General features: G+C 46.7%; 4 protein-coding genes across 7 annotated transcripts; 1 reads left to right on the top strand and 3 right to left on the bottom strand.

Annotated features, from left to right (window-relative positions):
- Positions 1-3,810: 3,810 nt before the first annotated feature.
- On the bottom strand, positions 3,811-5,471 carry LOC130398119 (ferritin, middle subunit-like). The gene is made up of 4 exons (XM_056604895.1): positions 5,100-5,471; positions 4,641-4,787; positions 4,335-4,460; positions 3,811-4,201 (listed from the first exon to the last, which is right to left on the bottom strand). The coding sequence occupies exons 1-4, from the start codon at positions 5,199-5,201 to the stop codon at positions 4,046-4,048; spliced, it is 531 nt and encodes a 176-aa protein (XP_056460870.1). The 5' UTR covers positions 5,202-5,471; the 3' UTR covers positions 3,811-4,045.
- Positions 5,472-6,956: 1,485 nt separating this feature from the next.
- Positions 6,957-21,507, bottom strand: aldh16a1 (aldehyde dehydrogenase 16 family, member A1). The gene is made up of 17 exons (XM_056604890.1): positions 21,250-21,507; positions 17,863-17,962; positions 17,478-17,604; positions 16,841-16,998; positions 16,220-16,297; positions 15,797-15,984; positions 15,429-15,587; positions 15,030-15,188; positions 14,432-14,588; positions 13,979-14,054; positions 13,518-13,623; positions 12,162-12,280; positions 11,788-11,958; positions 10,205-10,409; positions 9,913-10,098; positions 9,382-9,507; positions 6,957-8,967 (listed from the first exon to the last, which is right to left on the bottom strand). The coding sequence occupies exons 1-17, from the start codon at positions 21,367-21,369 to the stop codon at positions 8,794-8,796; spliced, it is 2,409 nt and encodes an 802-aa protein (XP_056460865.1). The 5' UTR covers positions 21,370-21,507; the 3' UTR covers positions 6,957-8,793.
- LOC130398073 (histone acetyltransferase KAT7-like) lies at positions 21,475-44,839 on the top strand. 4 transcript variants are annotated; one of them, XM_056604891.1, is made up of 16 exons: positions 21,475-21,724; positions 22,995-23,130; positions 24,050-24,301; positions 25,167-25,460; positions 27,736-27,818; positions 29,103-29,192; positions 29,494-29,604; positions 29,796-29,894; positions 32,358-32,468; positions 34,911-35,105; positions 35,652-35,741; positions 37,331-37,471; positions 37,697-37,790; positions 39,279-39,425; positions 40,294-40,400; positions 41,077-44,839. In XM_056604891.1, the coding sequence occupies exons 1-16, from the start codon at positions 21,710-21,712 to the stop codon at positions 41,173-41,175; spliced, it is 2,064 nt and encodes a 687-aa protein (XP_056460866.1). In that variant the 5' UTR covers positions 21,475-21,709; the 3' UTR covers positions 41,176-44,839. The 4 variants fall into 4 exon arrangements, with proteins under 4 accessions (XP_056460866.1, XP_056460867.1, XP_056460868.1 ...); XM_056604892.1 differs by having other exon boundaries at positions 29,106-29,192; XM_056604893.1 differs by lacking the exon at positions 29,494-29,604.
- An 809-nt stretch (positions 44,840-45,648) lies between these two features.
- tac4 (tachykinin precursor 4) lies at positions 45,649-48,338 on the bottom strand. The gene is made up of 5 exons (XM_056579736.1): positions 48,106-48,338; positions 47,305-47,401; positions 47,165-47,200; positions 46,596-46,649; positions 45,649-46,215 (listed from the first exon to the last, which is right to left on the bottom strand). The coding sequence occupies exons 1-5, from the start codon at positions 48,229-48,231 to the stop codon at positions 46,181-46,183; spliced, it is 348 nt and encodes a 115-aa protein (XP_056435711.1). The 5' UTR covers positions 48,232-48,338; the 3' UTR covers positions 45,649-46,180.
- Positions 48,339-70,475: the final 22,137 nt, after the last annotated feature.

Consider the following 70,475-nt stretch of genomic DNA (forward strand, 5'->3'; position numbering starts at 1 on the left):
CAACGGATAATGAAAAACGACGGCACGTATGACCTTGGCAACGTGCGTCTCTCTAAATATATATATATAATTGTACAACTATGGAGCTAAAATTGAGGATTGAACCCAGAATCCTCTGGCAAGGAGTCAAGCACACTGTTTCATCCTGTGTCCTCTTTGGTATTCTATTTTTTCAAGAGAGTATGATTACCGAATTAAAACTTTATTAAAATAGAGTAATATAACAAAACCCTTCAGTTATGCATTGCAGTTTAAATACACATTTTTGGTGTTATATATACTGGTGTTTAATAATGCTGCCTATATCTCTCCCAGTACCTTGGGCAGGTTGATGGAGGTTTGACCCTCCAACGGGCGATAGACAGAACATTCTACCTGTTTGTAATGGGGATGCAGAATATATCCAATGGTTATCCTCATCAATATCACAATAGGAACGACAGCATGTCTATTTTTGACGTCTGTATTTATTTGAACGCACTGTAAATAGGGACATCTTCATCAAAATATATTTCGCCTTCCACATAATGAATTGATTAAAATAAAAGAAGGTAATATTATCTCATACTATTAGTTAGTAGTAAGCAAACTTCTGACACTACAATGACTACAATGAACAACTACAATGATAAATGACAAATGATGAAAAAATGTACATCATAAAGATTATTTTGAATGCTTCATTAATATATGTAGCCCTTTAAATTAGCCATCCCTTACCCGTTATGGCAGAATGGCAGATCATTTTCTGGGTTACAAATTGAACACCAAAGAATGCCAAATGATAGCAGAAATATAGAAACCTAGTGAACATCACTTCCTTCCGCGCTGTTTTTCTGAAAGCTTAAGCTTGACGTTATATCCAATAATATCAAGATGTGTCGACTCAAAGTCATGTTGTGCCGCCAACCCCTAAGGCATGGCTGTCTAGCATTACTTTGTCACTCTGCACAATACAATACAATCCTGCAGACCTCAAACGCTTTCCCTGTGCTCTGAGTTACAGTTAGCTATTGACAGTAATGATCATTAGACACACACCGTATACTGAATCTATACTCCAATCACACCCAACTTATAAACATTGCGTGTGCTAGCACAAGTACAAAAACATGCATGCATTGACAAGACACACTGAAGTAATAAAGTAAAACATACTGAGTCCCCCCCACACACACACACACACACACACACACACACACACACACACACACACACACACACACACACACACACACACACACACACACACACACACACACACACACACACACACACACACACCCTCCACCACCATCTCCATCCTAATGTGTATGCAAGGTGCATGCCTCCGTTTAATGAACTGATACACGGATCTGATTTGAATCAGGAGTTCCGCTTCCCAATGTAAACATCGGGCGGTCAGAAAGGCCCTGTTAGAACGCTCGGCCGGGAGCTTCTTCAGAGATAAGGAAGTGGACTTAGAGGAGACAGAGAAGCTGCTTATAGCCAACAAGAGATTAAGTCCCGTGTGACAACGCAGTGAAGCTTTCGTTCTTTTTTAGAGATGTGTTTCAGGGCATGGATGGCATATTTTATTGGCTGTGTTATGGGATGTCTGGGGCCCCTAACAGGTTATCCTCTCACCCCCGTGTCCGGTGAGGGGCCCGGGCGGGACTATAGGAAACGGGCACGTTCACAGGGGGAACGTAACTACATGAAGGCTACCTGTTCAGTGGTAAACAGCGTTTGAGGTGGAATGCCTTTACTTTAGAGTGTCGCGTTCTGGCAATAGACACGGTACTGTACTTTTAGGGCATATACAACAGAAAATGAAATATCTCCGACTTGTAACAAATTATAGGCCTACGTCAACCATTCGAAGTTGCTAATTTGGTTGCCAAATTAGCGAATCAATATAAATATTGACAAATGATTTATAATATGAAAAAATATAGGGAAAATATTAAATTGCATTTTTGTTTGTGTGACGGTAGTTGATCAAGTAGATCGCTCTCCTCAGTCCGTTTAGCTGGGTGAGACGGATTGGAAGCGCACAGCCGGTTGTAGGATTGTGGGAGAGCCAAAAGCTTAACCATGCTGTTGTAAACTGTATGAGCAGACACTGGCGTTCTGTTCTGTAATTGCACCTCACTACATGAAGGCTATATCAAATCATACTTGACCTAACTTTCATCAAAAGTTGCCTGAGTATATTGTTATTGTCACAATTAGGTTAAGACTTTGATAGTAATGTAGCCCAAGCAGGGTCGAATTTATAGGCTTAGGCCTACGTAGCAGCTATGTAGGCTACTTTTATGCGTGGGCCATATTTTCATGAAATGACCACCATCATCATATGATCAGCAACGTAAATTAGCATCAAGGAGGTAGCATGTCAATTAGAGCAATCTAATAATGAAGGATAGGCCTACCATCCTCAGAGAGAATCCAATCAAATCACAGGGAAACAGCATTCTGTAAAACATTCAGTTAAATGTAGGAAAACTGAAGCATTTTATTTATTTAAATTTTCCTCCCCTGTCCCCTCCATTCTGAGGGAATTATCATTTTATTTTATACGCAAATTACTATCAATTAGCGAAGCGATCGGTCCATTAGGCGCTTAAAAAACATTAAAAAAATAAGAAAATCTGACCTCAATCATAATATATTGGAATTAAAACTAAACACGCTTACCTTAATTGGACCTTCTACTCTGTTCGGTTCTTTTTATTCTCCCGTTAAGATAGTCCAGGTAAACCCGCAGAGACCACTGGTGGAGCTGAGCGCACACCCCGTCGGCCCGCTGTCAGGACGGATTAGCCGACGCGTCTGACCACGTGGGGGAGCCCTAAGCCTCACTCAGGGAGCAAGACTCCGCCAATGAAAAAAAAAATTGAATAGTAATGAAGCAATAATACTTTTTATTATAAGAGCCTAATTGTTATAATGGATAATTTAGTACTAGAAGGCATAAGTAAATCTTTCCTAACTGCTGTTCTTATCCTCACTGGTGGTGTAAATGCCAATTAGAATAAAATAACGTAGTTGAAGTAAGAGGCAGCAGTAGCAGAAGCCTAAAACGTTCATGTTAATGTTGACTTCGAAAATGGAAAATGGAGAAACTGTTAGTGTTTTTTCAAAAGGAAAATAACCAAAAATCAGAATGCAGACATTACTTCCCCTGAGAAAGGATTTCCACAAGGAGTGTCCTTGGTCCCACATTAAATCAGTTGCGAGATACCTTTGTGTGTGTGTGTCTGTGTGTGTGTGGTACCTAGCTGAGAATTGTATTAAGGACGTTAATGGTACCACAGAGGAGACTGTTGCAGTAGTCGAGCCTGGATGTTGCAGATGCTTGAATGAGTGTTTCTGCAGCAGTGAGGGTCGGTAGTTATTTGGGCAGTGCTTATCGAGTCCAGGTTAGAGTATTGGGGTGACTGAAAAGCTTCAAAGTGCCAGAACAGTTTTGTATACAGTTACACAACTTTATCCACTCAAGTCAGTTTTTGAACTATTTGCCATCCCTCTCTAATCAGATGCTGCCCCCTACAGTTAAAACATGATTCACAATAGCGTAGATATACTGTGTATCATGGTTCGGTTCCGTGAAGAACACAGCCACTCGACTCATGGTAAAGTGGTCTCAGTAAGCTATGCAGTTGCACCCCTAGGCCATCATGAGGCCTCTTATTTTGATGGCCGTCTTCCCTCAGAATTGTTTAGGTAATTTTGTCATAGCAAAAATGCGAAACCAATCCGTCATAAGCTAGCTTTCCTACAGTATGGTACCATGAGGATGGTCAAAATAAACCAAGGACACCGAACTCCAGCTCAAAGTACTTTATTCAGACTGATCAAATAGGCATCGAGGAAGGAGATCTCCGAGCTCAAATGGGAACCCTCACACTTATGAAACAATCATTTTTCCATTTTTCCGACGACAATAACCTTGCCGTCTTTATTCAAAGCAGTAACAAGAGATCAACACAGAATCAAGATGTGGATTAAGACAGAACTGCACGCCCGTGAGTCCCATCACTAGACTGACGCCTTTGGGCGTCTAGCTGGACCCCTTAAGGGTGTGCTTGTCAAACAGGTACTCGGCCATCCCGTTCGTAGGGGTGCTCATGCGACGCAGGTTGCTGACGTAGTCGCCCAGCTTCTTGATGGCCTCCACCTGTTCGTTCAGGTAGTGGGTCTCCAGGAAGTCGTTCATCTGAAAACAGGAAGATGGACAGTCAGTTAGGAAGCTGCAGAACAAATACGCAATCAAGAAGTTAAGCTTTGGTGGCTAAATGAAGACAGGGGCTTTCTGTGTGGGAAGAGATTGTGGACGCTTCTTTACTCACATGGGGGTCTCCGTGTTCTGAAGAGATCTTGTGCAGGTCCAGCAGGGCCTGGTTCACGGTCTTCTCCAGCTGCAGTGCAGCCTCCAAAGCCTCCAGGCCGGTGCCCCACTCATCACGCTCAGGTTTCTGTGGGGCCAAACAGGCGGTCGTTCAAATAAGTTACAAATATAAACGCCAAATCTACCTAAACATGTAGGACACTTCGATTATCCAACGTGTGGGACATAACTGCCATAACCACTTGTGGCTCAGACTGTCAAAAGGAGCATTTCCTCCGCGCTACGAGGAGATTCTGGCCCTTCTCACCTTCACGTCCTGCAGGAAGATCCGTCCTCCGCGGTTGTTCTGGAAGGCCATGAGCTTCTCGGCGTGCTCCCGCTCCTCGAGGCTGTTCTCCTTGAAGAAGTGGGCAAAGCCCGGCAGCGCTACGTCGTCACGGCTGAAATAGAAAGCCTGGGAACGTGAAGAGAAAGACATTAGTGAACAGAGTTGAGGGTGCACGACGCACGATTACTCAGCATAATAACTACCATTGACGTTATTTAAGGGCAAGGTAATAATTTGGCTTGGATTTCATAAAAGGCACATGTTGAGTCGTCCAAAACAACGTTGATCGGCTAAACGTTCAACTCCAAAGGAGCAGACATGACGGAGCACTTTTGACCAAGTGTTGGCGCAGGTCCATGACCATGACTCAACAATTCCAGGTCAAAAAAAAGCTGAGGCAGCAAGTACATTGTACGAAATGACTTTAGCTTTTCTTACCATAGACTGGTATGCGTAGGAGGCATACATTTCCATGTTGATCATCCGATTGACGGCGGCCTCACAGTCTTGGTGGTAGTTCTGACGAATCTGAGAAGGCATTTTTGCTGGCGTTCGGTAGTTTTCTTGATAAAAAGTAGAAAAATAAGTATCTGTTTCTATATAGATATGAGGTAACAAATAAGTTAAGGATGTCGAGTGAAGTTAACCGAAATGATGTCAAAGCAAGGATGGAAGCAGTTCCGTTCAAACACTGTTGAAGCAAGATCTTTTTCCTTCTGCGTGAAGACTACTGCGAGGAGTCTCTGTATTTATAGGCTGGGTGGACGCCCGCCCACACAAACACGCGCACACGACTTCAGTGCCAACCGAGTCACGAGCTGAGCAGGAAATGGGGGGCCGTATAAAATGAACGGGCACTCATTTACCTATCATGAGGTTATTTTTTTATTTATATCTTGGAATATTCTTCCAACTAGCCTAATCCTTAGATATATTTTATAAAAGTAAACAAATACAGCAACAAACTTTTTATACATTGCTAATCCTCTTTGTAAAACCTCACTGACGGTGTTTTTCCATGAATCTGCCGTATTGCGTATACGGCAGATTCTGTGTATTGCAATTTGCAGATGTAGGCCTATTGCCCAATACAAAAGATATTTTGTAGTATTCTTACTGTCTCGAATTCTGTTGTGTTAAATTGTTTAAACGTATCCAAGGATCCCCTGAGAAGGGAAAGAGACCATATAAGGTCGACATGTTGTGGAAAAGTAAGCCTGCGTAAAGAACAACGTTCTTAATTTCGCATCACACTATCAGATGGTGTGATTATGTTTTATGGTTTTAAAACCTCACTCAAGAACAGTGTTGCAAAACTATGCTGACTGAAAACACCCGTCATCATAAACTGGCCTGCAACTTTTGCATTCAAATGTGCTGCTGTCTGTTCCTTTGTTTAACAACATAGGCCTATATAATAAAGTGCCAAATCACATGACTAGTACATTATTTGTATCTAGGCTGCATAAAAGCATTGGTAAATTGCAAAAATGTTAAATATCCCTGAACAAGCTAACCACAACAACCAACCTGTAGATTTCCTCACTCCCCCTTTCGTTCTCGAATGAGTTCAAGGGTGCCAGTAGTAAACTGTTCACATGGACGCAGCACCTGACTTGTATAAAAAAAAACGACAAGCGACAATATATATTTATGTGGGATTGTGTTCTTGTTTGATGTTGCCAAAGATGTTCTCTGAGTAATAACACAGGACTTGATACTGCACATAGCCGGCCCGGAGGGTAGTCATTATTGTGGCTTTAATACTTTGGCCTGTAGAGTATCATGGCGACTTACTATTGACTTTACTCGACTAAACTAGCCCTTCGAGATGTCATGACTTGTACATTTTTATAATCCATTTTAATCCTATTAAATAACAACATCCAAGCGGGACAGAAGTCAAAAGGCACAGCGAACACTAGACTAACTGAAACCATTTATATTCAGAGCTCTACCACAGCTCAGTACAGTTAAAGCACAGAAGGTCGTTTCGGTTCTTGTTTCTGAATTCATGAGAAGTACGGGGAGACACTTCCCTCTGTTATTTTGTGCTTGGTCATCAAAGTGAGAATAGCGTCTGGCGGTCTTGTGTTTAGGTGTAAATGCAGAGTCATGGTCTGCTGACGATTTTTGCTTTGTCATAGCTGTGACTCTACACTTTTGTGGCACACAGGCCATCCTGTTGGATCGTGTCGGTGTGTCTGTGTGTGCGTGTCGAGTAAAGAGTAAGAACAAAATGTAAGTCAAAGTACAGTATCTTACAAAACAATGGCAACCAGTCCAATTTCATATCTTAATCCGCTCTTTATTAGCTATTAAAAGAATGTGACGCAGCACATTTTATAACATTTGATCTTTAATAACAAACTTTTTATAAAGGCATGGCTTTCACATTTTGAAACTCTTTAAGTGCTTTCCGGGAATGTTACTGCCATCAAACTATGAATGTAGTTTGCTGGCTGAAGATTACAGTATCACATTGTTCAGAGCCAAGAATTATTGTTATCTGGAAAGAAATCAACGCTTATAGAAGCTGAAATACAAGGCAGATATGGCTGGAATATACAGGTTACATCAGATTTTATTTTAGATGGATTCATCTTCTTTCTCTCGTACTGTGAATGCTACCAAAGCAAGTACTTTCGCTGGAAATTATACAGTAGAAGGCCTGCTCGAATACAAGAGGTACAACGTTAACCGCCAAGATTCTAGCAAAGCATTTTCACATATTAAAATTATATTATTCTATCAAACACTATCAGAGGTAACTTCTTCATAATTTGGGTTGTACTGAAAACATTAATGTTGTTTTGTGATTTATCATAATGCATATGCAAATCTGTGTATTTTTATCATTTTCTAAATTTGACAGAACATGAGAAATAGAACCGTGTGTACCAAATGTTAGAGAACAAATCACGCTGTATTTTTACAAACATCGCCGTGTAATAATTTGGGGCAAACAGTATTTTAATCGGAATAAGTCATTAATATTCAATGATTTTAGGATGAGGTCAAACACTACCTCGACTCTTTGATTTCCCTCTCTGGAAGCACTCGCCATCTGATCGAGACACAGGCAGAAGGGGGGTTGGAACTGGACTATTTTACCAAGACAATGACAGTGGCTTCAGGACTGAGCCCCTTATGACACCTCCGCACTCCTGCTACCTCTCCTGAACCCTTCCTTCCTTCCTTCCTTCCTTCCTTCCTTCCTTCCTTCCTTCCTTCCTTCCTTCCTTCCTTCCTACTCGTTGGGACCTCCTCCTGGCCTAACCTCTACAACCTGGAGGCCACACTATTCTCCTCCCCCAGAGGTTCCTACTGCTACTCCTGGGGGGCCCGGCCTAGGTGGTGGTGTTGGTGGAGCTCCACCCTAGGTGGTGGTGTTGCTGGAGCTCCACCCTGGGTGGTGGTGTTGCTGGAGCTCCACCCTTGGTGGTGGTGTTGGTGGAGCTCCACCCTAGGTGGTGGTGTTGGTGGAGCTCCACCCTGGGTGGTGGTGTTGCTGGAGCTCCACCCTTGGTGGTGGTGTTGGTGGAGCTCCACCCTAGGTGGTGGTGTTGGTGGAGCTCCACCCTAGGTGGTGGTGTTGGTGGAGCTCCACCCTGGGTGGTGGTGTTGCTGGAGCTCCACCCTTGGTGGTGGTGTTGGTGGAGCTCCACCCTAGGTGGTGGTGTTGGTGGAGCTCCACCCTGGGTGGTGGTGGGTGTTGGTGGAGCTCCACCCTAGGTGGTGGTGTTGCTGGAGCTCCACCCTTGGTGGTGGTGTTGGTGGAGCTCCACCCTGGGTGGTGGTGTTGCTGGAGCTCCACCCTTGGTGGTGGTGTTGGTGGAGCTCCACCCTTGGTGGTGGTGTTGGTGGAGCTCCACTCTGGGTGGTGGTGTTGGTGGAGCTCCACCCTTGGTGGTGGTGTTGGTGGAGCTCCACCCTTGGTGGTGGTGTTGGTGGAGCTCCACCCTAGGTGGTGGTGTGGGTGGGAATCCGAATTAGGTGATGGTGTAGGTGGAGGTTTCAGCCAAGGTGGTGGTGATGATGGTGATAAAGATGATGATGATCCAGCCTAGTTGGTGATGGTGATGGTGATGAAGATGACGGTGGTCCAGCCAGGTGGAGGTGGAGGTGGAGCCTAGGCGGTGGGGATCCAGACGCTCCTCCACTGGGTGGACTGGTTCCAGGTCTCCTCCAGGAAGGAGGTGCTGGTGGGGGCCCAGCAGGCCTCCTCCTCCGCCGCGGGACCCCCGCTGTGGAGCCACAGGGTCTTGAAGGGCCCGGTGCAGGTGTGCTGCAGGTACTGACAGCCCTGGGAACCGGAGGAACAGGAGGGGAACCGGAGGAACAGGACAGAGAGGGACCAGAGGGGGGACAGAGGGGGGACAGAGAGGGGACAGAGAGGGGACAGAGAGGGGGACAGAGAGGGGACAGAGAGGGGGACAGAGAGGGGGACAGAGAGGGGGACAGAGAGGGGACAGAGGGGGGGACAGAGTTCAGGACTGAAACATGTTCTCATCAATGCTAATAAGACATCTGAATTTAACTAAAGATGCGTTCCCTTCGCTGAATAGAAGCTAATATAATATAAACAACCGTCTATCAATCCTGGTCTGTGACTCGGAATTAAATTAGATCAAACCCATTCGGTAAGATATGGGAACAAGAACCCATCAGGAATAACAAGGCAGTGATGCATCGTACCAAACCAAGCTTCAGTCAGTACCTCAGGGCTGCCCCAGTACCAGATGGCCTTGATCACGTTGTGATTGGCCAGAGCCGCAGTCAGCTGATCGCGGGCGCCGGGAATGATGTTGACCAGGCCCGCTGGCAGGTCGGACGCCTGCAGCACCTGACGGAACAGGGAGGAGGAACGGGTGGGCGCAGGAAGTGGAGAGGGGAACAGAGAGGGTGAAGCCAAACTAAAATAGCTGAACCAGGAACGTGAAACCATTTTTTTCAACTTGACAGTAGTTAGTAATCAGGGCTGATCAGTGCAATAGATGTTTCAAAGCTACACTCAATCCAACCTACTGGAACCAGTAGGTTCCAACAGTATATAATACTAACACACATTATACATTATATACCATTAGTACCGACCTCACCATACTTTACATACTGTAGCTTGCTATTGTGCTACAGTCTCACAAAAAAAAAACACAAATATTTTTCGCCCTTCCGTCGTGCTCGTAGCCGTAACCATTGACCTATTCCCAACGCCCCTCACCCCAAAACCATTTTATTGGATACCTACCTGGATGAAAGTCAAGGCTGGGACCGGGTACCGCTGACTGGGCACCATGACAATGGCGTTGCCCATGGCGACGGCCGCCCCGAGCAGCGTCACCAGGGAGAGGAGGGGCTTGTGGTCGGGGAGGACGACCCCGACCACGCCCAGCGCCTGGGGGAGGGAGAGGGCGGAGCCTGCCTGGGGGACGGCCTGGAGGGAGAGCATCGACAGACGCGTTCAGAGCGAAACCCAAACGAATAACGGTTTGCTGTCAAAGGTTCCTTTTCGGAGTTCAACACAACGACGCGAGTCTTACCGGAGCACCGCCCTGGGTTTGGCTGCAGCGTGCCGCCCAATCAGTGAGCCGGTCCACGCTTAGCTCCACCTCCAGGTCAGCCTCGTCCAATGAGAGGCCGGTCTGGGCTCTGATGGCTGCGGCCAGCTCCGGCCTCTTTGCCTCCAGCTCCTTGGCCAGGGAGTAGAGGGACTGAGCGCGTGCAGAAGGCCCCTTCTTCATCCAGCTGTATGATGGGGGAGAGAGGGGGGGGGAGTAAAGACCGGTTACTAGGCAACGCCACATCAGATCCCCTCGAACCAGAGGGCATAACAGACACCAGAAAGGCAACCGTCAAGATGGCAAGGTTTGCTGTGCTGTAAAATCCCCCCTAAAAATGTTTTGGTTCATTCCCTTTGGTAAAAAGAAGACAGGTGTGGATCTAAGACAGATATTTGTTCAGGTCGGATTTGAGTCGTAATATTATGATATGTATGCACGTTGATTTTCTTCAGTGGTAACATCATGCTTTTCTATCAGACACGTATCGGCTATGATAGCCCTCAACGGTCATTGTTGTCATTCATTGTTAGGAATAACATATGGATCGAGTGATGTTTCCCCATTAGTGAGAACGTTTTTTTTTCTGTAATCAGTGTATACGTTTATGTGACGAGACCTGCCAAATCTTGCCAAATACCATCCCATTAGGATTTGAATCATTAATTTGAAGAAAGAGGTCATTTAGGTATTATAGTCACTCAGTTAACTAAAGCAAGGCTTCTAACCTTTCTTAGAATTACAATAGGGCAAATTCAATCATTTATTCATGCAGTCAAATTATAGTCTTCCAATCTTTGATATTATAACGACACCACAAACATAAGCTATGTTACATAAATAAGCAAAATAATGACAAACAAACCCATTCACCTCTGGAGATAGCAATTCGCCATCGGCCTGAATCAGACAGAATGCAGTTCGATGCCGTTTATACACTGATAACACTGCTTTAGTCGCTGATGTGGCCACAGAGGTTTATGGCAACAAAAAACTGTTTATTGCCCCCTTGCTCCTTGTGCAAACGAAGCTCAGACAGATGCTAGGTTTCCATACTTTCACAATCAAATATCTGATATAAAACAGATTACTTCCAAATTACTTTGTATTAGGGTACGGTTCATATCATATCAAATGTGGTTAATGTTGTAATAGTTTGTTCGTTTACGAGCGCGTTGGTCGGACAACAGCAGCACCTTTGCCTCGTGGTTAAAGTGTGCGTTGCGTAACTGACTCTACGTCTGCCAGTTGGCTTCTGTCCACCTTGTAGAACCGGTGTTTACGAGGGCTAATAAGCGTGGGCTGATTGTCTATTGCATTGTGCAGCAGAACCACTTGATCCCGAGCGTAGACAGCGAGTCTGTTGGCATGAAGCCTGTGTTTATGAGGGGGGGGGGTCAGGATCTGATCGTTGCAAGTTTGGGCTGTTTCTCATGTTTAGATCCTCAAGGAGAATAGAGAATCACTGGACCGTGTGTGTGTGTGTGTGTGTGTGTGTGTGTGTGTGTGTGTGTGTGTGTGTGTGTGTGTGTGTGTGTGTGTGTGTGTGTGTGTGCGCGTCTCACCCAGGCTGTACTTTGATGGCGGCCTCCACCGCGTTGCGGACGTCCTTCCTGCCTCCGTCCGGGCAGTAGGCCAGCACGCTGGCGCCATCTGGTGTCTGCACCGCAACACTGCCTCCAGACTCGGACTTGCACGACTTGCCCGCGACAAACTGCCGGTAGAACTTGGGGGCACTGAGAGAGGAAAAACGAATGAATGAATGAATAAAAGAAAGGGAGAAAGAAAACAGTTATGGATTCAGCAGATAATCTAACTGAAGAGACTGTACAGGGGAAGTAACACACACACACACACACACACACACACACACACACACACACACACACACACACACACACACACACACACACACACACACACACACACACACACACACCTCTCCGTGGGAATGACGGCGGGCGACGCAGCCGATCCAAACTTTTCGTAGTCCAGGGCCGGGGTGGAGCGGGAGAGAGAGGGGGCGAAGGGGGAGGGCTGGAGGAACTGGTACAGACCCTGGGGGAGGGGGGCGCAGGAGGACAGATGTAACGGACAATGTGAAACGACATTAAGAACACAACTCGCTTTTGTAATGCACCGTATTTTCAGGTAGAAAAGGTCAGTTTGTGGGTTTAGGTGGTCTCAAAAAACAGACAGATTAATAATGTTATGGTTATTTTATCTTCATTTTATTAATTTTATAATCTAAAATATGGTGGAAGACCATCTTAAGTCTTTGTGAACGGGTGTTTCACTTCCCTCTGCTTTCCATTCGTTTTTCAGAGTGATCGTGTTGCTAGAGGCAAGGATCCAGCCTGGCTGGTGCCAGACCAAGCTCTATCGTAGCCTACACGTCGGTCTGGGGAGGCTGCTGTGGTTGTCTTCAGCACAAGAGGCGTGATCAACGGGCCTAGTTCAAACTAGTGGTGGATTCAATGATTCGTTTCTGTGACCCAGTTCGCGTGATTCAGTTCGCCACGAGGAGTCGTTCGCGAATCGTTCGTTCGTTCGTTCAGTCGAGTTTCCGGTAGCACTAACTCCACTGAGTCTGACTGACTCAGCTGAGAACCATGCAATGGGGTCCATTCCATGATGCGATTTACCGCTACCGGAAACCAGGCTGAGCGAACAAACGGTTCGCGAACGACTCCTCCCAGTTCAGTCGAGTTTCCGGTGAATCGATTCACCGGAAACTCGACTGAACGTGGAGGAGTCGTTCGCGATTCAGCCTAGTTTCCGGTAGCGGTGAATCGCATCATGGAATGGACCCCATTGCACGGTTCTCAGCTGAGTCAGTCAGACTCAGTGGAGTTAGTGCTACCGGAAACTCGTTTGTTCGTTCAGTCGAGTCTCCGGTGAATCGAATGGTGAACGAGACGACCGAACGAACGAGAGAGACGAACCGGTTCAGTTCGTTCGTCCTAAAGACTCGGTCATTCGAACCGGTTCGCGAACGAACGAGCCAACACTAGTTCAAACCACTCTGTACGCAATTGGATAGTCCTTCAACCAATCAGACCAATGATCAAAAAGATTCCCTGTCGTCATTGTGTTAGAACAGCCAAAGCCACCTTGGTGATTGGCTCGGGTAAAAGCGGAGCGGAAACTGAAAGAAATGTTTTGTTCGTCTCTAGCCCCTGCTGCAGAGAGAATTCTGTAAAATCTTCACCCACTTGCGCTAATGAGCTTCTCTTTTCTGTGCTGCTCTGTTGTGCGCTATCGTTGTGCCGTTTCACCCCCATCCCCTCCTCACCTCCTGGCCCCCGTCCGTACAGGTGCCGCTGTCCTTGTGTCCACTAGAGGGCAGCGACGGGTCACACACCGAGTGGGAGTTGACCCACACCGAGCCCACGGAGAGGCTGGGGTCAGGACAGAGAGAGAGACAGATGAAGACACAGACAGAGAGACAGACATAGAGCCAAAGACAGAGACCGAGACAGGGAGGTGTCTCTTTCCGATGTTTGATCAGTACTAAATCATTGCGAAAGCTACCCTGGAAAACACGTTATTGTTCATCTGCTTTTTACCTGCAGCGTTTCTATTTCTGTCATTTGCTTCCCTAAAACCAGAATTTTTACTTGTTTTACATCCAGAAAGCGTCACCTAACCTGTCATAGATCTTATCTATCTGTATCTTATGATAGGCTGTCATAAGACAGACAGGCACTAAGGATAGGCATATGGAGATAAGGAAGTGAGCGCCTGTGGGAGCACCTCTTGGCAGCCTCCAGAGCCAGGGTGAGGTCTTCCGTCCAGATGGAGGCTGCGTGACCGTGAGGACTGTGGTTCGCTGGGGAACAGAGGAAACCACGGAGAACCGTTAGGGAAACGCCCTGTTTCAGCTAGCCCCGCCCACCATCAAAAGGCAAAAAGAGGCTTCTAGCGCACCACTGGTTGACATTAGGGACAATATTTTTCAGATCACATCTGACATATTATACCACCTGGTGTGAGTGGGATTAGCCGTTACAAGCCGTTTAGAAAATCGGCCTCTTCTGACATCACAAGTGGGCGTGGACACGCCCACTTGTGATGTCAGAAGAGGCCGATTTTCAAAACGGCTTGTAACGGCCGATCACAACTTTATGTCCCCTCTAAGCGCTCTACTCTGAGCTCTTCTCCCCATCATCCCCGCTCCTGGACAGGTATTCTTTATCGCGGCGTTACCCAGCGTCACTCCTTCCGCGTGGCTCCTGAACGTCATGAGGGGCAGCAGCGGCCAGGGCGGGGGGCTGGCCACGCAGGGTGAGGGGGGGGCCACACCACACAGCATGGTGGCAGGGTACTGGAGGCCCGAGGCCGGGGGTCCGCACGACTGGATCAGCTGGACAGGGGCCCGCCGTCAACAACAGACATTTTTGAAACTATCGTTAATTCGGCCCTGAAGCAGATTTTCAAAAGAAGCCATGGTTACGTGGGCTAGCTATTAAAAATGACGTTAAATCATGCAGTTTATATATGTTATGACCTTACTAATAACAGTGTCTTAATAAAAAACGTATCAAAGTATATATGTGGTAAAAATTGCAGTACCACGGCAGACCACTAGGGGTGCGTAGCGTCAGTTAATGTTACGGCGAAGCAGCCTTACATTAGGATTATGGGACACCACTAAAACAGCGCTATTAATATGTCTAAAGTTTTACATTTGCAGGATAAAGTGGAGATCAATCTCAGGAGAAGCTGCCCAATGCCAAAATAGTGCATCGTTGCTTTGAAGCCAGTTTCTACTTCACTGATATAAACGTGCAGTGGGTCGACTGACCGTGGCCCCCTGCTGGACGGCCCCCTGTACTGCGGCCTCCACCAGGACGCGATCCGCCTCGCTCGCCAGGGACACGCACTTCAGGCCGGCCAGCCGCAGCCTCAGACGGGCCAGCACCGCGTCCAGGACGCCCTCCTGCACGCACAGCACCCACTGGACCTGGGGGCACGGGGAAACACACGGGGAGACGGACAGAAAACCAACGGACGCATGAGGAGCTTGCGTCGGGTTGTATTGTGCGGAGAGATCATGAGACTCTTATGGTGATGATCATCGCTCATGCGATTTCCCTGCACTGGCTGCCTGTCGCTTTGAGCCACGGCGATATAACATATCTGCAGTGTCGGCATCAGGCGCGTAAACGGGTGGCGCGTCACGTTCCCCCCTGGGGGTGCCCACCTCCTTCCTCTTCTTGAACGCGGCCTCGATCGCCCCGTCCACCGCGCTGTCGATGTCGGCCGACTCGAACACGACGAAGGGGCACGTGGCCCCGACGGCGGGCGAGACGGAGACCGCCACGCCCAGGCCTGCCGTGGCCTTGCAGAGCGCCGCTCCGTCCTGGGGGGGGTGGGGGGGGGGCGGCGGAGATAAGTGAATAACAAACTCTTAAAAGGGGACAGCAAGCACCGGACACGCACCAATCACGTTGCACGTTTCTGGTCTGCTGCCAGTGCCAAAATTATAAACTGCAATTTTGCCAGTCGCCTGAGTTATCACTCTGGACACGCACGTGCACACGCACGCGCACATGCACACGCACGACGCACCTGCTTATTGCCGCAGTAGGTCACAGAGTTGACGGTGGGGCTCTGGGCCACAATGGCCCCCAGAGACACAGGGTCCCCGGGCAAAACGTTCAAGGCCCCGGCAGGGAGTCCCGCCTCTGTAAAGAGCTGGGCCAATAGGAGCGCTGAGGGGGCGGCGACACGGCCAGGCACGACCATCACAGCGTTTCCTGGAAAGCGACAGAGGGTAATAGTCATCATTTATATAATGTTGTTTTATATTTACATTCTGTTCACAAGGAAGGATCGCAAATCATTATTCATGATGTCCCACACATGCTAACGGGGTACTCTGATCATAACCAGGGCAGTTAAAAGATACAAGTAAGAATAAGTTTGCCTGTTAATTATAAACAATTAACTAGCTAGCGTGTGCGCACGCGTGTGTACGTGCGTGTGCTTTACCCATGGCTAGCGCTGGCAGGACTTTGAGCATCAGGGAGTAGAGCGGGCAGTCATCCGAGGCCACCACTTCCACCACACCTGGACGAAAACACAACATTTACACGTAAAAAAAAAAAAACATGAACAAAACACACACACAAGCCGGAACCCAGGCTCGTCCACAACAACCTGCGAGCAAGCACACACGCACAACTTTCTAAGCATGCACTTATTTGTTCAAAGCAGATATACAAGATGGAGGATAAGACAAATAGATCGTCCTCTTTCCGCAACAGATCCCCTTCATCACTCTCACAACACCCACAAATAAACATGAAGCGCCTGAAGCTACAGAATGGTAAATGGAGTGCATTTATATCGCACTTTTATCCAAAGCACTTTACAATATTGCTTGACATTCACGCATTCACGCACACGTTCCCACACCGACCACGCAGGGCGACAGCCAGCTCGTCAGGAGGGTGAGGGTGAGGTGTCTCGCTCAGGGATACCCCTTGACACCCCGCTAGTTTTAGCCGGGGATTGAACCAGCATCCTTGCGATTACCAGCCGACCCGCTCTGCCTCCTGAGCTGCCGCCGCCCCAGCGTCTATCGTCACACAGCCCCCGGCCGCCCCTCACCGCGCGGGCTCCAGTGGGACAGGCGTGCGTCGCGGAGCTGCGCCCAGCCGGAGTAGTACTGGGCCAGCCGCACCAGGGAGGCGGGGGGGCAGGAGGCCCCGGACAGGTCGCTCAGCTCCGCCACACACGGGCCGTGCTGACCCAGGACGCCCGCCCACCTGGGGGACGCGGGAACGGACACGGACACAGAGACACAGAGACACAGACACACACAGAGACACGGACACAGACACACACAGAGACAGAGAGACAGACAGACACACAGACACACAGAGACACAGAGACACACACAGAGACACACACAGAGACACACACACACACACATAGGCACAGACAAACAGACAGACAGAGACACAGACAGAGAGACACAGACAGACAGAGACACAAACAGACACAGAGACACAGACACACACACAGAGGCACAGATAAACACAGACAGACAGAGACACAGACAGACATCATTTATTATTATTATTTATTATTACATTGCCCAGTCCTACGAAACATGTCGTTTTCACGGGGAGTTCCTTTCGCCGAGTCCCCAGAACTACATGGTACGAAGGCGCCTATTGACATTGCGCGGAGAAACCCCCGGTGGTTCTGGGGAATAGCTAAAGGGCGTGGCCCTTGTGTTTACTTTAGCAGCACTTTGGCCCTCTGGGCGCAGGACAGCTCGCCCCACGACCGCAGGCCGCTGGCGGAGGAGCTCAGGCCCTTGGAGACGTCCTCCTTCCCAGCACACACCACACTGAACACACGTTCACCTGCACACACACACACACACACACACACACACACACACACACACCAAGTTAATGTAAATACAGGCAGTTGAAGAGAAAGTAGAGAGAGATCATTGCAAATATAGGAAACAAATGAAAATAATAGATCTAACTTTAGGTGACAAGATGAATGTATATAGATCTCTAAAAGATGTACAACTCAAATCATCATTTGTTTGAAAGTCCCAGCAAGTCTTAAAAAGCCAAAGCTAAAAACAATAGCTCCCTGCTGATCGCTACCTTTAGCGTCCGTCAGGCTCGTCAGCTGTCTTCCGGCCGGGTTCAGGAACGCGCCGTTGATGAAGAGGCCGAGGGTGCGGGCGCGGCTCTCCAGCCAGGCCTGTTTGTTGGAACAGGTGAAGGGGTGACAGTGAACAACCAGGACGGGACGATTGCCGTCGCTTCACAGGCGGGAGCACAGAGCAAAAACCTTAATAATTAATAATCAGATGATGCTTCAGAGTGCCCTGCGGTAATGATCATAGTGTTTAAAAAAAAAGATCTTTGGAGGCATATTCTCAGTTAATATTGTGACAACAATTATAATACAATGCATGATTAACCATAAAATTATCAAATACTAATAATATTAAAGAGCTTCATGACCTGAGAGCCACATCAAATCTAGATTAAAAATGCATTAATGTATACGCAACTACAAAGAGGTCCTAAGTTAACGATAATATTCATCATGCAAAGGAAAGCCATTTGAGGACTATATTCAGATAACGGCTAACTCTGCTTTGTAAGTATCTGGAGAAGCTCAGACTTCTTAAACCTATTTCATCATTTCATCCTGCAGCATTTAATAGTAGTTTGAATGTCTCAGTCTCATTTTATACTTCTGACATCAGTTATTAGATAGTTATTTATACAAAGAATGCAGTGTTGCTGCTTTAGCTCAACAAACCATAACTCTAGATGTCCACTGAGGACGGGCTGTCAATAGTTTACGGCTTAATTTAAACCTGACTTCTATTACTTTGTTCTTGGCAGGATACTCTCCCAGCCTGATCGAGTGGCCGCAGTGAGAGAGGAATGGCCCATGTTGCCCCGGCGCCCGCTCTCAGTGATCAAAATGAAAGTGAACGCAGAGGTACTTCCATCGCGTGCCTCGGCAGAAATAGAACGATCGACCGTTTAAAAGGCGTGCTTATGGGCCTTCCAGAAGCACTGAAGCCACTTCGAATAGTATATAATCTCAAAACCACTCAGGAGCTGCCCTGGATGAATCATTACCGATCCTTTACTTCACCAGTCAAAAGAAGAGGGGGTCTCATTGTGCAGTCAATGAACTGCGGTACTTTCCTCAGGACGGGAATAGCCCCTCGAGAAATCAATGTCACGTCCTTATCGTTTTTACATAAAACCATACGGTCTGCTGCGCAGTAGTTCCATCCACAGGCGATGCCCTGCTCAACAGCTCTCAAACGTATGGAGAAGCTGGACCAAGAGGCATAGAGACACAGCAACAAAGAAACATTGTTGTACACATATGTATGAAAAAAATAAATAATACACTATGTGAAAACTGTTCACATTGTGGCATCCCGCCACGTAAACCTCGGCCTGGACGGGCCCGAGGGACCGTGAAGGACGGGGTATAACACCCCCACCCACCAGCCGGCGACGGAGAGCATACCTTTCGCCTCCCCAATCAGGGTGATTGGTGGACACCTGGCCGGTGGCAGAGGAGCCATCTTAAAAGGAGGTCCAGGACAGCACAGCACGGCACGGGAGCAAGGAGGAAGTGCTCGTGTCCGGGAGAGGCTAGAGGCCCACGGAGGCCCTAGAGACTGCGAGCTCCTTGTTTGATTTAAGTTGATTGTAAATAAATGCCTCTAACGGCGTATCCGCACGCTAAAAGTGTCGTTAATCCGTGGAACCTGGCCCAACCGAGCACCGGGTTACCACATATGGTGGAGAATGCAGGCAAGCTGAAGATCCCACTACGACCCCCCGGTGAAGTACCCCACCCATACGGTATGCCGAACCCGGACGGGACAGACGCCGCCGCGAGAGACGTCGCCGCCGCTGCCGCGAGGGACGCCGCCGCCACCGCAAGGGACGCCGCCGCCACCGCAAGGGACGCCGCAGCGGGAGAGAAGGCCGCAGCGAGAGGCCGGGACGGCGCCGCCGGCGGACGTGGGGACAGGTCGGCCCTGTATGCTGGCAACCTGCTGGGCGCAGGGAACGTCGGTAGTCTGACCATCCCGGCGCGGGTGATGAACCGGGACACGCAGGCCCTCCTGGACACCGGCAGTGCGGTTGGTTACCCTCCTTCGCCCCGACCTGGCGGGCGGGAAGGCAGGGGAACCAATGGAGGTGGCCTGCGTCCACGGGGACACCCGGACGTACCCAACGTGCCACGTGGTTGTCCGCACCCCACACGGAGTGTTCACGATCCGGGCGGGGATTGTTCCCCACCTACCGGTCCTGTTGGTAATCGGGAGGGGACTGCCCGATTTTCCGCCGGTTTTGGGACCCGGCACTAGAGTCCCGGGGCAGGAGAGATGCGGCTCCCGTCGCGGCGAGGGATGCGGCCGGCGCCGCTGCGAGGGACGCAGCCGCCGCCGCAGGAGACATCCGGCCCCGTCGAAATACCTGCCTGGGCGGGTCCCTCGTCTACCTGAGGCTTGGTCAAAGGGTGGAGGAGTGTGGCATCCCACCACGTAAACCTCGGCCTGGACGGGCCCGAGGGACCGTGAAGGACGGGGTATACCACCCCCACCCACCAGCCGGCGACGGAGAGCATCCCTTTCGCCTCCCCAATCAGGGTTGATTGGTGGACACCTGGCCGGTGGCAGAGGAGCCATCTTAAAAGGAGGTCCAGGACAGCACGGGAGCAAGGAGGAAGTGCTCGTGTCCGGGAGAGGCTAGAGGCCCACGGAGGCCCTAGGGCCTAGAGACTGCGAGCTCCTTGTTTGAGTTAAGTTGATTGTAAATAAATGCCTTTAACGGCGTATCCGCACGCTAAAAGTGTCGTTCATCCGTGGAACCTGGCCCAACCGAGCACCGGGTTACCACAACATGTAAACAAGCCTAATATGCATAAATAAACCTCATTCTGGGGCTATGGGGATATTACACGATAAAGCCAGAACCAGGCCCATCCAAGCATGGAGTAGGCCGGCCCTGCCACTATATCCTCTTCATTTTTTAAATGGTAATTAACCTTGTTTGCAGAAAAATGGAAGAGACCTAGGCCTATAATATGTCACTCAGCATGCAAAGCAGAACATAAGGTGATCTCTGTACTGACGAGGCTTGTGTTTGCACGGGGGCACCCAATTATCCAACTGCGAGCGGTATCTGCAGAAGTGAACTTTGAATTGAGGCTACAACTTGTGTTGTTGGACTTCAACCGAAACACGTCTGAATCGGCACTGGGCGGCGGTCACATGACTATCTTGTGAGTTCAAGTGTACTAAGTGACTTCACATGTAAATCATGAACATGCATCTCCTCGACCTATGATCCCCATAACCTAAGTAAAACCCATGTCGGAGTAACATTCTTATATATATATTGTATATTACGGTCCATAAATATAAAAAACGTAATACTACTTTCGTTTTTCCGTCCATTACAATATATAGTTTAAAAGCACAATTACAAGTACTCAACCTGTGCAGTGGCGGAGCTGGAAGAAGTCGGCCCGTACTCCATGCTTTGAAAGATATCGTGAACTGTCTTGGAGGTGCTGCCAGCCATAATAGTGTCACAAATCAGAGGATCGATTGTCATACAAGCGACAATACAACAGAGACAAGTTGGGGGGACGTCTGTGGTCTTAAATTCAAGTGCAGCGTGCAGCTATCTACAGGACAGTTCCACCTTGTGTGTGTGTATCCACCACAGATGCGGTTTCCACACGGACGCTTTTCCTCGCCGGACACACACAACCTCCGCGCATGCGCTCCGTACCGAAACCAAGTGCGGAGAATGTGTTGCTCTTTTCCCAACACGGGTTAGATAATGTTTTAAGTCCTATGGTCAGCGCGGTTATTATCCATTGCTTGGGGGTGAAGTGACGTGCGTCGGATTTAAAGGATCTTCCCGAACGCGTGACACCCCGTTGTTAAAGATGCCCAGGAGGAAGGTAAGTCAAAGGATTGTGTGAGGCTACATATAAAACACAAACGGTGCAGACCCAGGAACACAACGTCAGCGGCGATCAATGCTCAGATAGGGGGGCGCAGAGGAAGGAAACGTGCACATATTTAGGCCACCATTAGAGCAGGATACCACATTGCAATAGATTGAATTACATTGCTAGTGTTGGATCCCTGGACCAGACACTACAGGACTACAGTGCGTTTGGTTAGCCTCTCCTAACCAGAAGCGAACCCAACGGATCGTTAGGCGTTAGAGTTTTATCATAGCCGTATCGAACCCCGCTCCAGACAGCAGCCATTGACTTATTATCGTACGAAGTGAGTCAGCAAACGATAACGTTGCTTCGTTTGTCTGGACACGATGCACACGTCTGAAGCAGCAGCACTATGAGTGGGACGTCGGCCAACTCGTTTTATTTAGTGGATGAACTCTGTAGAGATCTCAGATATATACAATAAATGCGTGTGTGCATCACACGGAGGCCCATTGCATGCCACGTTAAAACGAAATAAACCCGTTGTTGTTGTTGTTTTTTGTCGAGAAGCACAAGTCCCAAAACATCCCTCTGATTGGACAGCGCGGAAATTAGCTGTGAGCCAATTGGCTTTACGTTCTTAACCGCGCCCTCTCTGTTGTGATTGGGCGTGGTTAAATTAGGAGCCATTCTCTAATGTCGTTTACGAGTTAAATTATTTTTGTTAATGGGTTTTCCAATATAAGTGGTGTTATTGATCGTTTTAGAAGGTTACTACTTGGTCCTGTGAAAAGTAAGAACCTAGTCTTTCTCATTAACGGGATCCCGGATATTCTAGGTCATATGGTTGGATGGGTGTGAACCGGGCTGTGCCTCTCCGGTCGGCCCAGCCCCCAACGCAATCCCACTTCTGCGTTTGGGACTCGGACTCACCCATGGCCCTTGAGCTTTGTACGCAGCCTTCATATAATCAAACTTGTTTTTAAGAAAGAATTGGCAGAAGAATTGGCATATTTAACTAGGGCAAGTGTCTGATGCTTAGGCTACATTGTTTGTGCACAGTAAGCCTTTACATGGGGGCATTAGGAATGCTCCTCTCCCAGGATGGGATCCCTACTGAATTATCCGTCGGTAAATATTGATTCAAACTACTTTCACCACATGTGGTAAAAAATATTTTTTTCTGTTTGCCAAAAAGCTTCACCATATTTCGTAGCCCTCGAGGCCTCCTTGTTGTAACCGCCTCATCCTAAACTGTTCAAACGGGTTTGATCGCCAGCGGGTGGCCGGGAGTAGCTCCGACGGGACCGAGGACTCGGACGAGCCGGCGGAGAGTCCCGAGAAGGACCCGGCGTTCCGGCGGAGGGACACGCGACTCACCCGGTCGTCGCTGAGGCTCAGTCAAAGTTCACAAGGTACCCGTCGACAACACTCGCGTCACACGCTCGCTCAGCGGAGCGCTCTGCTTTGATCTTCTACCTCTTGGATCCCTCCTTAATCTGAACCCGTGTGTCGTGGCTCAGCTCCCACGGGAATCGAGCCCAGCTCGGGGTTTTGAAGCACAAACCGTGTTGCTTAACAGTTACAGTACAAAAACAATGACCTTTAATGGAACGGTCCACTGACAAACGAGTTAAAGGGATGTGCCTGTTTGTTGTCGTCGGTGATGCCTCAGGCAGTGGGTGTTGGAGGAGGGGGGTTTGAGCCCCTCTATTGTATAGAGTCAGCCATAAAGCCTGAATGGACTCAGACAGACGCCCTCCTGGGCCCCTCTCATATGACCTCTTTAGGCTCGGCCTGTCACACAGGATTTACAGCAGGGGAGAGGGTAACACTGACGGTTTCTCCTCGCTGTGGTTGCCTGTGTGGAGGCCATTTAAGGCTCATTTCCCTGCGATTCTGTTTTAAATTTAGCGAGAAAACGGGTGTAGTCACAAATGAGTTACGACAGCCCGTACTGATCCTGGGCTGTCCTTGCATGGGAATTGAATCTCTCGTCTACGGAGGTCAGGCAAAAGTATGTATGTGTATGTGTATGCTATGCTAGGTCTTATGTGCTGTTGCTGTCGCTTGTAGGCCTAGTCATTGCCAAGTCAAGATGTGGCCTTTAATCTGGGCTATATCTTGGAAAGCAAATGCTTGTGTCTTTGTTAACTTGTCGATATGTATTTGTGAGTTTACATTATAGATTTAGTACCCTGACTTGATCCTTTGCCCTTCTCAAATCGTTATTTTTCTCTCTTTAATGTCATTGAATCAGTGCAGTGCTTAAGCTCTGAGTTTTTATATAATCCATCCATGTGTCTACTCTATTCTGTATTTATTTTATTCTAGGCAACTCCAGCCCAGTACGGAGCAGCCCCTGTAAAACACTAGGATCAGAGGAGGCCGTTAATTTGGCAGCAGCAGCGGCAGCCGCAGCAGCAGCAGCAGCAGCGGCGGCAGCAGCGGCAGCAACTGCAGCAGATTTGGTCTTCACTTCTGGACGCAGAGTCACACGCAGCCAGCAGGGGGCGACAAACGCCACGGCTAAAAAATACCCGCTACGCCAAGGCAGGTCCTCCGGCTCTGACACCGAACTCAATGGTAAAAGCGATAAACAAAAATGGTCCCCCGAATAAGCTTAGCGACTCCCTTTTCCCCTTTAAATCGAATGTTTTTTTTCAGGACGGTTAGTATAACATTCTAAGAGTTCTTTGAAAATGTTTTTATCCACATTGTCAATGCACAGATTTTATTTGTTGACCAATTAATAGACAAAGCTCTGTACATAGTTACTCCCCCCCCCCCCCCTTCTCTTTAGTAAAACGACACCCTTGCTGTTTAGATGTTGTTTGCAGGTCGTATAGCATGTTGATTACTTGGGGAGTGCGTTGAGAGGTGCGTCCAGCGCAGCGTAAAGCAGCAGGGAGTGTTCCAGGCCCTGGTAATCTAGTGGCTATATATATTACACCTCCTGCCGGGGTTCTGAATGATCGTTCCAATTACATTAGATTCTCCACAACGGGGGGGTGTAATTGGCTTTTCTCTGCCTGCAGTCAATTTCTGTCCACTACGTGTAATTATTTAACTAAATAGCGGGCGGGGTTGGGGACATTAGCAATGCTCCTCATCATAATCAAGTAAAAGACACATTTAGGGGAGTAATTGTTACATACATACTACCGGTGTGTAGAGTTTGGACTGTGAAGGCGTTTAAGACGTTGACAGTCATAGCAGCCATTCCCGGGTCGCTGCGTTCCTTCCCTGAACGCAGCGACCCAGGTTAGAATCCTGCCCGTATAGTAGCATGTCCTGCCCTCTTTCTCCCAGACCTTCCTCTCTAGCTTAGGCTACTCTATAATAAAGCATTTAAATGCAAAAATCGGTCTTAAAAAATGTAATCAAATCGGTCGATGCGAAAATATTCCAACGCACCGCCTAACGTGAATCCCGCATCCTGATTGGTCAGATTTAAAGGCCTGCGACACCCCGCCCCGAACCCCCACCGGTAACGGCCCCTGCTCGGAGTCGGACCCCGAGGTCTCCGGCCCCGGCGACGGCCCGGTCGCCAGCGGCAACGAGGGCGGCGCGCCTCCCCCGCCCTCCGCGGTGGTCTCCCAGGAGGAGGACGAGCGGCTGGCCAAGGAGCTGTCGCTGAAGGAGGCCGCCGCCCACGACCTCTCCCACCGGCCCAAGCGCCGGCGCTTCCACGAGAGCTACAACTTCAACATGAAGTGCCCGACGCCGGGCTGCAACTCGCTAGGTGAGGCCCGCGGCCACTCTGGGGGGGGGGGGGTTAGACGGCGCATTTAGAAAGTTTGATTGGTACTAGGGCTGCTCGATTATGGAAGAAATCATAATCACGGTTATTTTGGTCAATATTGAAATCATGATTATTCAAACTATTATTTTTGAGTTTGAGAACGTGTATTTATTCTGCGTGTCTGTCCCAAAAAACACTTAGTAACTGAGAACTTTGGAATTTCGCCTTAAAATGTTACACAAAATGGGCAAAAACAAATTGTTATATAAAATAATGTAAAGATATGTATCCAGCTGTTCTGCCCTTTCTATAAAACATTTAATAAAAAATAAAAATGAACATTCGATTATATTAGTTTTGTGATCGTTTCACGCTAAAATCGAAATCGCGATCAAATTTGATTAATCGCCCAGCCCTAATTGGCAATGTGTGCGCAAAAATTACTTTTATTTTTCTTATTTTACAGTTCATATTTAATTCAGGGTTCTATGAGATCCGTAGGAACCAAATTGTATTTGATATTATTTATCCTGACAAATTCGCAGACAAAGAAAACGAGGTTGTCAAAAGTTGTATGAATTGGCATACTTGTAGAACTTGTAAAACGAGTAAGGGATGCTGGATTGGATCAGATTCAAGTGGAGCAATAGTCAGATGGCTGTCGTAGATGGCTAAAAAGAGGAGATTCCAGAGAATACCGTCAGCTACAAATTTCATTCAATCAAAACACAAAGCGATTGCATTGGTCTGAAGTTCATCTAAAGCGCGGCCTTTCGGCAATGCTGCCTGTTGTCTAAATTGAATTGACCGATATATCGGTTTGCCGATATTAATTTAAGTTGAATTAATTGAGCTGGGCGATATACACGCTGATGAGGCATTAGCTCATAATTATAGTACCTGCATTAACACAGGAACTGGCCTTTTAGGATGGGCGCGAAACACGCCTGCTAGACATCCGCTTTCAATGAGAGACGTGCGGCTCACAACAGAAGACCTTGGTTGCCGTTTGGCATCTAGCAATTACAGGAGCCGATCACCTGACTCCAAAACGATTGTGCACAAGACGCGGCGTCATTACGTTCAGTCACTGAGGCGATCAATGCTAGTCATGCATCTAACACAATTCCTCTTTTAAATTGGCCCCACTCCCAATTAAGGTAGGCTGCACTTAACCCTAAACATATAGCCAGTGTCATGGATCTAAGTGATAGGATCATAACCGGCATGTATCTCACTGACAGTGGGCTCCACTCTGCACATAAGAGGCGTCCTACACCTTTATTCACCCGTTCCTATTAAAACAATTGAAGTATCTATAACGTAATAGGATGCTGCCCGCACATTCTTTCTGCTTTATGTGTAACAAACCTGCGGCTCCAACGCTTTTAATGGAAGTTGGGCGAGAGAGATTTCCAAACAGAGAAAGCGGCCTAACCCAAAGACTACGTAGCCAAACAATGGCAGCCAAAGTACAAACATGTCATCATAGTTGTGTAGCAAAACGTTAGCTGCATCTCCGGGCTGAGCTTGTGATGAACGACATTACACTGCTTACCTAATATTTATCCTTTAAAATGGAAATGTAATTTAACATTGCAGGATTCTCTGGTTATGAACAATTTAAAGCGGGTTTAAATTGTTTCCGATGTGAGATTTGAACGGGATGCAGTTCAAGGTTTGATCCACAATAATGCAATAGTGTTTGCCTCAGCACGTAAAAAAGCCCATCTTCAAGAGTCATGAAGGTTGGAGAGTAGGCATCGGGTAATCATCGTTAATAGCTGAACAACAAAATAATTACGACCAAGAGAGGGAATGAGACTTAGGGAAAGTTAAGGCAGATCTGCATGGTCTTATGCAAAAGTCAGATATTTTGGTTCACAGAGACTATACTGTGAAACAATCCAAATTTTGTCTTGTCAAGGAAAATCCACAGTGAAGACTATAAAGCAGACTTTTGGGTCGTTCCTGAGCTGTACCAAATGCTTGTGGGGTGATTTCAATCCAGTCTAGTAGAAGTGATCCAACAAGCCTCCATGGAGGGAAGTTTAAATAGAGACATAAACACTGCTATTTTCATTATTGTATAGAATGGTTTTCTACTTTTGTACATACACAACGGTTCAGAGCAGCAAATGAAATGTGGGAAATGCATTATGGGGGAAGAACCTCATTTTAGATTCCAGTCACTAACTAAGCGTCTGTCCCTCCTCCCACGAAACCCTTTCCTCCATTCATATGCCATCTTGTCTCGTCTCTCGCCGTCCTATAGGTCATCTGACGGGAAGACACGAGAGACATTTCTCCATATCCGGCTGTCCCCTCTACCACAACCTCTCCTCCGATGAGTGCAAGGTACCGACTCCCAAACCTCACCCACAACCTCCAGGTTAAATATATTGGAAGGAGAGGGGCCGACTTGTAGCACTACCTAGTACGTGGGAGACTTGTAAAGTGCAACGGGTGTAGGACGTGGAGTCTTGGGGGGAGGGGGGGAGGTGGGGTGATATCCCGCTGCTTCGGGTTTTCCTTTGTAGGCGCGTTGAGAGGGGGCGCGGGCGAATCCGCTGTCGGTGCGTGTGCGGTGTATCGGTGACACGCGGGTTGATCCAATAAGTGGTACTGTACCCGCGCACCGTTGGCATGTATGCGCGCTTGTCTCTGTGTGCGTGTGTGAACGAGAGTGGCAGGGAGGAAGAGTGCTGCGCGGAGATGAACGAACCGAACGCTATTTATGTTTCAAAATCGCCCCAAAAAATCTGAAAAAATTAAGCATTATCAATTAGTGGCGAGCGGTGTGTGCGCCACACACGGTCTATGGAAGGGAAACACTGAACTGTGTTTTGATACGTGATGCTACATGGTGTTTCCCATCGGTACGTGATGCTACATGGTGTTTATCATCGGTACGTGATGCTACATGGTGTTTCCCATCGGTACGTGATGCTTCATGGTGTTTCCCATTGGTACGTGATGCTACATGGTGTTTCCCATTGGTACGTGATGCTACATGGTGTTTCCCATCGGTACGTGATGCTACATGGTGTTTCCCATTGGTACGTGATGCTACATGGTGTTTCCATCGGTACGTGATGCTACATGGTGTTTATCATCGGTACGTGATGCTACATGGTGTTTATCATCGGTACGTGATGCTACATGGTGTTTCCCATCGGTACGTGATGCTACATGGTGTTTCCCATCGGTACGTGATGCTACATGGTGTTTATCATCGGTACGTGATGCTACATGGTGTTTATCATCGGTACGTGATGCTACATGGTGTTTCCCATCGGTACGTGATGCTACATGGTGTTTCCCATCGGTACGTGATGCTACATGGTGTTTATCATCGGTACGTGATGCTACATGGTGTTTCCCATCGGTACGTGATGCTACATGGTGTTTATCATCGGTACGTGATGCTACATGGTGTTTATCATCGGTACGTGATGCTACATGGTGTTTCCCATCGGTACGTGATGCTACATGGTGTTTATCATCGGTACGTGATGCTACATGGTGTTTCCCATCGGTACGTGATGCTACATGGTGTTTCCCATCGGTACGTGATGCTACATGGTGTTTCCCATCGGTACGTGATGCTACATGGTGTTTCCCATTGGTACGTGATGCTAGCAGGGCAAGGTGACGCCGCGCGACAAGCAGGTGGAGGAGAGGGCCCTGTCCCACCGGCAGGACGAGAACCGACACTCCACACGCAACCAGGTGAGCACGGCACACACTCACACACACACGCACGCACACACTCACTCACACACACTCTCACTCACTCACTCACACACTCACTCACTCACTCACTCACTCACTCACTCACTCACTCACTCACTCACTCACTCACTCACTCACTCACTCACTCACTCACTCACTCACTCACTCACTCACTCACTCACCCTCACGTGTTTCACGCGATACAAACCCCCACGACCCCTCGACGCTCCTCTGCGTCCCACCTGTGCTCACGTTGTCGCCCACCCGGCTGTGTCCTTGTGCCCCCTCACGCCCGCAGCATGAGCCCGCCACGCCCCAGACGCCCCCTAACGGACGCCTCGCGGCCCCCCGGTCCGGCTCCAGGCTAGGGGCCAGGACCAGCAGGGTCCGCTGCAAGAAGGGTGGCAGGGTAGGGTCACTCGCCGCGGCGGCGCGCACGCAGACACGCACGCCGACACGCACGCAGACGATTCCACCGACGCAGACAGACCACTGCGGTCGACTGTAATGAAATAGACCGCTCATAGAGGTGTGTGTGTGTGTGTGTGTGTGTGTGTGTGTGTGTGTGTGTGTGTGTGTGTGTCCGTCCCTCCCTCCCAGGCCCCCTCAGAACGCCAGCTGCGCTACAAGGAGAAGGTGACGGATCTGAGGAGGAAGAGGAACTACGGCCTCAGCAAGGAGCAGAAGGAGAAGCACATGGTGAGTGGTCCCGTTTGGGTTCCTCGCGTTCCCGTTTGGGTTCCTCGCGTTCCCGTTTGGGTTCCTCGCGTTCCCGTTTGGGTTCCCCGTGGTCCCGTTTGGGTTCTTTGTGGTCGCATGGTACAGAGGAGGAGGCTTCAGTATCTGTTGGTCGTACCTCAGAAAGGAAAAAAAGCCCTGATGAGGTTTCCTCTCCTTATGCGACGTATAACTCAATACAACACAATCACGGCCTGTAATGTGATACATTTGAATGAATGTAATTCAGCCCCTAACACAATTATGAATCTGTTGCCCTAATTGCATTGCTTCCATGTAAATGGTCATCTTTATTACCTTTTAGGCCTTTGTTAGCTTCTGGCTGGATAATCTTAATAAAATTCACCGTAATAAAAGAGTAATGTAATCATCTCGAAGCATCCAGGGTCATTTGTGCAATCGGTGTACGTTTCTATGGGATTTTAAGGGTGCTATTTTCTTTTTTCCTCTGTTCATTTTGTGTTTCTTCCAATCGAGTGTTGTGTGCCTTCCTTCATCACCCATGCATCTGTGTGGCCTTGTTAAAGTGTGCGCTAGAAACAAACTGCCTACCTAATTGTTTTTTGCAATGCGCGCTTTGAAATACTTTGGTCAATGCGAGTTGAGCACTTTTGTATTTCAGCATTGATTTTAACGAAAATCAGCTAAAATGTATTCCAGCCGCGCTGTGGTGCATGCTGGGGCTTTGGGGTGCTCTGCGGTACTAATCGAGGACGTATTTCATCAGAGCTTTAGGGGCGTCGTGCTGCAGGGACGTGTGGTTGTCAACGTGATATAACTGGTGGACCCACAATGGTCCCTTCAGCCCACACAGTAAGGCCCAATCCCATTTCTACCCCTTACCCCTCCCCCTTGTTTTGAAGGAGTAAGGGGGAGAGTTAAGGGGTAGAGATGGGATTGGGCCTAAAGCAGTTGTTCAGCTCAGCTCAACCGTAAAATTGGAAACACACAAAATGCTAAAATACAGAGAAACACAATTTAGAAACGGCTGTTGGTGTTTGCGGTTTTGTTTGTGTCTTTGGTTGTGTGTGTGTGTCTTTGGTTGTGTGTGTGTGTCTTAGGTAGTGTTCTTGTTGTGGGCGTGTGTTTGGTTGTGTGTGTCTTTGGTTGTGTTTGTGTCTTTGGGTGTGTGTGTGTGTGTGTGTGTGTGTGTGTGTGTGTGTGTGTGTGTGTGTGTGTGTGTGTGTGTGTGTGTGTGTGTGTGTGTGTGTGTGTGTGTGTGTGTGTGTGTGTGTGTTATTGGTTGTGTTCGTGTCTTAAGCTGTTTTTGTGTCTTTGGTTGTGTGTCTTTGGTTGTGTGTGTGTCATTGGGTTTGTGCGTGTGTTTAGTTGTGTGTGTCTTATTGGTTGTGTTCGTGTCTTAAGCTGTTTTTGTGTCTTTGGTTGTGTGTCTTTGGCTGTGTGTGTGTCATTGATTGTGTGTGTGTTTTTGTTTGTGGGTGTGCTTGTGATATTTGTTGTGGGCGTGTGTTTGGTTGTGTGTGTCTTTGTGTGTGTGTGTGTGTCTTTGTGTGTGTGTGTGTGTGTGTGTGTGTGTGTGTGTGTGTGTGTGTGTGTGTGTGTGTGTGTGTGTGTGTGTGTGTGTGTGTGTGTGTGTGTGTGTGTGTGTGTGTGTGTGTGTGTGTTATTGGTTGTGTTCGTGTCTTAAGCTGTTTTTGTGTCTTTGGTTGTGTGTCTTTGGTTGTGTGTGTGTCATTGGGTTTGTGCGTGTGTTTAGTTGTGTGTGTCTTATTGGTTGTGTTCGTGTCTTAAGCTGTTTTTGTGTCTTTGGTTGTGTGTCTTTGGTTGTGTGTGTGTCATTGGGTTTGTGCGTGTGTTTAGTTGTGTGTGTCTTATTTGTTGTGTTCGTGTCTTAAGCTGTTTTTGTGTCTTTGGTTGTGTGTCTTTGGTTGTGTGTGTGTCATTGGGTGTGTGCGTGTGTTTAGTTGTGTGTGTTTAGTTGTGTGTGTCATTGATGGCGTGTCTGTGGTTGTGTGTGTCTTTGGTTGTGTGTCTGTCTTTGTGTGTGTGTGTTTAGTTGTGTTTGTCATTGATGGTGTGCGTGTCTTTGTGTGTGTGTGTGGGTGTGTTTAGTTGTGTGTGTGTCATTGGTTGTGTGTGTCTGGTTTTGTATGTCGTTTGTGTGTGTGTTTAGTTGTGTGTGTCATTGGTTGTGTGCGTCATTGAAGGTGTGCGTGTCTTTGTGTGGTGTGTGTGTGTGTGTTTAGTTGTGTGTGTCATTGATGGTGTGCGTGTCTTTGTGTGTGTGTGTGTGTGTGTGTGTGTGTGTGTGTGTGTGTGTGTGTGTGTGTGTGTGTGTGTGTGTGTGTGTGTGTGTGTGTGTGTGTGTGTGTGTGTGTGTGTGTGTGTGTGTGTGTGTTTAGTTGTGTGTGTCATTGCTTGTGTGTGTCTGCGGCTGTGTTCTCACCGTGCCCTCCTCTCCAGGACCCCCGACAGAGCCACGGGGCGGGTCGTGAGCCCCTCCTGGAGAACATCACCAGCGACTACGACCTGGAGCTGTTCAGGAAGGCCCAGGCGCGGGCCTCCACCAACCTGGTACCACAGACCCCCCCCCACCCCCCTGGTCGCCGTCGCCGTGCCACCCTGCTCTCCCAGCTTTGATCCAACCCTTGTCCCCCCCCCTTAAAGGGGACATATTACACCACCAGGGGTGAACGTGATTAGCCTTACAAGACGTTTCGAAAATCTGCCGCTGGCAGATTTTCGAAACGGCTTGTAAGGCTAATCACGTTCACCCCTGGTGGTGTAATATGTCCCCTTTAAGACCGTGTTCACATCTAGCGTTTTTTTTTTATATATTCCTATCGAGCAGAGCGTTTCTGGAAAAAGTCACGGCCGTTTTTTTCAAACGCCTCTCCGAGCGTTTTTTTCGGCCATACGGAGCGTTGGAAAAAGTTCAACTTTCAGGAAGAAAGCGGCCGACGTCAGGCGTCTTTTGGGCAACTGACCAATCACAAGCGGAGCATTGGCCCTTCGTCTCACGAAGGGAACTCTCAACTGTCAGAACAAGAAACGCTCTCGGCGCTTTTAGGGCAAAAAAACGCTGCCAGCTTTTCTTTTTGTTGAAAAAACGGTCGGCTCAACTTTTCCCTTTTACAAAAAACGCTAGATGTGAACACGGCCTCAGGCTCAGTTATGGTTCCAAGTCGACGCAACGCAATGACCACACAGACGCTTCGACGCAGTCGCAAACCGGTTTTGTTTCTGCGTCGGGTTTCGGTGAGCGGGCCAATCACAGCTCTTGCTGCTGCGTCGCTTAAACGCAAGGTTACAATAGTTGGGAGGCCCTTGAGGTGGACGCAAGGAATTACAATTACAATTAGGGCATTTAGCAGACGCTTTTATCCAAAGCGACTTACATCGTTTAATACACACATTGACGGCAGAGTCAACCACGCAAGGCGACCGCCAGCTCGTCAGGAGCTGTTAGGGTTAAGTGTCTTGCTCAGGGACGCATCAACACTCAGCTATGAGGAGCTGGGGATCGAACTAGCAACCTTTCGGTTACAAGACAACTGCTGTACGTCCTGAGCTAAGCCGACACCACGCGCAAGGGGTCCGCAAACCTCGTTGTGTTGCGTCGACGTGGAACCATAACTAAGCCTTTACACCGTCTCTCTCTTCGGCTCCTGCACCCCTACTTTTTCCTCCAGCCATCCTTCCCTTCCCATGTCTCCTACTCCTCCTTCCTTGCCTTCTGTTCTCTTTCCCTCTCGCTGAGTTCCCCGGGTTCAGCTCCCTCCTCCACACCGCTGAACCATCAGAGGTGTGTTTCTGTAGCCTTGTTGGTTTCCTCTGCCGCTGTGCGTTCCCGTCGCGGATTGCTCCGGGCCGACACCCGATGACATCACGAATGCTGATTGGCCGAGGCAGCTCTCGTCGGGCCCCAGAGTGAAATCATCCTCGACCGCCGAGACGCCACCGCTGTCCATCTGTCTGGGCTGTTCTCGGTTCACTGCTCCCCCCTGACACGCTCCCGCCCCCGTCCCCCTTCGTCCCCCCCTAACCTGCTGCCACCCCACCCACACCTCCCCCTCACCCTTCAATCCCCTGCACCTTAACATGATCTCCCTCTCGCCACCCCTTCCCCTCCCTAACCCAACCCAACCCTCCCTGCCTCCTCCTCTAACTCCTCCTCCCCCACCTCCTCCACCTTAACCCCTCCTCCTCCTCCTCCTCCTCCCCCTTCACCCCACCTCCTCCTCCACCTTAAACCCACCTCCTCCTCCTCCTCCTCCTCCCCCTCCTCCTCCTCCTCCTCCTCCTCCACCTTAACCCAACCTCCCCCTCCCCCTCCTCCTCCCCCTCCCCCTCCCCCTCCTCCTCCTCCTCCTTAACCCCTCCCCCTCCTCCTCCTCCTCCCCCTCCCCTACCTCCTCCTCCTCCTCCTTAACCCCTCCCCCTCCTCCTCCTCCTCCTCCTCCCCCTCCCCTACCTCCTCCTCCTCCTCCTTAACCCCTCCCCCTCCTCCTCCTCCTCCTCCTTAACCCCTCCTCCTCCTCCTCCTCCTCCTCCTCCTCCTCCTCCTCCTTAACCCCTCCTCCTCCTTAACCCCTCCTCCTTAACCCCTCCTCCTCCTCCTCCTCCTCCTTAACCCCTCCTCCCCCTCCCCCTCCTCCTTAACCCCTCCTCCTTAACCCCTCCTCCCCCTCCCCCTCCTCCTTAACCCCTCCTCCTCCTCCTCCTCCTCCTCCTTAACCCCTCCTCCTCCTCCTCCTCCTCCTCTCTCCTCCTCCTCCTCCTTAACCCCTCCTCCTCCTCTTCCTCCTCCTCCTTAACCCCTCCTCCTCCTCCTCCTTAACCCCTCCTCCTCCTCCTCCTCCTCCTCCTACCTCCTCCTCCTCCCCCTCCTCCTCCTCCTCCTCCTCCTTAACCCCTCCTCCTCCTCCTCCTCCTCCTCCTCCTCCTTAACCCCTCCTCCTCCTCCTCCTCCTCCTCCTCCTTAACCCCTCCTCCTCCTCCTCCCTCCACCTGCAGGAGAAGCTGCGGCTGGCGGGCCACGCCTCGTCGGAGGGCGGCAACATGATCAAGAGCATCGTGTTCGGCCGCTACGAGCTGGACACGTGGTACCACTCGCCCTACCCCGAGGAGTACGCCCGCCTCGGGAAGCTCTACATGTGCGAGTTCTGCCTCAAGTACATGAAGAGCCAGACCATCCTCCGCCGACACATGGTGAGACCCCTGGCGTCTGGCCGCAGCCCCCCGTGACCCAGCCCCCAGACCTCTGAATGTAATGCTCGGTTGTATTGAGGAGGGGCGGGTGGCATCGCGAAGGGAGGCCCGTAGAGAGCCCTCAGACCTCTGAGCGCTGCGGTAGTTTGTTGTAGCGAGGAGGGGAGGGTTGTTTCGAGGCGGAGATCGTCACAGAGCCCTCAGACCTCTGAACGCTGCGGTAGTTTGTTGCAGCGAGGAGGGGAGGGCAGCATCGCTAGGGAGGCCAGTAGAAAGCCCCAAGGCGTAAGACCGTAGTTTGTTGTAGTGAAGAGTGGAGTTCAACCATCTAATCAGTTATTCGGTTTGTTTGTGAGGCATTGTGTCGTATGGTAGAATGCAGAAGTTGCTTCCTTATGGTTGTTTTAAGTTGATTTTAAAACAGTTAAGTGGTCAAGGCTTAGCTTCAGACACTTGAGTAAGGAGTACCTTTACATGCCCATCACAATGGGCTTATCATCTAACCCATCAAACCCCTAAGCACTGTGCTTCCTTTGTCTCCTCAAGGCCAAGTGTGTTTGGAAGCATCCTCCAGGCGATGAGATCTACAGGAAGACTAACATCTCCGTCTTTGAGGTGGATGGCAAAAAGAATAAGGTGAGGCTTGGCTTGGTCTTCATCAAAACATTGTCCATTTCTAAAAACATGGTAAACTCCCTCCATATAAACGATACACAGTCAACTACCACCATAACAATGAAATACAGTAAACTACTACCATAACAACAAAACATGTTAACTGTAAACTAGAACCATAACAAGCAAACATCAGGTAAACTACTACCGTTGCAACCAAAACTGGTCATCTAGCATCATAAAACCGAGACAAGGTAAACTACCTTCATATCCTCCAAACATGGTAAACCAAACCATAACAACAAGACACGGTAAACTACCACCACCACAACCAAACAAGGTCAACTACCACCATTGCAACCCACAATGGTGAACCACCTCCAACCAAACACAGTAAACGATCGCCGTAACAAGCAAACACCAGGTCAACTACCACCATTACAACCAAACATGGAAAACAACCGCAGAAAGAATGCTACCAAAGGGGCACTGAATTCAGAAGGAGAAACCACAAGGTCCCAACACACCTAGAGCACCTTTCTTCCTGGCTGTAAGCTCTCCACCCAGCACACAAACACAACTCATTTTCTTATTTCCTACCACATTATTGCAGTCGTTAGCCTTTCCAATTCCCCAACCAGGGCTATTCCATTCTTTGCTGTTTGAACAGCTTAATTCTTTAAATGCCTCGAGCTGTCACTATTGTGGCTATAAATGAGATTAAACCCACCTGTTTCGGCTTGGAGGAATGCTTTCTACCTTCTTGCAATGTGTTTCAAAAGCACAGAGTTCATCCACACAGAGGTCTTCGTTTTGCCACTGCTGTTGAAGCCAGATAATAGAAGAGGCTCCACGAGGTGTTTGAGTTACATCCCCTTAGGGGAGCATCCTCTAGTAGTAAAACATAGGAAATGGCTTATTTCCTTCCTTCCAAATTCATGATAAATTATTGAGCTATTAAACCTTGAATAGGTAAACACAGAGAAAGTAGAGATGAAAAATAACCTTGTTGTGACTGTTTTAGCTCTGTAATGATTCAGATATTATTATGCACTTCCCACGAAAGCGGGCCACCAATACCAACAAACGCCACCTCTATTTCCCATCGATTCAATTTAAAATGTTGGTTAACCAAGGATTATGTTGGTAACGGTGGAAATTGATTGCTGTGCTATCTAGAAAATAAAGTCTCACTCTGGCTGTGGATCAAAACACAGGCAGTGGATGTTTGCTTCACGTTCAGTAATGCGTGATCTCTAAAGCAGGGAACGAACGGGACAATCGGTGATCCAAGTCTATCAGTGTTAACTGGAAACTGAAAGGCTGAATGGATTACTGATGGACCACTGGACCCCGTGTGGATCGGACCGCTGGGTCTGCCTTTCGGTCGACGCTTAAGAGCAATCTAGTGCTGCGTTTTTGCGCTTAAAGGAAAATCTCCCTGGGAAAGGGAATTTGGTCAAACGAGTTCATACAGACCGACAAATCGGCCAACCGACCAGAACTTAACCAGCCTGTTTAATGCTGATTTACTGGGGTTCCCCCTACCTCAACGAGAGGGGTTACCAAGGAGCGCTGTTTAAATTCATCACCACATCATTGTTCTCCAGATCTACTGTCAGAACCTGTGTCTGCTGGCCAAGCTGTTCCTGGACCACAAGACCCTCTACTACGACGTGGAGCCCTTCCTCTTCTACGTCATGACCGAGGCCGACAACACGGGCTGCCACCTGGTGGGCTACTTCTCCAAGGTACAGCCTCGTGTGTGTGTGTGTGTGTGTGTGTGTGTGTGTGTGTGTGTGTGTGTGTGTGTGTGTGTGTGTGTGTGTGTGTGTGTGTGTGTGTGTGTGTGTGTGTGTGTGTGTGTGTGTGTGTGTGTGTGTGTGTGTGTGTGTGTGTGTGCGTCTCCCTACGTCCGGGTGGTTGCTCCGTCGGACCTGTCTGTTTGTGATTGGTCGTGATGTGTTTGTGTGCAGGAGAAGAACTCCTTCCTGAACTACAACGTGTCCTGCATCCTAACCATGCCCCAGTACATGAGGCAGGGCTACGGCAAGATGCTCATCGACTTCAGTGAGTCCCCCCTGTGTGTGTGTGTGTGTGTGTGTGTGCGTGTGTGTGTGTGCGCGCGCGCATGTGACATTCATCCCAATATATATTATAACTAGGGCTGTCAAGCGATTAAAAATAATTATCTGACAGGCTCTGTGATTAATTAATCTAAATTATACCACGGTCGGGCGGAATGCTGGATTCTGATTGGCTGCAGGGTGTGCATTAACTCCTGGTACACGGACACCCGCCGAGTAGTTCCAGTCAAATTTTCTGTTCACCGTTCTCAATTAATGCGTTAGCTGGCGCATCGTATCAGCCTGTCTCAAAAATGAGTAACCATAGCAACGGGAACGCAGTCAAAGCCGACGGACTAGAATACCTCCCGTTGCCAAGTCGTAGCTAAGGTCCGTCCTAATTGCTGGAGTAGTGAACAACGATCCGTTGCATAAGAACCTTACGGCAGGGTAATGGTTGTTCCAGGAATTAGTCAAACCCTCTGGCGTTACCAGGGAAACACAGCAATGGCTTGTGCAAAAACTATATATTTGGATTGTAAAAAGCATGAAAATATAAATGAATGGTCTGAAATTATTTTCTTTGGCATGTGACCGTGGTATAAGCGGGATAATGCCCTTCGAGGTGTCCATTATCAGGAAGTAATGGACTTCGCGGCGGCAACTGTACTCCGCTACTAGTCGGACCGTTCACGCCTCCACGTCGTCCATTAACTCCTGATAATGGACGCCTTGTCGGGCGTTATCCCATACTTTATCGCATACTTACATTTTTCTGAGAAAGTATTTCAGAATAATTGAATTCAAGTAAACTATGGCAGACGAGTGATTCAATGAATAATAGACATAATAGACTTTAAAGTTCGAGGTCTCTTTAATTTTAAACATGTCTTTCATTAACATACAGTGCTTATTAAGATCAAATTAATAACATTTCCATCTCACCCAAGATTCAACGCATCTCAGTCGAGTATGTCTTGACGAGGCTGGCTGCTAGCGCCAGCTTCAGGGGCTGTGGCAGCTCGTGGCAGCTCGTGGCAGCTCGTACTGCGAGCTTGCTACCAAACGTTTTGCGTTGAGGTGATATTTAAGGGTTGATGATAGTGATAGTAATATTCCTTACTACAGAGATTGCAGATAATGTTGTCCCTATCTATAGTTCCGTCTGGGAGTTTAAACTTGAACTTTCCGTGCACGGGGCCGAGCAGCGTCTTCTCGTCTGCCTCCATTTTGTTTCAACGCCATTGACGCACCGGGTCAAAGGGCACTATAGAAGCGCGAATAATCTGCGTTCATTTTTTTAACGTGTTATTTTTTCTGTGATTAATTAATCTAATTGAACGCGTTAATTTGACCGCCCTAATTATAACGTGGTCGATCCCCCATGTGATGGCGTTTGTACCCCGGGCAGTGCGTGTCGTTGTGGTAGTGCGGTTGTCATGGTGTTTACATGGTGTGAAGCGTCCTTCCCAACGGTGTGCCCCCCCTCCAGGCTACCTGCTGTCCAAGGTGGAGGAGAAGGTGGGCTCCCCCGAGAGACCCCTGTCCGACCTGGGCCTCATCAGCTACCGCAGCTACTGGAAGGAGGTGCTGCTACGCTACCTCCACCACTTCCAGGGCAAGGAGATCGCCATCAAAGGTCAGGGCCCGCCCCCCCGTCGGGAGGAGGGTTGGTCGGGGTCAGGGCCCGCCCCCCCGTCGGGAGGAGGGTTGGTCGGGGTCAGGGCCCGCCCCCCCGTCGGGAGGAGGGTTGGTCGGGGTCAGGGCCCGCCCCCCCGTCGGGAGGAGGGTTGGTCGGGGTCAGGGCCCGCCCCCCCGTCGGGAGGAGGGTTGGTCGGGGTCAGGGCCCGCCCCCCCGTCGGGAGGAGGGTTGGTCGGGGTCAGGGCCCGCCCCCCCGTCGGGAGGAGGGTTGGTCGGGGTCAGGGCCCGCCCCCCCGTCGGGAGGAGGGTTGGTCGGGGTCAGGGCCATCCCATAAACTGGGATTCGTTCTGCTCAGTCTCACTGCTAAGCCATCCCCCCCCACCCCTCTTACTGACTGATCGTATGTTGTACGTCCGGGCGCTTAAAGATAGTTCTTAGCATTATATCAAAGTTAATACCGTTTATACTCGGTAATGCCGATACCGGTAATACGAGCGTATTACTCGGTGTGAAAGTGTCCGCACCGCGGCAACCCTACTTGGCACTTGGTTCTATGAACGTTCTTACTGTACCCACCGCGATATAGATTGTTTCTCCCTCTTTTGACAAATGTACTTGTCAGTAATTGTAAGTCGCTTTGACTAAAAGCGTCCTGCTAAATGCCCTAAATGTAAATCCCCTCCAGTGTTTTATCCGGATGGATACCGTGCATCAGTTTACAGATGGTTTACGTCGTGCTTCGGCTTCTTGGTTCTGGCGGTTCATGCCGAGCGACGCGGGGCGGTGAAGTCGCTCCCCGTCTGGTCCGGCGTGCCTTCCCGTCGGCCTGTCGCGCTGACGGAGGTCAAACGGTGTGCTCCACAGAGATCAGCCAGGAGACGGCGGTGAACCCGGTGGACATCGTCAGCACCCTGCAGTCCCTCCAGATGCTCAAGTACTGGAAGGGGAAACACCTGGTGCTGAAAAGACAGGTAACACCACGCAGGCACACGTACATGCACACACACACACACACACACACACACACACACACACACACACACACACACACACACACACACACACACACACACACACACACACACACACACACACACACACACACACACACACACACACACACACACACACACACACGACACACACAATTCTGTGGTCCACACAGTTCACTGAGGCATATTGTGTCCTGAACGTTTTCAAAAGTCCTTTGAGGTCCTCTTTCACTGATCCAAAGGGCCCCGTTAGGTTACATTTACAGTTAGATCGCCCAGAGGGGGTCCATTCCTCCATACAGGTCCCACTCTGTAGTTAATATTGATCAATGCACATCTCTGGATAAAATGTGACGCTCACGGCTGAGACAGGCTGAGTGGTGGAATCAACACTGCCGACAAGCAGTCCCATAAGAGAGAAACGGGACTATAAAATGAAGTTCTCCTCTCTTTAGATTTAAAATAAGTACCGTCTTTCAGTTTGAGGTGCTGTTTTACGTGCGACCCCTTTGATTCCTGCCCGTGGGCCTTTGCTTTGCTCCTCCCCTCTCTCTCCCAAACCTTCTTGTCGAGCTCATTCTACAATAAAAAAAGCATAAAACCCGCAAACGAAAAAAACGAAATGAACAGGTTTAAACTGGTTTCCCTCCTTCAGGACCTCATCGACGATTGGAAAGCCAAGGAGACGAAGAGGGGCAACAGCAAGACCATCGACCCCACCGCCTTAAAATGGACGCCGCCCAAAGGGAGCTAGAACCATTTCTATTACTGACACTTCACACCTCCCACACCCCCCCCCCCTAGCCCTCAAGCTTTCCATTCACACGCACAGTCGCACACACACATACCTGAGCATGCACTGACCCACAATCTTCCCCCAACATACACACACACACACACACACACACACTCCACCAACCAAACCATCATCCCCCAGGTCGGCACCTCTCTGAGGACCTGATTAAAGAGTTCAGCGCCACTCTGAGTTCCTGATGGGTTGGCAGTTGAAGTGGACGTTTACTTCAAGAGGTACCGCGCTTTTAGGGCGTTGTCACGGTTACGAGGATTCCCCACGTTGCTTTTTGTGTAGACGACGTGTCCCTCGATGTAGTTTGATGTAAAATATGAGTAGTCACTGATAGACCACACGAGGTTGAACTACGAGGTAACACGTTTCAATGTTTAAATCTTAATTATAACTGCTCTGTTCTGTTTTGGCGTTGACAGAACGTCGAACCTGGCCATGGTTAAAAAATGGTTGTATTGTAGTAATTGTCGTGATCACAGGAGAAACAATGTGTTTTTCTCAGTTCTAATTCTATTATTATATATAATATGACATATATAGATATAAATATATATAAATAACTAAGGTGTAATCTCAACAGGACCTACATGCTTGGCGAGCGTGTACAAATTGATTTCAATGCTAATGTTCGACAAATCAAATTGTATCGTAAGAAAAGAAGAAAAGAAGTCTGATCACCTGTTCTATGCAGCCTGTATGCTGGAGCTGAACGTTTGCACATTTTTAAAAGTCCAATGCTTCCAGTAACTCAAACTACATGTTTTTATTTGAAAAATCCCCCCCCCCCCCCTCCCCAAAGTAAAGAACAGTAGTTAGTACCCGTTATGTGGCCTCACCTTTTTCTTTTTTTTGGCGGACTCTGGTTCTGATGCAGGACTAAGAGTAGCATGGGACCAGACACTGCTCCTTCACCGCGCCACTGACCCGTCACGGCCAAAATAATTGGGGCGTTGGTCGGCGAAACGGCCGGCTCTCAGACACTCCCCGCTCAACACTGAGCAGCAGGCCCGGCCTGTAATCCAATCTCTCACAGACAGCCCCCCCTGCTCACTCATTCCCCCCGCGCTGCTCGGCCCGGCTCTCCATCGGGTTGTCAAAACACTGAGTGCACAACAGCGCACGATGGCACCCAACAACAACACACGGGCCGACACGCACAACAACACACGGGCCGACACGCACAACAACACACGGGCTGACGCGGGTCGGCTGACTCATGCAGAGCTCTGCTACTGCAGACGGTAGACGGCCGCCTGATTCAACAGGACAGGACTCAACACCTGAACGCACACGCACACACACACACACACACACACACACACACACACACACACACACACACACAGTGTTTGTGTAAATGAAGGACCACTGACTTCCATCGTGTTAGCTGTCAGCCAACGGGCCAAAGGAAAGAACCCAGAACCCGCACTGGGTCTGCTGGGCTCAGACCTCTGACGCCTTCGCCATCCGCCTGGTTAGACGACCAATGTCGATTATGGTGATGGTGGCTTTGAGTTAGCCCTTCCATTTTACACTATGTACTCCTAAACGAGGCAAACATAGATAAACAGCCACAAACCAAATTTTTACACGCCCACACACTTCCTGAGATTTTGGCCCACCGCCGGAGGAACATGTAATGTTTTGAAGGTGTTGTGCTACATTTGTGCGTGTGTAAAAACATAAACGTATACAGCCTAGATGATGATACATTTGAAGCTTCACCTCAGTGGATGGTGGTCAACAGCAGAGCATCCCAACTGCTAAGCAGTCATCTCGGATGTCCCAACACCCTCCGCATAGGAACGACCTTTGTATGCTTCATGGTTCTCACGCCTAGTCCCCTTGTGATTGGTCAGTCCTCGGTGGTGCAACAGGAAGTTGAAGCCGCCATTGGCTGGGAGGGGCGTGACCTCAATGAGGGGAGAAGCCCGCCTTTTTGTTTTCCTGAATTTATTTTGCCACTTGCACTGTCCATTCCAAGAGCATCTGTTCAGCCTTCGCCCCAGCAAGAGAGGGGTTAAAAATGTTTTAACAGGATTTATTTTTAGGAGTTTTAACAGAATCTAATGCCTGATGCCATTTAATGCTTTCTTCCTTTTGTGTCATGTGGCAAATTGTTGATTTCATTCTTTGCCTACCTCTGTGATTTGACTACTGTGTGTGTTGCCAGAATTGCCCTGTCATGATTTGTTATCCTTTTAAACTCTGTTTTGGTTCCCCGGGTAATTCTTAATACATATGGGTTTTTGCAGATGCAAGAAGTTATTCGCTTTTTATTTGAATTATTTATAGTTTTAAGAGAATGTCATGGTACTGTTCAGAGGGTCTGACACTATTGGATGATTGAAGACAGACCTTCGTTATTAAAGACATATGGGCGGTGGGGTGGGGAGGGGGTGAAGTGTTCAAGTCGCGTGTGTATTTCTACGGATGACTTGTCTCTGCGACGTTGCAATCCAGGGTGTCATAAAGCAAAGGCCTTTTACACACATAGATTACACTTTAATTTCACTTTAGAGATGTGATCAAACAATGCATGAATGTGCAGTAGAAGAGGAAGATGGAAACAGCCCTGTGTGTGTGTGTATATATGGCCGGGTTGGCAGGTCGGACCACCAAACCCAGCCCATTAGTCTCCAAACCACACCGTTGTAGAGGTAGCTTGTCAAAACGTTGGCTGGAATTAACTTACGAAAAACCCATTTTTTATGTATTATTTTTTAAAGTTTGTTTTTTATTATGGCTTTTATTGAGTTATTGCTCTATTTAACGGTCATCGCTTTTATTTTCCATCGGTTGCTGACATGTTGATCGCCGGTTGGAGGTCTGTATGTGACGGTATGAGTTGGGGCTTTGCATATGATTCTGGAGTTGTTTGGGAACTGAGCCCCGACTTTTCAAATTGTGTGTCTTTTATTTGGTAGTTTGCCTTTAGTGTCGAATGATTTGTCCTTCCTTCCTTTCTTCACATTTATGGTTTTTCCTGTAGAGTTTTGGTTTTGTATGTTTTTTGTAAGTACTCTTCTGAGGAAATGTGACCTATACTCTTAATGAATGACTATTACCAATGGTACACTTTATATTCATAATTTGAAATGCCATATATTTCAAATGATTTTGTTATATGTCCATCTTGAGTTATTTTTAGGTTTACCCCAAAACAATGTCAATGAAAAAATTACCAATTTTGCCACATAAAATGTCCCCTGTCGAAATATTGTTTTGGCAATCAAGTGCATTTCAAATGAGATGGTTCTAACACTGACGCCTACAACTAAATCACTTTTGAGTTATAAAGGGATTTTAAAGTCTTTGTTTGTGTGTTATTTGTAATTGGGTGCGTTTGTCAAACAAAATGGTTTTTTTTGCTCTAAAAGAACGGATGACGTGATTTCATAATTTTGAGCTCTGTGTAGCCGTATGAATGATGATCTCCGTCAACGTGTGAATGCTGCAATCTCTGAGGACGTATGAACGCTGAGTCTCTGCATCTGCCGCCTCTGTGCTGTCCTCTTCGCCTTACCTCCTGTTCCTCACTTCATCTTCTGTGTTTCGACGCCTTTGGAAGATATAGAATCTCAGCAGTCCCACAGTCCAGCCCATAATGAACGGCCCTCACATCAAGAGTGGTGTTCTGAATGTCTATATATATATATATATGTGTATATATGTATATATATGCACATGTATGTGTGTGTGAGTGTGTACATGTGTATATATATATATATGTGTATACTGTGTATATATATATATATGTGTATACTATATATATACATATATATGTGTGTATATATATATATATGTGTGTGTGTGTATATATATATATATACAGTGTGTGTATATATATATCTATATATATATGTGTGTGTATATATATATATATATGTATATATGTGTATGTATATATATATGTGTATATGTGTATATATATATATATATATACATACAGTGTATATATATATAAATATATGTATATATATATTATACACAGTATATATGGGGAGGGCTTGTTGCCTCCCACTGAACTTCCTCCTCACCTAACTGATGCAGCTGGTGTTTTGCAAATGTCTATTTTCTATGGCTGCTTTGCATAATACACTAAGTTGGAGTGCGTGTGTGTCTTACCTCTAATTCGTCAAAGCCTTTGAAATTGTAATTAAGTAAATTCAAGTGTTGAAATATTCTTCAAGAATGTTATATGGTGATGCATACATTTCTTAATTGTTTATGGTAATATGTTAAGGGTTGCTTGTTAAAGGTAAACTTCTCTATTCAAACGATTTGGGGATTGATGTTCCTGTCTTTTTCCTTTGTCCCAGCATTTGATTCGAGGGAAATTGAACTGCTAACAATTGTTATGTTTTTAAAGGGATTTGGTCTTTCTGTTTGTAATTTGGACATCAAACACAGGTCTATTATAAAGTGTAATGCCTTTTCTGTGGCAGACTCTCAGATTGTCCACCAGGGTCCTCCTAAACCAATCCCTGACAATCGACGTGGACATGTGTGCATCGTAAGAGAGGCGCACAGCTTGAACAAAATAATGTTTTATTGAAGAAAACGCGACATTCCCTCTTGTTACAGATTTTCAAGCATGGCACCCTCTTCCCAAAATAGGTTTAACGTAGGAACTCATGGCACGATACAACTCCTCACCCCCCACCCGGACTCGCTGGGCTTCAAGTAGGTGATAAATACACACACACACACACACTCACACACACAGCAGACGTAGCGGGCGTCCAGTAAGCGTTGAACTGACATGTGTGTCGGGTGTCAGCTTCTCTATGGTTATTGTTGGGCTACTGCGGTTGGAGCGGTGGTTTCGTTGCTTCCTCCCCCACCAGGACAGCGGGACGGACGATGAGTGGCGATGTGATGGGTGAGGATAGCAATTATCAAATGGGAAAGTTATTGTTTTAATTAAAGTCCTCCGAAATAGGGTTAGCTAGTAGAACTTGGGCAGCAAATCCTCCTCCAGATCTAGAAACACAAACGATAAACACACGACACGGTGTGTTTTATGTTGGACAAAGTAGAGGGCTTTTTCGCTTTCTTTTTACACACACACAAAGACACACTACAGCTTTTAGGCATAAACATTAATCTGAACAGTATTACTTTTGAATTACGGGAAAGAAGATGCCTTGTAAATAGCATTGACCTTTTAAAACCAGCCTCCAGCAAGGAAGCAAAGATAAAGTAGCTTTTGTGCTTTCATTTAGTGCCTGCACCCCCATTCCAACGCAATATGCAGCTGTAGAGATGTTCACTTTAACAAGCACTTAAGGTAAAATTAAAACAATAACTTTCCCAGCAGTCCCATTTGTGAGTCCTAAATCCAGAGGACTGTGTCGACTTACCTCCACGTAAGCCTCTTCTGCCCATTAAGCCCACAAACATCTCTCCTTTGTTCCCTACCCATGCATGAATAAAGACACACAGGTGAACAATAGACACAACCATTTACAATAGGGCATTTAGCAGGTGCTGTGATCCAAAGGGACTTACAATAAGGGACTAACCCCGCATATCAGAAATACCCAACTCTACTTAGGCTACTTAACTCTCTTCAGCAGAATTATTGGAAGGATTCTTTTTTTTATTATTCCTTGAATTAGGCGTTTGAAATTAAAATATGAAATTAAAATTAAAATATGTTTGTACACACATATCCCACTGCGTATTATCCTATTCATTGAATCCTGTTTAATTATTTATCGTTTATTGATCCATAACGACGCCTTCCTGTGTACATAGGCCTGCGCAGTTGGACAGCAGGAGAGCCGTTCTTGGTGTCCTAATGGTGTATTGATTCGTTCATATTGGTTCTCCTAACGGAAGCTGATGAATTAAATAGATTCTGAAACAGATGAAGACAGGTTGTTGTTTGTCTTACACGTGTTAAGTTAATCGTGTAGAGCGAACTTACGTTTCCTGCCCAGTTTCGAAAGTTGAGTCACGTCAGCTGAAATGAAACATTTTGAAATGGAATTACAAGCGTGGCATTTAAATCGAGAGACATATTATCTATCGACATCTGATCAGGATGATGATGTATCGTTCACAAACCTGTGCTGCGACCCATCAGCCCGTGGAACTGCTGAGCTCTGGAGCGCTTCATGAGGTCCGCCAGCCGCGTGGTTAGGGCTCCTTCTGGCGGGAACCCCTGCGGAGCAGAACACGTGACTTTCAGAACTCCACGCGCTGATCGTCAAATAGCACCGATTAACTTAATGAAGCGGTGCCCCGTTGCATTCTAGTGGGGACACGTTTAGATATAGAAAAACCTGTCTGCAACATTTGAGAACCTAAGAAAGGCCTTTCCATAATTAATAATAGGAACATTGTTGTTGTTGTTTTTTTCAACAAAAAGCTTATTTTTCTAAATAGCCTACTGCGGGACACTTTACATGTTTCCTGTCATGCAGAGGGTGGTCGACTAAGAAATAAGTGCAAGCAGTGGTACACGTGACCTCCTTGATTATGGGAGAGGTAATGGACGAATAGCAATTAAGTATTTTACGGTATCCCCTTTAAAGAGACCAGCTACCACTCAGGAATGGCTTGGTTTTCATTGCTTGTTTATTCAACATGTCAAGTTTAACTGAAAGCAACGGTGAGCCCTGTAAGGCTCTGTCCACGGTCCTGAACCGGCTCACAACGGGTCCTGAACGGGTTCAGAACAAGGTCTTGAATCGGCTAAGTACAGGTTCTGAAACAGAACATGGCCCTGAACGGGCGCAAGGAAATTGGAAAGCACTTAGGCCTACATAGAGTTACTGATGTGGTTTACCTGATTTCTGATAGGAAAATAAACAATAAACTTTCAGTGAGTCAAATGAGATGCCCCCAAATGTGATGTGAGCCTACCTGCCAGTTGTCCGTGCTCCAGATCTCTCCGTCCACCTCGCTGGACAGAGGCGACCCCAGGACCACGGTGTACACCTGGGCGAACACTGCCACTAAAAGCAACACGATGAACTTAAGCATCTCCATATTCGCAGCAAATAGCCGAGGACTCGCAGTCGACTGAAGAAAAGTTCAACACGGACTGTGGGACGCTGCGTAATGCGCCGATTCACACCTCTCCTCCTCGCTGTAGAGCTGCTCTTTAGTCGATCAGTGACTGCTTTGTTGCTGACTGGTTGGCTACTTTTATGAAGCAGCTTGCTCCACCCATGAACTGTCTGCCTTCTGCCTTCTGCCCCCCGATAGATCACCTCAGATATTGTTTTTTTTCCTCTGACGCAGAGGTGTTCCGGTGAGTGTATCAAACACCATCTGACCATTTCCCCACCCCTGATGGATAGATATTTAGTTAATCAGGTTCCATGTCTGTGTGTGCTTTATTTATAACTTGATTATAATGTGTCATTGTTAATGTCTGATTAAATAAAAGGTGCAAATGTTCCAAATGACCTGGGTAAAGAGAGAGATAAATGCTGCTCTCTCTCCAGAACTTTATCGGGCGTGAACCTTGTTTAATGACGTTGTCCAGCGCAGGTCGCCTTCAAAGCGTCATCAGGTCTTAAATCATGGTGAGCGCGATCGGTGGTGTAACTAGGAGGGCCAGGTAATAGCCCACCTTTCTAGCTAGCATAGCTAGGAGAATAAGAGGGACCTGTGGGTTTGTGGTAAGAAGACATCCCCTCAGATTGATAATTAATAACAAGATAGAACGCATAAAAATAAAGAACAATAATGGATCACTTGATACACAACTGCCCGGATTTCTCGAAAGGAAAATTGCGTTCCATCTGAATGAAGGGTTTAGGAATCCCTAAACTTCAATCAAACAACCCTATCCAAAGGGGGGAAGGGTTGAACCAACCCCTTTGAGCTCGGGTTTTAGAAGCAATCACTGTCCTTTGACAATAACCGTCTCTTGAACTTCGGAAACATCATAGCGATGTTGTGACGGTGCACCTAACTATTTATTATAGTTACAACATTAAGAATTTACAGGGTACTCGAATTCTAAACCAATACTGAATCGTCAAAAAGCAGCAGATCCTTCTTGTGTGTGTGTGTGTGTGTGTGTGTGTGTGTGTGTGTGTGTGTGTGTGTGTGTGTGTGTGTGTGTGTGTGTGTGTGTGTGTGTGTGTGTGTGCGCGCGCGTGTGTCATTGTGCACGTTGGTGTGTGTGTGTGTGTGTGTGTGTGTGTGTGTGTCATTATGCATGTTGGTGTGTGTGTGTGTGTGTCTGTGTGTGCATGTGTGTGTGTGTGCGTGTGTGTTTGTGCACGTGTATTTGGAATGTTAAGCTCCAAAGGGTAAAATCGAGAATACATACAGACAGATGGGGTCAGCTTATTTTACATGGATAAATGTGTGACTAATATGTGAATATATGCATTAGGTCTACATTAGGTCTACAGGTCGATATAGTAACTTTAAAATAATAACTCTAGGGAATAGAGAGAGGGAGCCATGAATTACTGGCTTTTGGAATTACAACCCCAGAACAGACCAAAATAAACTGTCCTCCTCACTTTCATCCTAGATTTTCACCCAGTCTTGCAAACCATACTTTCCTGAGCCATCGCCTCTCTATATCGATAGAAGTCATTTTGCATTTCTCTCTCTCCAGATTAATTTAACATTACTATAACATACTGTATGAGAGAGAGAGAGAGAGAGAGAGAGAGAGAGAGAGAGAGAGAGAGAGAGAGAGAGAGAGAGAGAGAGAGAGAGAGAGAGAGAGAGAGAGAGAGAGACTACTCGCCAAGATGAAGTAATGACTGCTGCAGTGTTGTTCTTCATTAAAGCATGTAAAGTTTATTTGATGGAAGAAGATTATCTGATGGGGAAATGCTTTGAACAACCAAGTTCATAGCAAGTCTGCTCTACTGTTCATTAGAAATAACGGTAGGCTCATTTTCATTGCTATAAAATTATAGTTAGCGAACCAGATAGCACACAGGTCAACAGGAGGATTTGTGTGGTTCCCAAGTCTGAACCAATTTGAGTTCAAAGCAATTAATTGTTTGATGCAATGGGTACTTCAAACACACACACACACACACACACACAAATGAATGAATGCACGCACACACACACACAAACACGCACACACAGAAACAAACAAATTATTTCAAGTTTACACAAACACACACACACACACACACACACAAATGAATGAATCCACACACACACATACACACCCCACACAAACAAATGAATGCAGGCACGCATGCACAAACACACACAGATACACACAAACAAATGAACCCCAGAACGCTCTCTCTCGTGAACAGAGCCGTAAATATATTTAGTACCGCTCTGGCGCCAGGGGGGCTGTTCTTCGCCCAGCAAATATGCAAACCATCACTCCTGCAACGGCACCTGGCGATCCCACCGGGGCCGGCAGCAGGCCCTGTGGCCCGGGGCACCTCCTCAAGCCATCAGCTCCTTGCTCATATTTCATCTAGTTTAACCAACAACCAATGAGTCCCAATCAATCAGTCAATATCCTTTTTTCTAACCAGGTGAAAAATTCATTGAGATTAAAATCTCTTTTCCAAGAATGACCTGGTCAAGAAGGAAGCACTATGATACAAATAACAACAATTCTCATAAACCGCATTCAGCATTGAATTAATACCATTAAAAAATGAGTACAGTTAAAATAAACTAAATAAACCACGACAAATACAAATGAATAAATCTGGTTTACTGTGAGATTCATTCAGGGAACTGAATGAAACAGGAACGACTGTGACCAAGAGGAGGCCGACCCGCCCAACCCAGCCCGCCACGTCCCTCTCTTTCTGTTTCCCTTTGTCTGTCAACATGAGTATGATAATGCGCCCTAGATCCCTGTCTCAAAGGGCTAAACCACCTAACCTGTGTGTGTATGTCACTCCTCCTTCCTCATGCTTTTCTGCCTGAGGCTAAAGATGTCCAGACACCTTCCTGTGTCACCACAGTACTCCTCGCTGGTCTCACTGTGACACGACACCTGCATGACCAGGACCCTGACGACACAACAGTATAACACGTGCGCTATACTGTGTCTCTCTCTCTCTCTCTCTCTCTGTCTGTGTGTCTCTCTCTCTCTCTCTCTGTCTCTCTCTCTCTCTCTCTCTCTCTCTCTCTCTCTCTCTCTCTCTCTCTCTCTCTCTCTCTCTCTCTCTCTCTCTCTCTCTCTCTCTGTCTGTCTCTGTCACTCTCTGTCTCTCCACCTCTTAATTGGATCCCTCCATCGTTTGCCCCTGAGCCCTGTGGCTGATGCTTCAAGCTGATCGTTGTTCCTCAAAGGCACAACACGGGGTTACCCTCCAGACCAATGAACCCCCCGGCCATCGGCGCTCACGGCGGTTGCTATGGATACCATTCAGTGAGTCGCGCATCGTCTTCATGCAGGGGGGGGGCAGAGGTAAAGCTGTGTACGTATTTACATTCACGAGTAGGGATGGAGATCAGTTTTAAGTGCTCTCAACACTCTTTCAATTCAAATGTTGCCTGTTTGTGCTGATGAGAGCACACACCTGCCCTTCTCGATGATTCATCACTGGTTTAATCACACTGGTGATGACGGCCGACTGATTGCGGTGATCAGGTGACAGAAGGACGTCCGAGGTCAGACAGAAGTCCCCGGGGTGCCGTAAACAACCCAGGGCCACATCATTTCTGAATTAGGAGCCAGGAGAGACCGTAGATTGGTGGGATTGCATTGTGTCAGCTAAATAAACACACTCAGCGTTGGGACGGGCCACAGGCCATCAGACGTAAGGTAAGAGGAATGGGGCTTTAATGATCACCAGCGTGACGCTCGGAAACCATCAACTGCTTCAACACACAAAGCACAGGGCTAAGCACAGTGTCCGTTTGAGTCTTTCTTAATTGATTGCTGGATCGTCAAAGGGGCTTTTTGTCTGTATTGATGAAATTAAAGTTGACATATTATACCACCAGGTGTGAGTGTGATTAGCCGTTACAAGCCGATTGAAAATCAGCCTCTTCTGACATCACAAGTGGGCGTGTCCACTTGATGTGTGACGGATAGACGAGCGACGTTTGCTACGGTCCACTGGGTAGGCTGGTAGACTGATCTATCCAGCACACATCCAGGTGGACACGCCCACTTGTGATTTTCAAAACGGTTTGTGATGGCTAATCACACACTAATCACACCTCGTGGCATAATGTCACCTTTAATCTTTACTTTTTTGCTCTAACTTACAGCCAAAGCTATTACTAAGCTTAACTTAGTTTTTTATTAGCTTTGTTCAGCATCTTATCCCAGCTATCTTTGTTGTATACGGGAATGGGTTAACCTTGCGCTTGTTCGTGCTTGGCACTTGGTTCTGTGAACATCCTTAATTTACAGACAGCAATATATTGTTGTTTCACCTTCTTCTGACAAATATACGTATTGTAAGTCGTTTTGGATAAAAGCGACTGCTAAATGCCCTAAATGTAAATGTAAAACATGTACTAAAAATGTTTTCAATCTTTGGGGTGGCCAGGAAGGGCTGATGTTGTACCTCGGTAACGTACGCCCTATGTTTGACACCCCGCTATGCAACTATAAACAGTTTTCCTCACACAGGTGTGTCAGCGCTCGGAGGTGATCAAGACTCGTGAGGGTATTGAGTATAGAGAGCAGCGGTGATTGGAGCTGGCTCATTATCACTGTCAGGATCAGGATCAGGCACCATCTGAAACCCAGTCACACATGCCACCCTGACAGCAACTAAGCAAGAGGACGATGGTTATCAAGAGGGTATCAAAAGCTAAAAGAGCTAAAGCCTAACAATCATGTTTTATGTGTGTGTGTGTTTGTGTGTTTACCAGTGAATGTGTGCGTGTGTGTGTATGTGTGTCTGTGTGTGTGTGTGTGTGTTTACCAGTGACTGTGTGCGCATGTGTGTATGTGTGTGTGTGTGTGTGTGTGTGTGTGTGTGTGTGTGTGTGTGTGTGTGTGTGTGTGTGTGTGTGTGTGTGTGTGTGTGTGTGTGTTGGCTTTAACTGAGTGTCTACACATTGTTGACGGATAGGCAGTCTTTGGAGGACCTTGGCCCTCACCCATTCACTGTCCTGCTGTACCACAGTGCACTCTCTTGGTGATTTTTGACACACAGGACATGCTCATATATAGGACAATTTAAAATTACAACTAAATTATATTTGGTTCAATCATTTCAGTTCAAAATCTCTTAAATCTCTTAAATCTAAACTGAACTAGAAACTTGTTAACAAACACAGACACAGCACAATCTGTGTAAGGTGAATCCTGATGAAGATTCGTCTGTTTATATGCTTAGTGCCGTAGCACACTCTGGTGGTTATTGGTCCGTATTGCTCCCAGTAAGCTCTGCGCGCAGATCAGCGGCGAGTTCCCACATAAGAAACATACAAAGACAAATACGTTTCAGTTATTTATGAATTTGTTGTTATGCCAATGGTTTAATTTTGTTTTCTTTTTCATTTCGTTTGATAATATGCAGGCACTGTGAGCTTAATACTTAGAGAAATGCTAAAGTTCGTTTATTCGAATAAACATCAAGCAATGAGGGATCATTTGTTTTAACAATTTAATTATTGTGGTGGCTTACTCTCCCACGATTTTTTTGGATTATTAACATGAAGCTTTAGACCTTTTATCAATGTGTAAAGCTTCTTGAAGGTTAAAAAGATATTATTTTATGAAATATCGATGAATAGGATCAGCCTGCTCGTTCTTTCCAGAGCTGAGCCTTTCCTATTGGTTGCGCCCACCCGCAGTGACCACCTGACCCCCTAATTAGTGTTATTTGGCCCACCTGCCTGACTGTCCCTCCCAGCTAAAGTTCTCCACGCGTCGCGACGCTACCCTCATGTCTTCATTACCGCTTATTGTGCTTATTTCTGAAACTGCAACTGCAACGTGTTTCTGTCATCCGAAGTGTAGTTTCTTTCCTTGCCAAGTCCAAGTCAATTGAAATCATGGCAGCCCACACCAGTTTCCACGGCGTAACTTCGTGATAAACGGCTGCACTCGACGTATCCCAGAAGAAGTCGTGGACACGCGGCGTCGAGCGTATAGCGGCGCTATCTCCAGGCTGTCCGGGCAGAGGTCGACGGCTCCTGACCCTCCAGTCTCCAGGCTGTCCGGGCAGAGGTCGACGGCTCCTGACCCTCCAGTCTCCAGGCTGTCCGGGCAGAGGTCGAGGGCTCCTGACCCTCCAGTCTCCAGGCTGTCCGGGCAGAGGTCGACGGCTCCTGACACTCCAGTCTCCAGGCTGTCCGGGCAGAGGTCAACGGCTCCTGACCCTCCAGTCTCCAGGCTGTCCGGGCAGAGGTCGACGGCTCCTGTCCTGACCCTCCAGTCTCCAGGCTGTCCGGGCAGAGGTCGACGGCTCCTGACCCTCCAGTCTCCAGGCTGTCCGGGCAGAGGTCGAGGGTTCCCGGCCCTCTGTTCTCCAGGCCGGGCCCCAGCAGCCAACCAAGAGCTCAGGCCAACGTGTTCTCCGACGACCGTCCGGCACTTCACGTCAAAGATGAGTAACATAACTGCATTTGGTACACTATACATCAATTCGCAGTCCTCCATTGTCTCAAACATTTCGTCTCGCTGCAGCCATTTTAAGATACTCGGTGAAGTGAGTTCGGAGTCCACGAGGACTTTTAAGCTAGCTATGCTAGAGCTAGATGCTACTTTAGGCCTGAAATACTTTGTGAATTGCTCTTAGTAAAAAAAATAGGAGGAGCCCTAAATTTAAGTCCGACAGGCCCGTTATTTTTAGAAGTTACTCCTAAATCCGCCACTTATGACCTACTTTTAGCTTTAAGATAAATTTTATATGGACCCTGAAATATTAATTGGGTGTTATTCAAATGTCCTAATACCTTCAAAGGATAGAGGATGAAAATACTCTCAAAGTAAACATATATAATTTTAATTAAATGGACTGCATTTATAAAAAGCACTTTTCTAACCATTTGTCACCCAAAGCGCTTTGGCCTCGACATTAACGGTTGCCCGCTTGCCCGGGATAACTAAAAGTAATATTTGTGCAAGTTGAGATTGATTTCTGGTTGCCCGAACGGGCGAGTGGATTTTGGGTGGATGTTAATTTACAGGCTATTTATTCAAGTGTTTTTATAAACTGCAGAACAACCTTTTGTTCCGCAAAATCACACAAAATAGAAGTATTTGCAATTGATCGCGCTGTCTCGGAAAGCGAGTTAATGGACACGCATCGCTTCAGCGCGAATATAGCCCCGCCTTCTGTCACTCACTCGCAGTGCGGTATCTGGCAGTGATTCGAAGGTGTTGGCTAAAGGTTAGCCAACACGGCTAAAATCTCAAGTGCAGCGCCTCCGCGAACGGTTTAGGTAGAAGGTGAATGGAGTAGTGAAGGAGGAGTGCGGTTTGGAAGTACTTTGGATTGAGGCAAATTACCAAGGAAAGTCATATGCAAGAACATGGTTTTGGGTTTCATAACTGTGCACATGCAAAGCAATAGCGATCTTTTTCACGAAATTGGACCCTCAGAAACTATATATTACATGAAAGCTGAGCAACAGTCCAAACCATATCATTCTGTGACTAAATCTCGCAAATAACAATTTAAGAAGAAACGCTACGGTTTCAACACATAAAAGACACGACAAAGGTTTTGTACTGCCTTGCGGGAGAATGAACAGGTATTGGTCAGTCCATTCATCTTTAAAATGTCTTTTCGGGGTCAAATTTCTTTATTTTCGAGCAAGCCATTTTCTCATTCCAAATCGCTCTTCCGGTAAACAAAAAATTAGATTGGCTATTATTTGAGTGCATGATCTTCGCTTAGTAAAGATGATCTTCACATGATCTTCGCTATGTGAAGATCATTGCTTTTGCTGTTTTTATGCTGTACAACAGACTATTCTGCCTTTCAATTAGTATTTCAGTGAGAATTGATTTTACTAACATAATCATACTTTTTATAGTGAAATCATAAGAAAGGGTTGAGGGTCTTGACTGGGACAACTCAGTCAGCCGCTGAACACACTACACCCTACCACACAGCAGAGTTTAAAGCTTTTTATGCCATATGAAATCGTAATAGTCACTTGACACCACATTACAACATGTAGTTCTAATCAGGGAGTCGAGCCCAAGCATGGACATATTATAGAATGGACAGCGGATTACAAAATGGCGCCCATTCATTCCTATGAAAACCTAATGCTGTGTCTGAAATCGGGCGCTTCTATACTTGCATTTACTTTTTTATGTGCACTTTGCGCAAAAACGGAGTGTGCCAAAACACAGTGCACTAGAAGTACCTCGGAGGCACGCTCAAAACCATCTAAAACTTGAGTGTAGACCGATGGACACTTTCCACCCTCAACGGCCGCCATCTTGTCTACGTAGCGGAGGGGGCGGGAATTTCAAATCGTGAAATGGAGGACATTGTAACAATTGAGACCTACGTGCTCAACATATTTGGTTTGTTTTTCAGTACAACTACAATGTTTTAGGCTGTATCTGAACAGTGTTTTTATGTTAATTTTGTGATCAGCTGGTATCAAGAACGATGACGTGAATACTGCTAGATCTCTAGTACAGGCGACTAACGGAAATGATCAGGCAGAAAAAAAATACCATCGAAGGACCATCATATCCGAAGTCATTTCCGGTAGGTGCACTGCATTTCTGCAGTGCACCTACCGGAAATGACTTCGGTATTTTCAGTATTTTCCTCTGTATTTTCATAGTGCCAAGCATTAACAATCGCAAGGTTAACCCATTCCCTGTACCTGTTAAAAAAATAAAAGGCCTTCCTCCTGTTGCTCATTGGCAGGCTGGACAAAGAAAATGTATATCAATGTTGGGCCTTCCAACACGCACCCAATGGAACCAGAGTGCACACTGTGTGCATTCAATCTGAAAGAAGGTAAATCAATCCGATATCTGTTTTACTAAAGAATGCACTTTAGACTTGACTTTAAAGGCTGACTACCCAGTGGTCCACGGGTGCCTCTGAGGGGCTGCTTTCTTCCCCACAAAAACGGCAGCGTTCTGTCAGGTCATCTGTTAAATTATTTTCAAATTGCACAATGGATAAGTAGGCTAGGGAAATGTTTTCGTGAGGTCCATATCCAGTTGATTAAAGCGTAGCCTACCAGAATCCTCAACCAATTTGCTGCCCATTTCTGTTCGAATGGAGTTGATGCCCTCCTCTGTGACATCAAACTCCATCGGATCTCCTCTTAATAGCAGCTCTGCTATCTTCAAAAACAGTTTGTATTATTATGGTCCTTTTAATAGATGTATAATTGTTATTGTGTTTATAATCCTACTTTGCAAACAATAACGCCACAGGAGGTAAGGTCCTGCTGGCGGGGATGGGGAATTGCACCGCACAGCCACCGTGAGAGATTCCCCATTTTTTTCCGCATGAAAGCCCTGAAGACAGCCCTGAAGACAAACAATAAGGCAATTGCTCGTTACTTGCACACGTTATGTTAAAATAATTGAATACACTGGAGACGACTTCGAATATATTCTGGATTTGCTTACCTCGTTGAATCTTTGCATTTCTGAATTTTAGCGGGGGTGGCACCGAAGGGGTCAATGAAAACGGCCCGTCCTTCTTTTGGATACATGGCCTTTTACAGATCGGATATGTTGGTGTAATCTTAGAGTAGAAAATATATCTACTTAAATTGCATTAATTAAAGTGTAGTTACAACTAATGTCCAATGACCGTCCTTGCAGACGGCCCCGGTCAGGACGTCCCACCCCATAACGTCCAGCTGTAAGAGATGAGTCGAGTTTTTAAGATGGTTTTATTAATCAATTCCTTTCAAACTATGGTCCTTACCTTCCTCATCCCCCGCGACGTGCCATCCCAAATGGCAGTCATCTGGAATGTGTCGATTACCTTGCACTTTTGAGACGGCATTGTCAACACCGACGATATGTAGGCGTTGACAATCGAAACAAAAATTCTTCCAATTCACTTTCATATCAACAAGGACATATTGGAATCACAAAACAAGTTAGGTTAACCATTTACCTCACTCTCCAGCTCCTTCCCGGGGGCCAGGCTCTGGAGGTCGGCTGTAAAAAATTTATATGGTCCAATTTTGGCTGGGCTGCCTCTCCCCTGGTAATGTCCCCAGCGGAGGGTCAGGGCTGGATGGTGGTGGTGGTGGTGGTGGTGGTGGTGGTGGTGGTCAGGCGCGGTCTTTGCATAGAGGCGTTGCTAGGCAACGGCCTTGGGCCCCTCCAACTGTAGGGGCCACTCCTGACTGGGAGCTGCAAACTTCCCATAGGCCAACAGCTGGTAATTGGGGCCCTTTGGACAGTAATTCACAGATAAATGGTTTTTTTTCTTAATTGGTGATTTTTGTATGTTTAAATTGGAAAGAAGAACAACAGAATAAATGACAAAGAAATACCGATTACGTGCACACCCCCTCTCTTTCGCGTTAAAATGGAATATTCCATCCATGCAGTTGTTGTGACTCGTGAGCAAAGACGTGAACTTAGCAACATTAGCAACATGAAGCGCCACTACCCAAGTGGCGCTACAAAAAGAAAAAAGAAGGAAGAGGCTAAACTAAAAACAGATGCTCTCCCAAAATTAACAAGCTTTTTTAGCGTGACAACACCACCGGACACGAATGTTTTGGTGGAGGGGGAGGAGGTGCCGCCGGGCACGGCTGTTGATGCAGCAGGAGGAGGAGGAGAGGAGCTAAAAGCATCGTGCACTGATGACAAAGATGACGAAAATGCCGTGGAGGTAGATTTCTACAGATGGTACACATCCCGACCCTGATGCATGAAAACCGGTGCCACACACACACACAGGGACATTCATCACTCACTCAGACCTCTCTCTCACACTCATTCTCTCTCTTTCTCTCACGCATGCACAAACTCTGCCTCCTCTCTCTCATATTTTCACTTTAAGTGTTGTTGTGATTAATAATTATTCTTTATCATTAAGTTCAGTTACAAATGCTCTGTCACACTGCTTTACTTTTTTACATTTATTTATTTTTTGGCATTCAGATGTATATTTTATTTAAAGATATGTTTATTGATTGCACATATAAAAAATACAGTTAGCACTGAAAGCTTCAATTTCCTTTTAAAACTATTTTTGTTAAATAAATATTTTGCATTTTGACATACGATGCTGTGATATCTGAAAACTTATTTCTTGCATATGAATGTTGAGGGCCCCACTAGCTAAATTCGCCTTGAGCCCCCAAATTGCTAAGTCCGCCACTGGTGGTGGTGGTGGTGGTGATGGGGAAGGGGAAGCCAGAGGAGAGGTGCCAACTTTCTTCAGTTTTGCTGGAATCCTCTCCTCTGGCTCAATGAAGTGCGTCAAAAGGTCAACATTGGCCACCGTCTTCCAGGGGGAATTAAGGGAGGCCAGCGTGGCAAATTTCCCCCTCACCTGAAGAACCACCAAAGGGCCAAGGAAGGTGCTCTCCATCTTCCCCCCTTTTCTCTCCTGCTCCTTCACATTCTTTATTAGGACCTGATCACCAATAGTGAATACCACCTCCCCCTTCTTTATCTTCCGTTTTCAAACGGCCTACTGTTTCTTCGCAACGTTTTTATTGACAACCTTAAAGGTGTCTTCTTGCTTATCGAGGCCGCGGTAGACCTCCTCCGTTGGTACCCTTTGCTCCACTTTCTTAGTGGTCACCTAAAGTGCAACAAACCAAATTATGTTATAATCTCACCTATTTAGTCAAGTCATAATGACCACAATCCCGCCTAGACACATATACAAATACCGCCACCTACCTCGTACTTCTGTGGCACCTCAGATGGGTATTTGGCCTCTCTGCCGAACAATAAAAAATACGGGGTGAACTGCGTTGTCAGCTGCTTTTTGGTCCGCAGCGCGAACATTGTTGGCTGAAGGAACTTATCCCATTGTTTAGGGTTGTCCTCCGCCAGTTTTCTGAGAGACCTGAAAATGTAATTTGGACATAACGTAATTTAGCCTGAATTTATATTTTGCATGATATCTGCCAATTCAACTATATGCAACTTGCCTCTGTGTGGTGTCATTAAGCTTCTGCACTAGCCCATTTGTCTGAGGGTGGTATGGTGACGAGAAACTTCGTTTAATCCCCAGGGCTTGACAAAGTCGAGCATTCACCTTATTCCATTAATCAGAAAACAAGTTAGCATTACAGTGTTGATTCTTAAGAAATAAGAAACATTGGTCTTGAGGGTTTTACCTGGTTCTTAAATTCAGTTCCCTGGTCTGTAAGCAGTCTGAGGTGCACCAAATTTGTATACAAAATCGAGAATACAATTGGTCACCCCTTCCTCAGATTTACTCTTCAGAGCGTAGGCCTCTGCCCACTTGGTGAAATAATCAACCATCACACAAATGTATTGATTACCACTCTCTGTTGCACTGAGCCTCATGAGGTCCATTCCCACCAGCTCAAAAGGCTCGGATACCTGAAACGGTTTATTGATTAATTAATTACACATTAGTATAGAAAGTAGCTAGTATGTAAGCACATTTCGCTGTATAGGACATTCAGTTGCACAAATAACCTCACCACTATTGGGTGGTACTCAGCCTTTTCCTTGAGACTGGCCTGCTTCCTCTGGCACTCTGGACACTGGGCAACCTGAAGTCAAATATTACTCAAATCAATGCATTTCATAAGTGAAAGGGAATGAGTAGTTTTGATTGGACCGATCATTAATTAGGCCCAGTGGGGCCGGAATGATTTCAGTGGGGGGGGGGGGGGGGGGGGAAAGAGGCGCGTGCATGTGTCGAACAGCGCTTGACACCTCATCAGCATTATGATAAATCAATCAGTCCGTTTCCCGGGTCCGTCGGTCTTGAGATAATCAGTGTGATACTATTTTACATTACTAAGAAAGTAAATATTTCATTAATACAGGCTAAAAAAATTATGAAATTGTTAACTACCAATGTTATTATTTTATGGGCAGGGGTGGCCCTTGGCCTCGCGGCCTCATATTACCTCATACCAATTACATTGGTGGCTACATAGGTTCCGTCGCACCTGGCGCCGGAACCCATGTAGCTACCAATTACGTTGGTAGCTACATATGAGGCCGCGAGGCCTAATTTAGGCCATTTTTAAATAAAGTAAATTGGGGGGACGATTCTAACTTACCCATTTGCGAATGTCTGCCTCCATGCCAGGCCAGTAGTATCGGCTGATCACTGCATTGTGGGTCTTCTCGACAGCGCAGTGACTTTCGACGCTGCTACAGGGCATTTCCCCCAATATGAGGCTGGCCTCGGCCGCCGAGCCAACGACCGTGGCCAAATGCTCCCTCTCGTCTTCTTCTACATATGTAGAATAGGTCTCCATCTGGTCAGAAAAGCTCAATTTAATGTTAACATTAATGATTATTCAGTCATGTCATTTTTATAACATTTTTACTTGCCCTGGAGCACGAAGTGGGAGGCTCTTCGTTTGATGATGAACCTCGACGCTTCGATGCAATATCAGGGTAACAATTATTGACTTTGTAGAAAATAAGTTCCTTGATAAGGATCGGATTCATTCTCTCTCTCTATCTAACTCTCTCTCGCTCTCTGCTATATCTAACTCTATCTCTCGCTCTCTATCTAATTCTATCTAACGCTCTCTATCTCGCTCACTATCTCGCTTAGTATCTCGCTCTATCTCTCGTCTATGTTACCTACTCCAACATCATTGTAACATTTGCGCCACCCTTGTATAGTGCAATCAGCTTCTCGTAGGTTAAAAGCAATTCAATGATTTGGTTATTTCCACACTATGGGCACTTTTTATGCGTCACTCCCATGCAAGGCCGCCTTAATGCAATTTTTCTGTCTCAAGATGTTAAAGAAAACGCCTACAATTGTTTTTTTTCGTCAAGGAAATCGTAACATGCCTTCACTTAACGTAATAAGCCAGAATATGAATTGAAATAAATACTAATACAATTAGAAGTTGTCTTTAATTTGGATTTTTTTCCCACCCTTTCAAGTAAGCTTATTATTTTTTACAATGTGGGTGTGTAATAATAGTGTAATAGAGCTTCTTTCCTCCATCTTACTCTACTGCACTGACTTCTTCAGTGCTGTTTTTTTTTTTTTTTATGAAAACCCAACATCTGCACCATCTCGGCTGACAACCGGTTCCTTTTCTCATCAAGGACATTCGACACTGCACTAAACAGTCTCTCTCTGTCCACCGATGTACAAGGTGCTAGGGGTGGGTATTGCCAAAGAAGTCACGATTCGATTCGTATCACGATTCACATGCCACGATGCGATTTTATCACGATGCATCGCGATACTTGAATTATTGCGATGCATTGCGATGCATTGCGAATTTTCACTGAACACTGTTAAAAAAATTAAGCCATTACCAGTGGCTGACTGGCTGTGTATGATCTGGATAGTGTGTTCAATTGATAACTCAAAGCAACTCAATTCATACATAGCTGTAATAATCCATAATAATGTAAAGTTTAGAAGTTAAATATTTGAAAGTTGTAGAATAAATTAATACAATTTATATTGGAGTTAATTTGCTAGAAATGTACTTGCAATGTTTAGTCAGTTAATCATTTCCATCTTTATGTCACAATTATTTCTTCATATTTACAAGCTGATTCAGCTGCGCACACTTGTAGGCACTCCGTGATTTATAAAGCAAAGATTGCTTAGAGGTGTGCGAAAGCAGGGTTTTATAAGTGAATATTTTTTGGGGCACGCACAACTTGGCTTTTGGGCGTAGGTAAAATTTTAATAATGATCCCACGTACAGTTTTATAAATGAGACCCCAGGTCTGTTGGTCTTACCTAAATGCGTCCATAGGGGTCAGGTTTAGTCTGTTGTAGGGTTCTTGCTGAACCCTTGCTTTCTTAAATGTAACTTTTAAGCTGTAGGAACCAGGTGAGACAGACTTTGGGGAGATGCAGTTAATTGCTATGAGTTGAATTAATCTGTTTAGATTTGAGAAAAGTTTAGATTTGAGAAAAGTTGCCTGGCTGGTTTTTGATTTTGTTTGCTTATTGTTTAGTACGAGTGTCCCTGGTAGGTGCGCTTAGCTGCCTGGGTAAAAATAGCTCGCGGGTTTAGGCCGGGGGTTGGCTAGGTGCGTCAGGTGCGGCAGTAGCGAGAGGTTCGTATTGAATATCTCGACTCGGGGGCACGGCTAAGGGGGGCATGCGGGTCGCCAGTTACTGGTTGCCCTTCCTCCCCTTTGGTATGAGCTAGGCCTTTGCGGTGGCCTTCAGTGCGTAGGAATCCTCCGCAACCGGCACACGAAGAGGGTGGAGTTAGCTGGGGTTTATATAGGCTAGAGGGGCACTTGTATTGTATTTTTTTTTCTTTTTTGGTTTGCCAGCTAGGAGGCTCTTAAAGTGCACAATACCCAAGATGGTGTCAGTAGATTAGGTTGTTCAGTCTCCCTCTGTGGAGCCCTTAAATCAATGCACCAAAGACCAATTGCTTAACATTGCAGATCGATTTGAATTGATAATTGAAGCTAGTGATGAAAGGTTAAAGGAGACATTGTTGGAAGTCTTGAAAAGAGAGCTATTTGGTACAGGGGTTTCAACTGAGGCACGGGATAAGAAAGAGGCGTCTCTTGCTCCCGCAGTAAGTGCCGCAACGGCGGTGCCTTCACCAGCAGCTATGTCAGGGTTGTCGTTTGACCAACAAAAATAATTAAACATTTTGCTAAATTACAAACTGATCAGGAAAAACTTAGGCTAGATATTGAGTATGCTATTGAAAAAATGAAACGGCAGACGGAACTAAGGCTAAGTTGCAGGTAGAGCAAAATAGATTAGACTTGATAAGGGATGGTAAGATTTCAGCGGCTGCACAAGTGTCTTCAGGACCTGCAGAACATTCCGCAGGGGGGTTTGACATTAATGGCAATCTACGTCTGGTGCCCAAGTTTTCCGAACGTCATCCTGAGGCATTCTTTGCCATGTTTGAGGGGTTGGCAGATGTACGTACATGGCCTGACTCGGCTCGCGCATCGATGCTGCAGTGCGTCTTAACAGGCAGGGCGCATTGATGCTGCAGTGCGTCTTAACAGGCAGGGCGCATTGATGCTGCAGTGCGTCTTAACAGGCAGGGCGCATTGATGCTGCAGTGCGTCTTAACAGGCAGGGCGCATTGATGCTGCAGTGCGTCTTAACAGGCAGGGCGCATTGATGCTGCAGTGCGTCTTAACAGGCAGGGCGCATTGATGCTGCAGTGCGTCTTAACAGGCAGGGCGCATTGATGCTGCAGTGCGTCTTAACAGGCAGGGCGCATCGATGCTGCAGTGCGTCTTAACAGGCAGGGCGCATTGATGCTGCAGTGCGTCTTAACAGGCAGCACGCAAGAGGTCTTTTTCGGCTATGAATGCGGCTGACAGTCAAAAGTATGCCCGTGTTAAGGTGGCGGTGCTGAAGTCATACGAGCTCGTTCCTGAGGCGTGTAGGCAGCGGATTCGATTTTGGAAGGAACATGACAAAGTAATTTGGTATTTGCACATGATTTGACTACGAACTTTAACCGCTGGTGTAGCGCCTCTGAGGTGGAAGATTTCGAAGGCTTGCATGATTTGATGATTTTGGAGCAGTTAAATAATTATGTTCCTGCTCATGTGGCAACTTGTATCAGTGAGCAGAAAGCACGCAACGTGCGGCTCGCTGATGACTTTTTTTATGCACAAAATAATTGCGCATCTGTAGCATAGAAACCCCAGGAACACATAACCAAAAGAAAGTGTTTTTTTTTACACAGGCAACAGGGAGGGTTTAAAGCGGGCGGTGGCAATTATGTTGCTGCCAGTGAGTCGCATGGGCGATTTAACAAACCTCTTCCTGTCGATTCCAGAGCTAACACCAACAGCAGTAGGGATCTGCGTGACCCGGAGAAGGTTTGCAATTACTGTCACAAACCGGGGTACTGGAAAAAAGATTGCTTCATGTTTAATTCCCCTGGGGCTTAACATTTGAAGGCAGGTCATTGGCAACCAAAAGGGGCTGCTGCGGCCGCCCCAGTTCGTCCGGTGTCCACTTGTGTTACACCTACTCTCGGTCCAAATAAGGATGCATCGGTTGTAGCTCTGAATTCTTACCGTCCATTTATCATGCAGGGGTCTGTGTCTTTGGTGCAGGGTGGGGAAGAAGTACCAGTAACTATTTTGAGGGACACTGGGGCTTTTCATTCATTCAAGCTGGTGTTCTCCCTTTGACTAATGTTTCTGACACTGGTGACAAGGTTCCTATCTGGGGCATAGACATGAATATTTTGTTGGTTCCCGTGCATAATGTTGTCCTAAAATGTGAACTGTTCCAGGGAGAAGCAAAGCTCGCTGTGTGCCCAGCACTGCCTATTCCAGTGTGACGCTGATCTGGTGGGTGCTAAGGTCTGGGCTGGGTCCCGCCGCCGCCGGCAGTGGTGACCTCTGTTCCCTTGGTAACGGGGGAAGCTGATGAATGTGAACCTGACTTCCCAGAGGTTTTTACAGTGTCTGGTGACCTGTGCAATAGCCAAGTTAAAAGAGAAATCTCATTCAAATGATTCAATTAAGACTAAAGTATCTGGAAAGTTTTCGATGCCTGATTCTGATTTTCCATTGTCGATAACCCATTCAGATCTGGTTGAGGAACAGCAGGCTGATGCCTCTCTGAAGGAGATATTTCCATTGTTACGGCCAGAGGAGGAGCTGTTTGACAATGCCTCAATTTGCCATGCTCACCTCATCACTTCTGTTGAAAAAACACACACACACACACACACATATAATCCACTCATGCATACACACTCCACACTACTGATTTACTGACTTCCACATCCCATATTTTGAATCATGATTTGAACCCTTAAATTGGTTTATTTAATAAATACTTAATTTGTTTGGAAAACTGTCTCCCATCTTTTTTGTTGTGTAGCCTGGCGCTCCTAGGCCAGGTGCATAACAAAATCAGACACAAGATTTCTGTGTCTGACATCAATTTTCTTGGACAAGTTGAACATCCAAAACTTGGTCAATTTGATCCTCAATAAAGCAGTATGTTAGAGGTTAACGTCTTAAGATCAAGCCTATTTTTTTGGTTTATGCTCGAAAATGACGTAACCAAAATGAATAGAGAATTTCTCTGCATCTACAAGGTCTATTTGAATAATTGTGGTGTCATTATAAAGGGAACACAATGTGTTCAGATGTTTAGGTATCAGTTTGTCACTGGCTCAGAATAAATGAAGTTGGCATACTTCATTTATGATATAAATGACATTTCATTTCACACTTTTTCTATGAATATCTCTTTCAAATGATGCTGATGAAGCTAAATCAAAATTCGAAATCTAATCATAGCACAATATTTGACCATTATCTCTGCAAAGTTTGATCACAAAAAAGTGAAGCAGAGCAAAATTAGAGGTTTTAGTAAAGACTATTTAGGCGGACTCTCCAAAATGGTCATTTTGGCACACTTTGGCACCATCTGTGCCATTTGAAGTTTATGATGCACTGAACTATATATTTCACTTTGTCATTATCTGTGATCATCACATACATTTTCAACAGTTTTTGATTTTTCTTTAGATTTTTTTTCTTTTTTGCATAACCAACCTGTGTACACTCGAAGACGTTTTAATGTTTCAGCAAACTTTGTTTTTGTCGCATTATCTTTGTCAACTCAATGTGAGTGAAATGATTGTTCCACAGATCGGTCACCATTTGCTCGTGGTAAAGATACGTGGTCATCGCACGTATCTTTGCGTTTCCAATCGATAGTATGTTGACATACTCTACAAAACAGCTGATCAACTGAGTTATAGAAGTGGTTTGGATATTGTTCGGCTCTGAATTTGGGGGTTAGAACCGAATTACGAAGCTTTTTTTGAAGATTTGGGTATTTCAGCAGTCAGCCGCGGGCTGGAGTGGTGGACCAGGGATTTTTTTTTAACATTGTTGTGGGAGTGACTGCTAAACAATCAGTGACGTTAATGTCACCTGTGTTTTTTCCCTTTTCCCTCAAAACTGAATTTCACCAAAATTGAAGAATGCGTCTATGCGGTTTTTGTGCTCATACAAAACATATCCCAAATCCATTGTATACTGGAATTATCCTTTAAGATGAGTGATGCCTTGTTTGGAGGTGAATTAGTTTGCCGTTTTCGATTACAGTCAGCCGGTCAGTGGTGGTGGTGCTGCTATGTACCCTACGGGGAAATGGAAGGTCCCCAGACACGTCGAGCCTGCTCTGGCTCGACACCATCACGTCAAAGCCCCCTGGATTGCTGTGGCCTGCGTAAACAAAATGAAAAGAAATGCGTGCTTAACACCTGGCCGTAACGCACGGGCTGCCAGTAACTACTCATTAATGGGATCGGTCGCTGAATCTGAACGACAAATAAAAAATGTATACAGTCAGGTCCATAAATATTGGTTAATCGACACAATTCTAATCTTTTTGGCGCTATACACCACGTTGATAGGTTTTCAATGTAGTGAGTCCCCGGGACCCACAGGTGGCGAGTTGGGTGGGTCCCTGAGAAATTCAATGGGTCCCGACTCCCCAGTTTAAAAAATGTGTTTCTTTTTTATTATTATTCTATTTCTTAAATTAAATTAATAGTGTTAAACTCCTTGATGGTGGTATGATATGGTTATAATAAACGGATATATTAATGTATGTTCAAAATGTATCTGAAATTAAACAAATAAAATTCAAAATCTGAAAAGTTTATTGCAGAACTGTCAGTGGCATGACATATTACATTCAAATCAAACAGGATTTTTGTAGCATCATAAATAGCACCAAAATAAATGACTAGAATTCAAATCAAAAGAGGAGTGCAGAGGTAGTGGGGACAGAAAATGCAGCTGCAATAGTTTGCTGACCTGCAATAGGTTTCATCTTTTTCTTTGGTGGCATTTTTGCGTTCTCTCTTCTCTGCCTGTTTCTCGAGAAAAACGGGATCTCGTTGGAAGCGCGATGTATGCGCAGGTGCCGTTTGGGCATAACAATATGGCGGCTGCCGTTCAATGTAGTTTTCATCACCACCGGATTATGTTTAATTTATTTCATTACAGCACGTCCACTAAACGTTACAACATAATCGACACGAATGAGCACAGCATCGAGCAGTGGAAACGTGGGTTTATTTACTATGAAGTTCCTATTTTTAATTGTTGAAATGAAATCAGCGGTGACGAGCTAGTTGTTTTGGTAGCGGCTAAATTAGCATGTCGCGATACCTTGTACAGGGGATCACGTCTGCGCCGAGTAGATGCGCAGAGGGTTGAAACAGCGCTTGTCCGGTCTGCTCACAAGAAGGTTTCTTTGGCCAGTTACTGTGATTAAACACGAGTTGTTTAATGTTCACAATGTATCGTTTTTCATGGGGAAAATGAGATGCGTCCCCGGGACGCATGGATAGTGAGTTTAGTGCGTCCTTTCAGATTTTAATGCGTCAGGGACGCAGGACGCGTACCTAGCAACATCACTGCACCACCACAATGGATTTGAAATGAAACAAACAAGATGTGCTTTAACTGCTGACTTTCAGCTTTAATTTGAGGGTATTTACATCCACGCTGGATACAACCCGATACGAAAGTCCATGAGCCAGCCATTACACATAGATGAGGACTTTGAGTTCCTGACCCCAACCATGGTCCTGGTCCCTCCGTAGAAGCCTCTGCAGACTCGTCTGCTGAGGCGGAAGTCCCGCTTCTGGGACTTCTGGAAGTCCCTCCCTGGCCATATTGTCCCTGTCCCTCTCTGCTCTCTCTTCTTTCCTCCCTTTGTCGCCTCTCTCCTTCCGTCTTCCTCTCTTTTCTCTCTCCTTCCTCTTCTCTCTGTAGTTCCTCTCTCTTTCTGCTCCTCTCTCTCGTCAGCTCTCCTTTCCTTTTCCTCTTCCTTCTCTTCCATTTTCCTAACATAGGAGAGCCACTCCGGCTCCCTCTTTCGTTTGGAGCACGGAGTGGACTCCCCCTCTTTCATTACGGAGATGGGGTTTGGTGGAGTGATCGCTGGGCGGTGCCCCATCACCTCATCCATGAGTACAAACCACTTCCAGTTTGCTGCAGTGGCCTCTCCTCCCTCTGTGCTTACGCCTGTCCTTGGGGCTTTCAATTCCTAAAACAAAAACATCTGATAACTATGATTCACAGGTTACAACGTTAGTTCGCTGTGGACTTTTTTTATTCATCAGTTACGTATGTGGTTTACTGGGATCTGAAATGCACTATACAAGCCTCCAGATTTTCTTTTGAAGAGATTACGGATAAACAGTTTTGCTTTTCAGGAGCATTTCTTTTTTAAGGCAAGCTAAGGTGAAATATGATACCTGGACTCACCTTGTATTTTTGTTTTAAATTCTCCCACTTTTTTTTTGCCCAGAGGGCCTCTACTTTCCCCTCCAGCTCCATGTCCTTTATATAGGTCCTACACAAATAACATTGGTCAAATTAGCATAAACTTATGAAAGGGGCAACTAAACTAACTCGTCTCATCCAATAGCCTATGTTTACAAACACACTTCTCATGAGAGCACAAAGGTAACCCTCAACCCTTTGATATATTTTCGTGCCTCTATATAAAACGTAAGATGACACATAGAAATAACACAATTGAAAAGTGAGTGTCTTACTGAAATCCGGACACGGAGGCATTGCGCCTCCCCGTGAAGAAGACATCATTGGCCCCTCTCCATCTGATTAGCGCCTCAGTGTCTTCATCAGTCCCTTAAACGATCAATAACGCACATACTTTTTATCGATGGTAGCAGGGGGATAGAAACGCAGCTGGTGACGTTAATTAATTACAACTACGGTGATATCACTTGCATTACTGTTACCCGTGTATTTACATGCTATATAGCTATCAACAGGCTGACACATGTTGGAATACAACAAAGCTACGTTCATCCTAAAAAATCTAATAAATCAAATACATTTTGACCATATACGATCGGTAATAGACAATTCACTTACATCGGTATGGCTGTGGGCTCTGCTGCGGCTCCCTGTTTAGCGCCATTGCTTCCATTGTTCTTTTGAATAGACGCAGTGCATTCTGGGGCGGTTGAGTACGTCTAGTAAGCTAGCGATGCTTACACAAAATCTTTCTGGAAGTAGAAGATATTCGGATACTACTCGCTTACCTAAAACTCGCTTATTTTAATGAGCTAAGTCATGCAGGATTAGCACATGGGCATAAAGCCTGCATGTATTTTTATAACCACTGACGGTCATTTAAAAGAAGGTGTACCTCCGTTCTCGTCCATGCAGTCATCGTCAT

The sequence above is a fragment of the Gadus chalcogrammus genome, chromosome 2 (assembly GCF_026213295.1).
Source record: "Gadus chalcogrammus isolate NIFS_2021 chromosome 2, NIFS_Gcha_1.0, whole genome shotgun sequence".
NCBI lineage: Eukaryota > Metazoa > Chordata > Actinopteri > Gadiformes > Gadidae > Gadus > Gadus chalcogrammus.

What these genes read in the sequence shown, in the direction of transcription:
- LOC130398119 (XM_056604895.1), bottom strand. Translation starts at nt 5,201, where the DNA reads ATGCCTTCTCAGATTCGTCAGAACTACCACCAAGACTGTGAGGCCGCC. An exon ending in TCTTCCTGCAGGACGTGAAG is followed by an intron (nt 4,461 to 4,640) that starts GTGAGAAGGGCC and finishes TTGGCCCCACAG; the next exon opens with AAACCTGAGCGTGATGAGTG. An exon ending in CAGAACACGGAGACCCCCAT is followed by an intron (nt 4,202 to 4,334) that starts GTGAGTAAAGAA and finishes TCCTGTTTTCAG; the next exon opens with ATGAACGACTTCCTGGAGAC.
- aldh16a1 (XM_056604890.1), bottom strand. Translation starts at nt 21,369, where the DNA reads ATGACAATCGATCCTCTGATTTGTGACACTATTATGGCTGGCAGCACC. An exon ending in CAGCCTTGACTTTCATCCAG is followed by an intron (nt 9,508 to 9,912) that starts GTAGGTATCCAA and finishes CTGTTCCGTCAG; the next exon opens with GTGCTGCAGGCGTCCGACCT. An exon ending in GGTACTGGGGCAGCCCTGAG is followed by an intron (nt 8,968 to 9,381) that starts GTACTGACTGAA and finishes TCCGGTTCCCAG; the next exon opens with GGCTGTCAGTACCTGCAGCA.
- LOC130398073 (XM_056604891.1), top strand. An exon ending in CCATCCTCCGCCGACACATG is followed by an intron (nt 35,106 to 35,651) that starts GTGAGACCCCTG and finishes TGTCTCCTCAAG; the next exon opens with GCCAAGTGTGTTTGGAAGCA. An exon ending in TGGTGGGCTACTTCTCCAAG is followed by an intron (nt 37,472 to 37,696) that starts GTACAGCCTCGT and finishes GTTTGTGTGCAG; the next exon opens with GAGAAGAACTCCTTCCTGAA.
- tac4 (XM_056579736.1), bottom strand. Translation starts at nt 48,231, where the DNA reads ATGGAGATGCTTAAGTTCATCGTGTTGCTTTTAGTGGCAGTGTTCGCC. An exon ending in GGAGCACGGACAACTGGCAG is followed by an intron (nt 47,402 to 48,105) that starts GTAGGCTCACAT and finishes TCTGCTCCGCAG; the next exon opens with GGGTTCCCGCCAGAAGGAGC. An exon ending in CAGAAGAGGCTTACGTGGAG is followed by an intron (nt 46,216 to 46,595) that starts GTAAGTCGACAC and finishes TTGTGTTTCTAG; the next exon opens with ATCTGGAGGAGGATTTGCTG.